Source organism: Nesoenas mayeri (genome assembly GCF_963082525.1).
Source record: "Nesoenas mayeri genome assembly, chromosome: 2".
Taxonomy (NCBI): domain Eukaryota; kingdom Metazoa; phylum Chordata; class Aves; order Columbiformes; family Columbidae; genus Nesoenas; species Nesoenas mayeri.
In genome coordinates this window covers 113,507,045-113,571,417 of record NC_137543.1, presented here as the reverse complement: position 1 = coordinate 113,571,417, position 64,373 = coordinate 113,507,045, and the positions used below count along the sequence as shown (strand labels likewise).

Sequence of the window (64,373 nt, the reverse complement as noted above, 5' to 3'; positions counted from 1 at the left end):
GCACTGTCTGACATATTTAAGGTACATTTGGCTTTTGATCTTAGTATTCTCATCTAGAGAAAAGGACTGTGTCCTCCCTTCCAGCCACTTTCCTTTATGCTTATTGCCATACTAGTTTATCCACAAGCCTCTTGGCAACAACAACAGGAGCCAGTCTGATATTAATAGATTATCTGGAATGCCCTGAATTTACTGCATCTCTAGGAAGCAAGCTTGAAATCTGTTTCACCTTCCAATAAGGCTGTTGTTCAGTTTTGGAGATGTTACAAGAAACATAGTGTCAGCAATTGAAATTAAATGTAGAGTCTTCACTAGGTCTAATTAGAAGTAATATGTACCTCTATAGAAATTAAATACTTATTTGTAGGTCCTTGCAAGTTACTGCTTTCTACCATAAATGGAAACATAATTTTGAATCTTTGTTGACTTATATTGACAGATTTATATTTATTTACAAAATTAATTGGAGCTGATGTGGTCTACCAGAAAAATCTGGTTGAGGAAAAGTTTTCATAAGTTCGTTTACATTCAACTACTAAGCACAACCAAAAAGTGTGTGTCGGTTGTGCATAATTGGAGTAAATATTTTTTCAGGTTTCATTCATTTGGAATCTAGGTTGCAATGCTGGATCAAATAATTTAAGAGCTGTTTGAGTATTTTGGACTGGAAAATCTTCTTTTTATTTGTACAGGAAGTATTTCTTAGTTATATGCAATGACTGGACAAAAATAACAAAGCTGCAACACTGAGTTGAATTAATGTGACCGGGTCATTCAGGTCCTTTTGGAGGGGAGGTTATGGCTTTTTTAAAATGTGGTTCATAAAGAAGTTTTGATTTGCATTTACAGTGAGTTTCTAAAACAGTGCCAATTATTCACAATTAGAGTAAATATTTTTTCAGGTTTAATTCTTTTGGAATTGAGGTTAGAACATTCAGTCAAAATTTTCAGTGGCAGCTCTTACTAAACTGAGTACCTCTGTGTGGGAGGTAGTAAGAAACACACTAGAAACATCTGTTCAGTGTTCCAGGCAATTTTTATTTTATATGAAAAAAATGTCAAGGCCCTCAGCTGTAGCACTGAGAAAAAAATTGACACTTCACGTTTTGGCCTGTTAATTTTTTCAGCTGTGAATAGGTACAGTAATTACTTTCATCCACCAGTGGACTATTTGCCCACTCTGCTAAACAAAAGTTTCATGACTGTGGTGCTGGGGTGCACTAGCATGGCAATGACTACATCTGTCCGTGGATGTGCATGAGGAGACGTGACTCTGACTTTTTGCCAGATGTCAGGGAGCAGAACTGGGGAGTGAGGCCATGTAGGGATGCAAGATGATACACCTCCCTGCTCAAACAGCCCTTGCTGTGCCAACACGTTTTGCGCCTTCACAAGGGAAGGGCAGCAAGCTGAAGTGTGGGAATGTTCCAAGTCTGCATTCAGCTGGTATTTGATTTTGCAGTGGGTTAATAATTGTAAGGCATTTTTAAAATTGAGTGAGTCATGTTAATGTTGAATTGTATTGGCCCATGGCTTCTTAAAATATAGAAAAAATAATGTTTGGGAAAACAAAAGGGAAACTTTACTAATTAGTTCTCCTTGTCTGCACATCTGCTTTTTGTATTATGATAAGCCCTGCTTTTTGTTATATTGCCTTTTCTTCTTCTGTATTTTTACCATATTAGAATAAAAGTTGGTGAACATAAAGCATACATAAAAATGGCAATGAGTTTGGAAACACTGGGCTTGGTGCACTGAAGGTTACTGCAAGATACTGAAATCCTCAGTCCAATAACGGTAACTTACAGAAGAAATGGTGACGATTCTTTGTAGAATATACTTTTTACATTTTACATTTCTCTGATATCAAACAATGAAAAAAAATATTTTAACAGTTGTAAAATAATACTTAATGTTGCTACAAAGTCTAGCTAGCTGTTCCAAAGGTTTCATTCAACAAACACCACACTTGATGATGTTGACAATAAAACTTGTTAAAGTGACATTTCACAACTTCGGTAATTTTTACTTCAACATCACAATGACTGATTTTTAATAGCTAACCTTACACATATTCATTGGGGTACTTTGAACTGGGATGCGGCAGTTGTACCACCCTCTTTTCCCCCCGCTCCCTTTCCTCCCGAGGAGATCCCGAGTTTTCAATAGGATAGCTGATGGCTCTTTAACACCTTTTGTGTCCGCTGTGCCTGTGCTCACAGACCCACTTTGGCCAGTGCCAACAGTCACGTCCCCCTTCCCGGGGCACTGTGACTCCTCATGCTCAACGCCCCTCACTCCCCTACCCCGCCCCCAGCTTGGGGGATCAGGAGCGGCGGGACCTTCGATCAACAGACAGGGTCCACAGCCAAGGGAGAAGCTTCTGGGCCATGCGCTTAATTATCACAACCAGATAGGACCTGGCTGTAAAACGGGACAACCTTGGAGTGGTCTTCTCTGAGCAGTGGGTCTGTGAACAGAGCCCTCCCCTCAGATCAGGGACCCCGTTTTGGTACACTTCCCGGGACTGAGAGCCCTCCTCTTTGGTAAGTGAGTTTCTTCTGGAGATATCCTTCAGTGAGCCTTTGCCCACTCCGGGCAAGCGATTTTTTCTTCTGGGTACCCCTGAGTGAAAGAGGCCTCTTCTTTCTGTGAGTGAGTGCCTGCACGCTGTGGATTATCATTTTTGAGTGGTCGTACGGAAATAATATCCTGAACTAGTATATCGAACCTGCCTGTAGTTTATTAAATGTTGCTGGAGTGCTGACTGATTTTGGACAAACCCCATATTTAGTTGCTTCTCCGCTAAACAGTTCTGTTTTGGAATGAAGTCTGTTGCGAGCTTGTCGCCTGCCTAAATTGATTTCGGGGGAACCTCTGTGACATTCTAATTGGTGTAGTAAGTAGTATATCAGAAATGGAGGAGTTACTACGGGGGTATGGTTGTAATCCTGCCGCCCCATCCTGCACACATTGGACGGGAGAGAGATGGTTCAGTCCCGAAGTGGTCGTGGCCGTGTGTGCTCTTGTTGTTTGTGCTGTTGTTGTTTGTGCTGTTGTTGTTTGTGCTGTGCTGTGTACAGCCTTGTACGCCTGCCTAAAGCAATCTCAAGACCAGCACAAATGCTACAAACAGTCGGAGAGAAGTGACTCTGAGAAACAACTGGAAACAAGTTGTTTGAAAGCGGAGTTGCGGCGAGAGAGAGAGTGGGTGCGTTTATTACAACAAAAGAATGAGCTCGTGTTAACCCAAGCGAAAACCCCCGCTAGCGTTGCCCAATCTCCAAAATTGATTGCGGGCATGGACCCCGAGGACGGGGATATCCGGAGAGATTCTAATGAAAACAGTGTTGATGAAGTGGAGGAGGCAAAAGATGTAAGCCTCCCTCTTAAAACGGAGAGATATACAGGTCCGCATGGCCGAAAACCCCGAACTGCTGTTCGTACCATCTGGTGGACGCAACAGGAGCTCAGCTGTTTGCAAGATAAATTCTCTCGCAAGCCGGGCGAAACGGAAACTGAATATCTTTGGCGTGTTTCACTAACGGGGGGTGATCGGATATTACTGAGTAATGATGAAGCTGGGGGATTTTGGGGACCTGGGGTGTTTTTAAGTGGTGGTCCGGATGGTGATCAGTCCCTAACATCTCGGGTGGCTTATTGGGCTGGCGGCGTGGATCCCAGGGAACGAGAGGAGCCCGTCACCATTAGAATAAGAAGGTTGTCGAAGTTGTCTGAGGGCATTCAAAAAGCTGCTTGTATACAGGCAATGTATGAGAAAGGGCAGCAAGGAATCCCCGTGGCTGCGCCAGTAAATCCCATCCACCTTCGCCCGCTTATCAGAGGGCTGCCGAACGCTTTAAAAATATATGTCCACTCCCTCAGGGAAAGAATTCAGTTGGCTATAGAACTTAACCAGCAAAATCCCCAAAATCCAGTGGCGCATGTGTTAACCTGGTCTGAAATGCTACACAATATAGTCACCTACAGACGCGAAATGGGGTGGCCTGGCCCAGGCGGTGGCAGCACAGACAAAAGCAGGAGGGTCGGGCCAGCCAGGCGCAAACCTTGTCCCAGGTGGCCCCCCCGCGCCCGGGCACACAGAGGGAGCACCGGCAAGCGCCCTCTCTCGGGACCCTGAACCTTTGCAAGAGCAAGTTTACCATCCAGGAGGGATCAAATTGCTCGGGGGAAAAAACTGGTTTGGCAACTGCACATCCTTCTTGAAGATGGGAAACTTGACCCTTTCGTGTTTCTGCGAGGGGAACAAAACGAATTAAAAAACTAAAAGCCGCGGGCTAGGACCTCGGGCGGCCCCAACCCACTGAATATTTATTTTCCGAAATGTCACGGGGTAGAAGCTGCTCGTAGTTTGCTCCCCGGCTGCCGCAGTTTAAAGAGATTTGTATTCCGCGGTGCCCCCTGCCAGGCGCAGCAGGACTAGGCATTGCAGAAGCTATTGACCGCCTTTGTTATTCTAATCCACCTCATTCAAGGAAACCAAACAGTGTGAGTGTTGTGGGTTTTGTGAGTTGGTTGTGAGTGTTCTGTGTTTTACCCATCCCTGAAAATATTCATGGTAATAACGGATCACACTTTACCACCGAAGTGGTTTTAAGGTCGGGCTGGAGGGGAAGGTGTTAAGGGGGTATTTCATACACCGTATTAAAACAGGAAACTCTACCACATTAGCATCCAATGGATCATTCCGGATTTCTAACACAAAAGCCCGGCTCTGAGGGACCGAGGCCCATGTCTGTTTTCTCTTGCAGGATAATGGAAAAATGGACAATCCTGCTCCTCCTACTGATGGACTGAGGTATCTACAGGCAGGATGGCAAAAGACTGCAGCTGGGGTTGGGTTGTGGTTAGACTCAATCTCTGGAAAGGGAGTCACACCAGTGCAAAGCTGACAGGCCATTCTGGAGGTGATCCTGCAACTGGCAACACTAATGTACTCCACACATGACAGCACAGAGGCTTCCTAAATCATCACTTACACAAAAACAACAAAATGACTATCCAAAACAAAACAATATTGGACTTAAACCTATTGAAGGAGGAAGGCATATGCTGGAAGCTGAATTTATCAGTAAACAATTGCTGTGTCTAGGTCTGAACATCTCAGTTCTACTACGAGAACAAATCAACAAAGGACTCTGGGCAATTGTTGCCGTACTGGGGGCTAATTGGTAAAAAAATTGTCTACACATTTGGTTTTCCTTATCAGGATGTCTACTGTAATTATTGAAACTTGCATTGTTCTATTGTTTGATTATTGACAGGTTGATTAATTATAACATATAACACCTAAAATACATTTGAAGTATGATGATCCACAGTGGGCATTAAAACTCATGACACTGTGCCCCCTTTTAACTTTGGAGGCAAGAGGTGACTGCACCACCACTCCAAAGGAACAGGTGGGATCATGACTGTGGTCACAGGGTGGAATGTGTGGCAGGTGCACATCCCCTGACGAGATCCGGAGCTTTCAATAGGGCAGTTGATGCCTCACTGTGCCTGTGCTCACCTACGCACAGCCATGTCCCACCCTCACCCTGGGGCATGGTGAATGTTCACCTCCCCTCAGCTGGGGGAACAGGTGGAGCAGGACCTTCAGTCATCCTTGGCCAACAAGCAAGGTTCTCAGACATGGAGGTGCTCAGGCCCAGAGAAGCTTCTGGACCATGCTCATAACAACCACAGCCAGATCCAACCTGGCTATAAAACAGGGCCCCCGCCGAAGACCCCCTTTGAATGGTCTTCTCGGAGCAGCGGGTCTGTGAACAGAGCCCTCCCTCAGATCAGGGACCCCATCTAAGAAGACTTGGTGGGATTAAATGCTCACCTTCTCCTTGATGAGTTTCTTCTGAAGATATTCTCAAATGAACCCTTGCCCACTCCGGGCAAGCAGTTATTTCTTCTGGGTACCCCTGAGTGAAAGAGGCCTCTTCTTTCTGTGAGTGAGAGTCTGCACACTGTGGATCATTATTTTTGAGTGGTCTGATGGAAATAATAACCTGAATTAGTATATCAAACCTGCCTGCAGTTTATTAAATGTTTCTGAGTGCTGACTGTTTTTGGATAAACCCTGTATTTAGTTGCTTCTCCGCTAAATAGTTCTGGTTTGGAATAAATTTTGTTGGGAGCTTATTGTCTGCCTAAATTGATTTCAGGGGTGTCTCTATGACATAGGGTCAATAGGTAATGAAAGCTTAAGAACTGTTACACAGTAACAGTAACTGTTTCAGGAGCTTTCCAATCATCAGTGTCATGCTTACTTAAGTCAACTTTTTCAAATTCACCTAATGTAGTCACCAGCAGTGAAATTCTGTTTCCCTTGATTTTGGTTTCAGTTTTTCCATTTCCTTGTACAGGATTAAGATTTCACCTTTAGTCTGTATTTAGGCATCTTAAGTTTGTGGGGGTTTTTTTTGCACATGTTGAACACCATAATTTCCGCTAAACTCAATAGATACAATATATATGCTCAGCATTCTTGGCACCTGGATTGAATTTTAGATCTAATTTGCAGATGTTCCATGGAGATAAAGTTCTGCAGCTATCCAGAATTAGCAGGAATAGCTACATTCAAATGCTGACTTTTGCATATTTTAACCAACTGCTCAAAACTCAACCAATGATCATGTAGGGTTGTTTTTTTTGTTGTTTTGTGGGTTTTCTTTTTTCCTTTTTTTTTTTCTTGAACTACCCTATATGCTATTTAGTTTTTCTGTAATACCTCTGTTTTAAGCATTCTAACTTGGCATCTATCTCTTCAGCTTGTGTTAGCATACCACCAGATATATTACAGCTTCTACCAAAATCACTCTAGCATATTCTGCCTTAAATTTCATACATGCAAATTTCATTTGAATTCTTGCAATAACATAGATCAATATACTGATATGACCAGTTGTAATGCTTTACGTTGACCTACACAGAACTTCTCTTTTTTCTGATGTAAACTCTCTCTATTTTTGAAATGCTCATTTTGTTTTATCGATACCAGAACTGCTAAGTCTAGTCATTAGTTTTGCTGTTGGAATCCTTGAAGAGCTTTAAAATGTCTGTCATGAGCTCTTAGAATGCTAATGCAGGTGATCTTTTTACATTTTAACAGAAATCAGACTATGCTGGCCATCATTTATGTCATCTTAAAGTTATACTAATTAGATTTATGTCACCTTTGCTATTTTTTTTGTATTTTTTGATAAATAAAAACATCTGTTTTGTCTGTGAACCTTTACAGGGTAAATGTTACCTTCTGACCAGCAAAACTGCAGATACCCAGTTGTTTTGAGAAGTTCAGGAATACGGACAAGCCATATTTACTCATTTATTTATTTGGTATCAGAGAAAGGTTTAGAAATACGATGTCAAATGATAAAAAAATTATCCAAATGAACACTGAGCCACATGAAGCCCTATCTTTAATACTGTACAATAGCTGTCCGTTATGTTTAGAATAATGCTTCTATTCCAGTTTTCATAACAAAGCTATATTACAGCAAACATAGGTGTTACTTTTAAGAATTCTACAGATCTGCTTCACTTTAATCTGTCCTTTTAAAAAATACTGATTTTTCAATTAGATGCTTAAATATATTTGAAATTATAACAACAGAAGCCAGCCTGAAGTACAATAAAAAAATTAAAACGTCTGCTTTCAACACATTTTTGCTACACAAACCCACAAGATCAAATACTAACACTGTAAGCATATTTCTGGTACACACATAAAAATAATCACATAATGCATATCCAGATGCTTATTGGTAAACTATGCTCCTCAATGCTCTGAGCAAATTGAGTCGACTTGAATACGCCTACCACATATTAGTGCAAACCTACACTCTATGGCTTGCAGTGGCTTGAAAGAAAAAGCAAACCTTTTAAAAGTAAAGTGCAGCAAAAATGGCTATGTAAAAACTGCCACGAGTTTTTAAGTCAATGAGTTCTGGATTAATAAAATGTGCCAACCAAGCCAGATTGTGCCCCCTCATCGTGCAAGATAAGTCTTTCCCTTTGGAAATTTCACATTCATGCCTTTTTAGGGTTGATTTCTTTCTGGCCATTTCTTATTTTAATGGCCTTTTTGGGGCCACTGACCAGCGGGTTGGTGTTCTTGGTTGATGGTTTTGGGGCTCCACTTCGACCACTGCGACCTGCATTCTGGCTCTTACTGCGGGCCGTTCGCAGCTTTTGTTCTTGCAGTCTCTGTTCCCACCTCTGTGGAAAACGCAGAAAACCGAGAGGCTGAGTTAGGGAAGGGTATAATCTTAAATAATTTTGTCTTAATCAAAGCTATCCTGAAGTACTGATACTAGTGCTGCTGTTAACAGTTTTGTGCTGTGCCCTGCAGGGCTGTAGATGTCAGTATGTTATGGGTGTCTGCAGGGGGGAATCTGCCACAGGTTTTGGGGGGGGGAATTTGTGCTAGACCAGTTGATGAAAATGATGACTGCACACCTTGTGTGCATGCTGCATGTGAGTGCACATCTCATGTCTTTTCAGAAATCCAGGGAAGCTGGCACTACTCCATCAAAAAGATAGGATCTGAACACTGGGACTCCTTTGCAAACCCCTTCTTTGCTGTCTTGCTGAATGTGCTACTGGAATTTTTCCTCAGAAAAGTCTACAGAAGGCAGACAGTATATATTTAAACACTCAATTACAAGAGAAGGTGGTGTTTACTTTCTGGTTCTGTTTTTCCCCTGAGTAGAGAAGACTGGATATGAAAGTCCTGATCTCACAGACAGACAGCAGAGATGACCACTGAAATGGGATGGTTATGAATAATGCACCTACAGATTTATTCAGGAGCATCCCTGAGCAATTTTGAAAAGCAGTCAGATCGAAGAGCCCACCAAATAGAATAGCTGTCAGATTTCCAAACCTGAAAGTGTAGTGGTCAGAAAACAGGTTTTTACAGTGAGCTCAAGTGGTTAGGTGGTCCAAAATATGGAGAGATACACAACACTGCAGCAGAGACTGTAGTCTTTCACCTCTAGGAACAGAAACACTTTAAGAAAAGTGAATAGTAGAACCTAGAAAGTACCTCACCTCTCCCCTCTATTAATGAACCTCTGAAACTCCCAAAGGCAGGAGCTTTGTCAGTGATTAGAGCAAGACAAGTGCTCTCCAGTTTTCTGTCTCTGCCCTGACCCTGTTGCAACACAGGCTCTTGTCCTGGCTGGAGAAGAGACCAGCCATGCTGTGGTTATGTTAACAGCTGTCTTCTGTGGTGCACAGACAGCTCAAAACATTCATTTTAAGTGGTAACTCAAGATAAAAGTTGGATGCAAGTCTCCAGTGATGAATTATGGGCATTAAAATGAAGCCACTGTGATACCTAGCTCCATACTGGCTATTCTGGTGTAGTCAGGATCATTATATGCATCTTCATAAAACAAAAACAATTAACAGGCATTTAGGTGTGTCCCACTCAAACATGTTTAACTGAGTATTTAATTTATGAAACTATCAATATCAGAGGGAAGACGCATTCTTTGAGAAATATTTTGTTTGGCAGTCATGCATCTATTTGTCAGTCTGGAAGTGAATGTCCAAACAGGCTTCAAAACACAATTAGAAATGGCAAAACAGTGTGAGGAGGTCACTAAAACACGCCGTATGCCAGTAACAGGCCATGAAGTTGACAGCTAGGGGATTTCAAGAGTCCAAGTCATATGCCAATATTCTCCTAAATCCTACATAGTATCATCTGCAGTTGCAGTGTATTTATTTTTTAAAGATTTAAAGCATGTTTTCTTTTTCACACATAGGTTTTACAGGAGCAAGTGAGGAGAAAAGGGAATGATAAAAGCATCAAATAGGATTTTCCTGCAATAAATTGGTCTGTAATCCAAAAGCTTCTGCTGATAGATACATGCATCTTTATTGCTCCACTCCATCAACTGCCAATCAGCTCATAATTAAAATAAATATACATGTATGTCATTAATGCTCTAAAAGGTTTTATGAATTCTAGAAATAACTTTCTTCCACCTCTACAAGTGTGAGGAAAAGTCAGACACTGTCTTGATCCAATCTGTCTTTCCATTATAAAAAGGAGTTTACAAGAAGGGACTGATAGCAAGTGCTATCGTGAAGCCCCAAAAAGCAGAGGTATCTGCTGCTCCTGCATCACAGGTCTCTATACAATATACTTTTCCTCCCAGTGTTCCCTGAAACCAGTGAGAGGATGCCCAATATCTTCAGTGGGTCTTTAGTGGGAAGTAGCTGGTGAGAAGTCTGTGCCTCCAGCCTGCAATCTTTCATGCAGCAAAGTCCATTTATCCAGTACAGTGGATTTTAACTTCCTTTCTTACGTAATGTGTACTATATACTGATCTGCATATCACCTGACAGTTACTTGCCTTAGCAGTGATATGAAAGAAATTCCTAGAGTCACTATTGTAATAAGACAGAGTTCACACAGAGACCATCCATCCATCCATCCATCCTATTCAGGGACAGTTTGCAGATAAAATACAAATACAATCTTAGAGACTCTAAAATATAAGACTAAAATTTTCATATGTTCATTTACATGGAATTATGATGTGTGAAAAGAATAATACCTAGAGGTATTATGAATATCGGAAAGTCAAGCAAGTTATTCAATGCTGAAGAAGTGCAAGGGTGTATTACTTTTTATCAAGAACGTCAGCATTCTTTAAGTTGTATTTACCTTAAATCTTTTGTTTAATTGATCCTTCCACTTTTCAACTAGACATCCATCAAGAAGCATTAACCTGAAAAATAAAAAATAAACACAATTTTGATTCTTGAGATGTCATTCAGATGGTTTAACACAGGCTGAGGTTGAAATGAACCAGCAGGTACTGGTACTGACAGTTTCTGTACATGGGGCAATAAGCAGAAAAACATTTTTCTCTGTCCCTAAATGCTTTCTAATGGATTTCTAAATGCTTATACAGATCCTTCTGAAATTCTATTATAAACTCTGTACAAACAGAAAATATTTTTCAAAAGAAATCAGATTTTACAGCCAAAACTGCAGCACATGGCTGTAGAGCGAGATAAGGACTAAGCAAAACAAGTCGATTCAATGTGAATCACGCTAAGCCATTTATTACAGAAACAAGTCTCCTTATATACGTAACTATATTCTAATCATGCGTCCACGCTCCAAGCATGGATTCGTTAAAGGAGTATCGTGGGCTGTCCGTGCTCTAGAGTCTCACTGATGATACGTCCGATGATTCATGCCACGCCAGGACCTCGGTGATTGAGGAACGCCCCTCTTTCTCATAGCAGACTCTGTTCTTGAAGCGGCCTTGAAATACCTTTGAGCCTGACTAATTCAGCAACACTTCTTAATCTATCAAAACCCATCCACACATGGCCAGTATGGAGAAAACATTTAGAGCTCTTTGTTCTCACCTGCAGCTGTTCTGCAGGGGAAAATTGTCCTGTCTTGATTACTGTTAACAAAAAGTAGTGGTTTGGGTAACATCCCATGAAACTGTTCAAATGTCTTAATCACATATATTTTACTTATGTCCACCATATGTTTGTGTGTGTGCGCACAGAAGAGCAATTTAAATTAATGCATTTTACTCCTGAATTGAGAAGAAAAGCTAGGGTTTTACATGCACCAGTTAATAAAGCTCAGTGGATGAATGGTAACTTTATTTGACCACTTAAAATCGTCTCCCTTGCTACCTATACACATTAGGACGGTATTATGTATTTCCTACATGTAGCTACTAAATGACTGCTTTAAAGTACATTCAGAATATTTATTGGCAGTGATATTTGCCTACCAGTGAAATATGGCTGGCTCCTGTAGGAAAATACTGAGTCTAGGTTTTATGAAACAAACAAAACAAGACTGTAAGTATTTAACGTATAGGCCTTAAGCAGGTTCTAAAATAGTTTACTCTAAAGCAGTCTTATGTCACGCCTTCTAAGTCTCACCCTAGAAACAACACAAGGACACTGTGTTGTGCTGTGTTTCACAGCACAAGGACACTGGAATTTCTGTATCTCCTCTACTGCTAACCATTTAACGTCTTTTTTTCTTTTTTTCCTTTTTTTCTTTTTTTTTTTTTTTCTTTTTGAGATACTGGGACTTTATATGCCCTAATATAATTTCCCTATTTCTGGAAGGCTTTATTTAAACATCAGTATTGGCTGAAGACATCAAAAGTCACTAGAAATGCACATAATTTCATATAGCACTTCGCTGGCAGGTGAGGTTTACACAGCATAGTAGGGCCTGACTATCCAGTTTCCATGAACAGTGTTGCTACTCATACCAGTTCAAAAGAGTACAAAATGCTGCCACTCACAGGTGTTAGCCACTGTGCATCCACTTTGCCTAAACGTGAAAGTATTACAGCGAGTGCAAGCCCTGGAAAATCAAGACCAACATGATAAACATATCATTTTCTTTCCAAGGAGAGATCAGAGAGTTACCATACAGGATTGATGCTAAAGCCACATTGTGATGAATGAAATCATAAAGTGGTGTACATGTGACACAGCTTCTGTTCAGGTGAAAATATTGAGTGAGACCCAAACCCTTTTGACAGGCAATGGGTATTTCGCGGAGGTACAGCTTCCACCCATTTTGCTTCTGGCATTTTTAAAAGCTACTGTAACTCAAAACCTTCTGTTTGCATGCCACAGAATTCAACAGGAAACACATATAATAGTTTATGTTTCTTTTTCAAATCCGTTTTAGTACACTATATGAAATTAAAAACCTCAGTGACCTTTAAAAACCATCGCAAAATATTTAGCGAATGGTGTGTTTTTCTACAGTAACGGAGAAGCAGATTGTGATCTTTCCCTTTTGAAATCTCCTCTCCCTGACAGCCTCCTGAGGGTCCTCTCCAACAAAGCCTGCAGCTCAGAGCTCCTTGATCACAATCTTGGTTGCATGACTCAGTACGTACCCCTAAAATGGGTAACTAGAGGGCCTTAAATTAATCTTTGTGAAATACTTCCAGATCTGAAGGGGCAACATGCTGTGTAATAGTAAAATACTGTGCCTGGTAGCTCACAAAAATAAGTTAATAAGGTATCAGATGCCAAATTTTAGAAACACCTATAGAACAGACCTAGTTTATCAATGTAAAATTCATTGGATACATGGGTATGGCCCATCAAGTTCCACATGTAGAAGTTTTACGGTCCTTACAAAGTGCGCATGTTCAATTAACAGTCACATCACTGTATGCAAAACCAGCCTGCACATTTTGCGAACAGCCTCACCTTTGACCCACAGTGCAGAGCCACACGTACCCACCACAACAAAACCTGTCCTGTTGGCATCTGTTGCTACTGGTACACTTGGGGTGCTAAGTGGGATGGGATGTCCACTTCTGCCTCAAGGACTCAGACAGAAAAGAGAGCTGTGATTCATCGTCCCCCTCTCCTCCTGACCAGCACGCTGGGTTTCCTTCTATGCCTGGGGCTAGGCTGACTGCCAGATGGAAGGTCTGGTAAAGTTTGTTTTGTTTTGTCTTTTAATCATACAGCAGGACTGGCAAGCTGCTCTGAGAGTATTTACTTTTCATCTGTCATCCGGGAGCTGGAGCTCCAATGGCTGCAGCTTTGGCTAGTCCTGGTACAGCTGTGGGATCAGAAACATCTCACTGATGGCATCGTTCCAAAGTATGGATAGGCCAGTGGGGAAGGCCTGGCTCTCTGTTTCCAACAGCTCTGCAGACAGGAGATGTGTCTCCTGTTGCCTCTCCTGGGGTCGGTGAGGCAGAATTATACTTCCACCTGGCCCTGCCAACATGGACCACCATCTAATGTAGCACATTAAGTAGCTCGTACCTACAGAAAGTGGTCCTAGAAAAACACTCATGAACAGCTGGAGATGCCTGAACTGCTGCATGATGCATTAAGCAATATGCTGTCAGCACCTAATGCCACCAAAAGTTTATGCTCCATGTGTGAGCCAGGTTTTGTAAACACTGCATCTTGGCACAGACCTGAGGCTGCTTAAGTGAAAAAAGTTAATTGTGAAGGTAATTGAAACATTAAGGTGTATGGGTGAGTTATCTTAAGAAAAACTATCAGCGGTGTAATATTAACTGTAACTCACAAAACATGCTCATGACCAGAAAGATCGCTTTGCTGGTCCTCCTTCCCACTTGTCACAGCTACCTAGAACACTCTTCTGCACCACATCTCCAGGGCTCACCTTGAACGCCATTCATAGCACATGATGAGAACATCCTGCTTCGGCTGAAGAGGTGGACACTGGCAGGAGGAGTTTGTAAGAAGAGGCACTTGAGACAGAGGAATTGGCATTGAAGACTTCAGTATGTCTTTGACTTCAACCACGGTCGTTATCTCATTGCAGTTCCCTCTTTCTACGCTTTTTACTTTAGCATGAATGACTGCAATTAGGAAAAGAGAGGTGTGAGAATAACAAACAGTATTAGAAACTTAAACACATCTAAAAATTTAATAAAACATATTAAACTGAAAACTGTTGTTTTGGCTGTGAAACTAGAACTATTTCTTCATGTGTGGGCACGTACAGTGGCTTAGAATAACAGGGGCCCCATCCCAGTTTGGTTTTCAGTAGGACTGTTGACAACTGTGAAATTAAACATGTGCCTAAATCTTTGCCAGATCAGGCTGAGAGATCTCTCCTGGAATCATACACACAAACAGCTCCTTTGACTCAGACTTGAACAACCCCTTGCATAAATCAGACCCGTTCTTGTAGACACATCTGGCTATATACAATTAAGTAATGAATAATTTACCTCACAGACACCATGAATCCAGTCTTTTCAATAATAAAGCCATTTCCCTGTGGGTTGCATCCAAGAACTAAAGTCTTGTCTTAAATATAAGAAACAAGGTTTGAAACAAGTCAAAAACTAAGAGGTTTAGGATCTTCATTATTTACCTGGTTTATACTTTTTTCACTTTTGCCTTTGATTACGCATCAGTGGTCAGATTCTCATATAAAACAGACTCTGAAAAGTGTTCTGACTCTGAATACACAGGCTCTGAATACACCTTTTTTTGCAAGAAGGTGAAACTGTGTAGATTGCTCTGGGGATGATTCCTGGCTTTGTACTTGCAAACCACTGCAGCAGCTTACCCACTCTCTCTTGTGAGAGTACCAAGTCAGAGAAAAGAGGCATGATTTCTACATGAAGTGCTTTGTCTCTAGGAAATGGCAAAATAGGAAGGGTTCAATTATCAAACTGTTAAAAAAATTCTTCCGTAAAAGAAGCATGAGCAGTATGTGTAGCACAGCGTGATCAGCCTGCATCGACACTGCCCCTGGTAGTCAGCAGGTCAAAAGCCCTCAAAAGGACCTCCAAATGTTTGGGATAAACTTTACTTGTAGAAAACATGAAATCAGCAATTTTAATGTAGTCTGGGTTTTCTGTGCTAACTTTATCAGGACACATGTAACAGCCACAAAACACATGAGGGATTTCAGTTTTGGAGATTCACAATCCATTTTCCAGTTTGATTGAAACTAAGTTCTAACCAAGTGGAACAACAATTTGGCTGTATATATTATTTTAAATGATTTTAGAAAAATTTGGATTTTATTTGCAACTTGTTCTGCTCTGTCTTGTCTCTTAATTCATTTTCCATATGAACATTTCTATTGATTTTAAAGTATGATGAATAAAAATCTACCTCTCAAAAAAAAAATCCGAATATTAAAAATTCAATGGACTTAAATTTTGAAACCCAACCTACACTTTTTACTCAAACTTCCACTGAAGTCACTGGAATCAGTATTTGTAAGACTAACATCTGTACTTCATTTCCGAATAGTCATTTTATATCACTGCTTTTTCATATATTTTTGACAACTGTGGAAATTCATTGTCCCATCTGAACATAACACTATGTTGTACTGAGATAGATTAAGTAATTATATAAAAAGAAGATATTATATAAATGCATCAAAATGCCATGCCAAGAAAGAAAAAGTATTCAATTACACAAATTAGATGTTCAGCTTGATTATTCCCACCAAACTGGGATTTGGATTTTTTTTTTTCCCTATACTAGCAAAGAAGCAAATAACTACACACTTACTTTCATTTTATATTAAACAAATAGGAATAGACTGGATATAATAACTCTATTGTATAAAAACTGAACACACTTCTTGAAGACACAACTTTCACCTGAGAAAAAGCCTATAAAGTGCAAAAAATCATGATACTGCATGTTAAATTCCTAGTTAACAAGGAGGTTCTATTGACATTACAGACATTCAGTCTGGTATTTATCTAATATTAATTACAGTTTTTCCTGACTCCCAGCACCAGAAAACCAAAGCAAGGGGGATCCAGAGGGAGAGAGATTAATACTTACTTATATTACCAATATGTCACGTAACATATCAGAAAACTATAGATGACTCCTCCCCCGGCTGGTGCAAACTTTCAACAAATTCAATTAATCTCTGACAGTTCTGTACAAAATGAAACTCTGGCTAGTGCGTAAAAGAATATGTGAATTTCTGTGAAGCTTTAACCTTGCTTTAGCTTAATTCACATTTAGAAGTTTTATTTACATGATAAACCTTTGTATAGTCCATGTCTTGGATGAAAACAGGAGCTGGCAGAGCAGCACATGGTCATGCTCACATAAGATGCTATTGCACTTTAACTAGAGTGACCTTTACAGAAGCAAAGCACCATTTCTGCACAGCAACCTGTTGATCCCAGTGCATGTTACTGACATTTCACTGGTTTTATCACACCGTCATCTGCCCAATGGCTACTACTGCCTGCACACACTGCAAGCAAGTGGAGGGTTTCAGAAGAAGACAACTGTGTGCCCTCGGGCAAAAACCCACTTGGAAAGGCTGTGGTGGAGCCACGTCCTCACATCGCACTTGCTGGACAGGCTCTGGTGTGGGTGCAGCACCCACATGGAGCTGACTAACTTGCAGGGGACCTAGAGGGGGTGTGGGATGGGCAAAGTGAAGCGTTTTCCCTCATGCACTTACTATAGCTGTAGTTCTTGGCCAGGTATGTCGACAGCGTAGGCTTTGTCTTTTTGCACCTGCATCGCTCTTCAAAGGAAGAAAAGAGAAAACGGTTGGGGGGTGTCAGAGGGGGCCTGGCAGGGGGAGGGAAGCGGGGGGGCGCACGAGGCTCACCTTGGCCGCGGCTCCTGCAGTCGCCGTCCGGGGGTCTCTCCGCCACCATCACACCCTGCGTGAAGTCCGTCCACTTCACATCTGCAAGCAGAGGCGCGGCAGGGAAGGAAAGCTATCAGGAAGAGGTTCCCGGGAAACGGGCGGAGGGGGTCCCTCACCCGAGGCGACCCGTGGGTGTGGAGGGGGTCCGCCCTACCGCCTCCCCTTCCCGCCCCGCCACCCCCAGGGCGCTCACCCTCCGGCAGGTCGGTGACGATGGCCTCGGGGGAGATGCAAACGCCGCGATCGTAGACGGGGAGGTCGTCGCAGGCGAGGCTCTCGGGCCAGCTGTGGTTGTAGCGGCGCATGATGGGCTCGCAGCCGTCGCGGGCGCGCTGGCAGACGGAGCGGCACGGCTTAATGGGATCGTAGAGGAACTCCAAGGTGCAGATGGGCGCGTACATGGCGCAAAGGAAGAAGGAGAGGACCGGGCTGCAGCCGGTGGCCACCAGCTCCTCGTACTGCTCGATGGCGAGGATGGCGTTTTCCTGGGTGCTGTGGTGGAGGTGGTTGGGCATGCGGGTGATGTTCCAGGGCATGGGGCGGCACATGGGGATGCGCACCGCCTCGCACGGCGCGCCCTGCGCCCGCGGGCTCACCCGCAGCCACAGGGACACCGCCACCAAGGCGCGCAGCATCCTCCCCCTCTTCTTCCTCCTCCTCCTTCTCCGCCGCCACCCGCCGCCGCCCCGCGGGTCGCGGCGGCCGAAGGGCGCGGAGCGGCGCTGCCTCCCGGCGTCCTGCTGCAGTCAAGTGGTGGGAGCCGCCGCGCCGACAGCCATGGACATCGCGGGACGGCATTTATACCGGTGGCACGAGTGACGTGGGGCCGATCGCGCTCCCTTGGCAGCACCGCTCCTCCAGGGGGGGTCAGGAGGGGGGGTGTGTGCGTGTGTGTGTGTATGCGCGCGTGTATGTGTTTTGCTGTGCAGGCATGGTGACATCACCTCCACCCCGTTTAATCCCCCGGCGACATCACTGCGTCTCTCGTCCGCGGCTCCAGTTCCGTTTCAGCTTTCAACTGTGTCATAAATTCCTTCAGGTGGCCGGAGGGGGGGTGGCGGGGAACAAACCCAAACTACACGCGCCTGCCGCGGGGCTGCGCGCTCCGACGCGGGGAGAGGGGAGGAGGAGGCGGGAGGAACGCGGGAGCTGCGACCGGAGCCCCCCTCCTGCGGGGCTGAACTTTACGCTGCATTGTATTGAGGGAAACGGAGCAGAAACTTTTTGCGGATTTAGGGGAGCGACGGCGGTTGTTCCCGTCGCCTCGCGGATGGTTGCACAGTTACCTCGTTGAGCTCAGCACGACCAGGGAAACCCGCAAGGCGGACCGGCAGACGGGCGTGGAAGTTGCTTTTTGCCCGGTTTGCTCGGGACGAGGGAAGCGGCGACAGCCGACCTGAGGCGCGACCGGGGCAGCGTGAGGCCGGTGCGGGAACGGGGCCAGTGCGGGGCTGCTCTGCGGGCAGTTAGTCCACCACTGCGCTTCCCCCACCCTTGGCCTCCCACAGTCGTATCTGAAAATGGGTGCGATAAGGGATTTCAGGTTTTCTCCTATATCAGGACGAAGCGACTCCCTCCCAGCTCCCTCCCGCCCCAGTCTCTGTGCACGAAAAAGACCTGTGGGCTGTTCAGTCACTGGGAAGAAATGCTGCCTACCGGTCTTTTGAGAGACGCGATGAGAAAACAATATTAACTCAATGTCAGATTATTGCAGTGGCCTGGGAAAGCTCCGGCATGGCTCAGAGTTAGCAGCTCCTGGGCCTGCCCTGGCCAGGTTCCCTGGTGCCACCGGTGCTTCCCCTCATGGATTCAGTGGGGCTCTGGCCTGCGTGCAGCAGAATATCTGTGGGGGCAGAAGGTTCCTCCCTCCCTTTGTGTTAAAGGAAAGCTCAACCAGAGCTCAGTAAACAAGGGCTGAGAAAGACATCAGTGGGAAATTAACGTATTCATGTGCTCGATGGCATTGTCTGTTGGGAGCCACCGACAAGGAAATAGTTAATTCCTCCCTCTACAGCAGCTTCACCCAGGCGGTCCCCCTCTTGTTCGTGTATCCCCTTCCTCCCAAAGCCCACACAGAGTGCTCAGAAGTACCCCAACACTCGGATCTTGCAGGTGCCCTTCTGGCATCACCCTTCGCGAACACAGCCAGGGCAAGCAAACCCTCAGGGGCACTCCGGCTGCACGGGGGCACGAGGGTCCCCGTTCTCCCGCTGCCTCCTGCTCTCCCATCCCGCTCGTACGGAACAGCTGGAGCAGAAACCGCCTCTCTCTTCCCGCTGAGGTGATGCGGGTTTGGAGGCGGGCCGCCCCCGCCCTGCCTTGGCGCAGGCCTGCCCGCCCGCCTGCGCGCCGTGCGGGGCGGCCGTGCGCGGAGCGGGGCGCGGAGCATGGCGCAGGCGGCGGGCGGGATGCAGCTGCGGCGGCCGCAGCTGGATCTGGGGCCGAGGCTGCTGCTGCTGCTGCGGCTGCTGCTGCTGAGCGGCCTCCTCCTGCGGGTCGGCGGGGCGGCGGCGCGGGGGGCCGAGCCGTGCCAGGCGCCGCGGCAGTGGGAAGGGCGCACCGTGACCTACGAACACGGCACGGGCCGCAACACACGGGCCGCCGTCTCCTACGACGGTCCCAACCAGCGCCTCCGTATCCTGGAGGAGAGGAAAGCGCTCATCCCCTGCAAGAAGTAGGTGTCCGCGGCGGGACCCCGCGGCGAGGACGGGCCGGGCGGGGCGGCGATGGTCGGCACAGAGCCCGGAGTGGCTTCCCGGGGGGGTGTGGGGCGATGCGGAGCGGGGAGGGTGGTCTCCCTCGGCCCCCGGGGTTGCGGGGCGCCACCTCCCCTGCGGGAGACGGGGGAGCGCGGGGGGCGGCAGCGGCGGAGCGGCTGGGCATGGCTGCGGGCAGGCAGCTGCTGGGAGTAACCGGCGGTAGAAAACCTGTCGCAGACATGATTTATATCCATGCTCCCTATATATATATATAGCTCAAGAAATTTATGATCAACAGTGTCAGCTTTTTGCCTTCAGAGATATTGCTCTCTCCCAACTGTTGTTGGGTTTTGTGTTGTTTTTGTTTCTGTTTTTTAATGAAATGAGAAGCAAGACCGAAAATGCAGCCCAAATTGTGAGCTATAACAGGTAAAATGAGGTATAATTAAGATATTGCACTCAAACATGGGAGTAATGTCACGGGAGAGGGGGTTCTAGGCCAGTAATTTGCTGACAAGTTTGCGTCATGTTTTGCAAGCTCTCTGCTCATTCTCGGTTCCTGCAAGTGCTAAGTCAGTGCAGGGTGTCAGGTTGCACCTGTTACCTGTGGTACAGCGTACTTACATTGCACAGGCTGCCCAGCCCCAGAGGACCTCCCTGTTCTTAATTTAGACAGCATGTGTCTGTTAAGCCCATCACTAACTCAACAAAATCCTGCGTCATTGTGCGTTTCTTGATTTGCTGAAAAATAAATGCAGAAAAAAGCTGTCTGAAGAACGTCCTGGTTTTTTCTCCTCAGCCTGCCAAGCTCAGGCCCTGACAGACTAGATGGTAGAAATTATCAGCCCAGAGAGGCCTTCCTGAGTGAGATGTTTCTGGTTACCAAGTGTCAATAATGCTCTTACACCCTGTCAAGACATACCTGCTACTGTGAGGGTAGCCAGTCTGTTCATACCTCCACCTCTCCCACCTAAAAATTGTGCAGATAGTACTGCATCAGTCCTGGGGACGTGTAAGCCAAGGTGAAGACCAGGCTACAAATGCTGTATCATCCAGACTAAACGTTCCCTGATTTGAAATATTAATATTCCTTCCTGGCTTTTTTTTTTTTTTTTTTTTGTGAAAACAATCGATTTCTTACCAACATGACATAGTCATTTTTTAATCTTTCCAAAGTCCATATTCTCCTCTGTCTTTCTGTGACAGTCCCAAAACACTCTTAAAACTGGTTTATGTGTCTCATTTAAAAGCTTAGCTTTCCTTCATTGTGAGATTTTTTTCTTTATTACTGTTTTAATGTAAGAGCCATATGAAGAATGTTAAAAGCGACATACAGCTATTTGTTGGTGATCTGCTAACATGCATCATAGAGTCTGACACTGACCGTGCCCACAGTCCCCTTCTCTTAGAAGTCCTAGGTTGACCTACATGTTTGACAAGCATAAAACTGTGCTATTAAGTCTGGTGCAAGCCTTTTCTAGCTTCTACGTTGCACTGACCTCGTTTCTTCAAGCTTATGTTTATTTTATTTGAAACCTTTGTTTTAATATTGAATAATTATTCTACGTTTTCCACTCTGGGCCAGATTTTGGCTTTTGCCAAGATCTACTCTTTTCACATTTTTAGTAAATATTTGCTCTGGATGCAGCTTCGTCTAGGCTGATAATGCTAGAAAGAGGCAGGCAGGTGCACTTGAAGCATCTCTCTGTTGGTTCTTCCTGTTTTAGTTTTTTTTTGTTGTAGACAATCTCTGAACTCAGGGATCCCTGCTGTTTCCAGGCTGGCCATGTTTTCTGCCATCCAAAACTGGAGGGTGATTTTTATTATGTGCACAGCTAGTGTCTGCTAAGGGCGTGACCCAGCTTCCATTGAAGTCAACGGAAAGACTCCCATTGATTTAAAAGTGTGTTGGATCAGATCAGGAGTTGTGATCACAACTTAATTTCACTGTGGACACAGTGAGTCATAAGCTGAATCCTTCAGAAGTTAGAGGCAAGGGGATTTATCCTTACTTTTGAATAATAACTTCTCCCCCCACTCCACTTTGATGTTGGCAAGAAAAGGATAATTATGCTGAGGCCGTGACTAGAAAAGCAACAAGAAAAACAGTGCTGTCCTGGTCTCTAAGGAAATTTCAGTCTAAATTCTCACAAATGGACATATTTTGCTCTTGTCAGATGTGATGTACATACAGCAATCAGGGTTGGCCAACAACCAAGTATTTATACAAAGTGTTTTCTGAAGCTTGCAAATGTGGACCTTAATCAGACACAGCCCTGTTTAAGTTAGTTGACTGAGGTTAATCAGGGACACAAAGATCTGTCTGTGTGGAAGAGCTTGCAGGCTCATAACCACAGGAAAACCTGAAACTTTCAGTTTTTATTATAGATATATGTTTCAAATTAATGTAATTTGTTATGTGGCATTTTCATATCTACATCAACCCAGTGTTTTAAGTAAGCTCCTGAAAAGTAACCATGAAGTAACTGTCTCATCGCTGCTTTGTTAATGTCGCTCTTTTGCTTGTCAGTCATTGCAGGAGCACCCAAGATGGAGTGACTGCGATGAGGAAGACTGCCTGGTCCCCATCATTGTCACTTGCCACCTGAGCACACCCCTCACTCACTGTACAACCAAGTGAAGCTGATGGGTTCAAGCAGTTGTTGACAGTTGTTTGAGCTGGCTTGTTGGGTGTGTGTTTCTGTGGGTCATGCTGTTGACTGCCTGTTCTCCTGCTTAGAGTATAAAAACTACCAATGGTGATCCTAGACTGAACTTTTCAGCGGAGAACCTATTCCAGTTGGATTAATTACTAAACTTTATTTTTCACTTCTTTTACAGCCCCAGCTTTAGCTACACTCTGCATCTTACGTTTGCTCCGGTGTGCCTTGCCACACTGTTTTTTTTCCCCTTGGGATCAAAATTTTGGGGATAGACAAGGAGGGCAGGGGCAATCTTCTCTTTTGGTTCTGTGTAGTGCTCAGCTGATACCAGAGATGAGGAAATAAAGCAAACAGAGATTTTTATTGAGTAGATTGTACCATTTCCAGTTCGGAAGAGGTCATGCCAGTAAGGTTATTATATGAAGTGAACAGTTCCCTAGAGTTCTTGAGGCAGAGCTGTGTCACATTACCTGTTAAACGCTGGACATGTTTTTTAATCCTTTATTGCCTACTACATGGTGTTGCTTCCTTTCGTACTCTCTGTATATTAACCCTTCCTTGGTCTTGTTCAACCCTCTGTTGGCCACCTTCTCAGGACACTTCATACAAGAGGTAACAGTCATCAGCATGGTTATGCTGTTGGGGCAAAAGTGTTTCATTTTAAGGTAACACCTGCTGGTTCGGATTTGAATATTACATCACTTTAAACCGGTGAGAAATCTTGGCATTACAAAGGTCTAAACCAAAAATCCTACTGAATAATATTGTGGCCAGAACTTCATGTGTCCTACATCACCTTTCATTTTCTTGGAGACACAGGGCAAGAAGTGTACAGCCTGGCACTGCTGAAGCCACTCAAAAGGCATTAGGGATCAGTTAAGAATTCATTAAGAAAAGCAAGAAGTGGGAAGCAGAGCAGAAATCACACAGGTGGTGTTTGAGGGCCTGGGTGTTACTTAACACATGCCATATTCATACAGTTTCACCCTTATTTTCAATACTCTTTTCACAGAGTGATTTTACGAGCAGGCCCAGTAACAGTTTCTCCTATGAGAAATGTGATGGTGCGGACAAAAAAAATTCCACATGGTCAGGAAAGTCAGTAGGAGGAAGAAAATTAATTTCTCTCTTCTATGACTGTATTTAAAAAGTAACTTCCATGGGCTGTTGTAAAGTGTGCAGCACATTGGGGTGCTTATGTGTTTGAGAGTGCTAGGGTTATTGTTTTAACAACTATAACTGCAGAGTAGAAAAACAACCTGGAGATACCATTTCAATGTTTATTTAAAACCAGAATTGCATGTTGGTGATTTCCTTAGTTTCAGCTGTATTTGCAAAAGACATGCACAGTTATGGGCAGGATTAACTCCTTTGCTTGACAAGAAAAACTGCTAGTACAATAAAGGGAGCAACAAGCCATGTTTAGAGAAATGCATCTGTTATTCCAGAAGGCTGTTTGCAGGCATGTGTAAATCCCTGTCCCTGACTGAAGAGAAGCAGTGTATGGTCAGGTGCAAATATAACAGCATGCATCTGGAGAAACGGTGATGACTTTTCAAAATAAACAGAGTGTGGTCACACGTGTCTGACTGACTTATCTCAACTACTTCTTAGTTGTTTTAGGATGTGTGATTGTAAAGGAAAAAACAGTGGTGCCCGACCTATTAAAATCATATAATCCATCCGTTCTGTGGTCATTATGGTGACTCAACAAGCTAAGTATTGAGCTACCCTGAGCGACTGCAAATTTGTTTCCCATACTTGGTTTTGGGAGTGGTTTTTGCAGCTTAATGTTTAGGGGAATGAACGATGGTCACGGGTAAAATTTTCAGAATTAGCCAAGTTACTTGGGAACCCAAGCCCCATTTTTTAAGATTATGTAAAGTGTGCAGACTTCTGAGACCCTTAATTTGCAGTGAAACATAGAATTGAATTTTCAGCAGTTTCTCTAAATGTAATGCAAGTTCTTGAGATCTCAATTGCTTCATAAGGTGCTGTGCATATAAGTCACTTTTGAGAACAAGAACTAAGGGAAGGTACTTAAACCTCCTGCATTTATTTTCCTCCCGTAGGTGCCAAGTTCTTTAAGGTGCTGACTGCTGGTAAAGACTCTGAGTTTGGAGAAGGCAACCCTGGAAAGCTGCTGTAACGGACGCGGGCTGACAGGCAGATGCTAGGCAATAGCCTGAAGCATGCAGCAGTTCTCCTAGTGAGAGCTGTGTGCTGTTGGGATACAGAAGGTTGGCTCTACAAGCCTCAACTTTTGCATTTCCATCATAAGCCAATTCATGAGTTGGTTTACTGAGTCCCTTAGTGATGCTCCCCAGTGAGGCGACCAGTTCCTTGGAGAAGAGCGCTGTACAAGGAGGGAGCTGTGGTTCATGAGGACTGTGTGGAGGAGCATCTCAGTCAGACTGTTCATTTCTGCCTACAAGAGGCATCAGCCGTTTCCAAGTTCTTGCCCTTGTTGGAGGTCGGTCAGGCTGTACAGATCAGGGAGGTAGTGAAGCTAATTGCCTTTGTTGTTGCAGGTGGGCTGGGGGGAAAGAGATGAAAAGATCACTTGGGAAGGTAGCTGAAAGGCTTCAGCCATCAAGCTGCAGCACTAACAAGCAAGTGGACTCTATCAGAGGAAGCTGGGAACTGTTGGCTTAGCCAGGCTTTTGCTGTCTTACATTTTATGTTGTTGATAACTTCCTTAGACAGCAGCATCTTTGTCAGTACTGTGGGAGAAAAAAAAAAAGAAAAAAAAGAAAAAAGATAACTGAGTATGAATAAAGCAGATCCATTGCTTTGAGATGTCGTATTCTATTTAGTGTAGTGTTCTCCAAAGCCTGGTTTATGCTAAGTACCCTGGAGACATTTCATGTGCTACCAAAACACAGCACGCACCCAAACTGCAAAAAGTAAACTGGTTCTTAAGTCTGAAAGAGCAAGGTCCACAGAACCCTTTAAAAGTGTAGAGAAAATGTAGATAAACAATGTCCAGTGACCCTAAATCGATAAATTGCTGGAGTACTGGTTGATATGCTTAAAAACTGCTGTCAGACTTCAGTGGGGTCATTATTATCACATCAGTTATAAATATTTTTGACTGGATGTTCTTAAAAAAATAGACATTCTAATCAATAAGTTTTGTTTTTCTAAAAAACACTGTTAAAGAATAGCCACTGGTACCATGTTGCTATTGATACTGTTGGATGCTGGCTTAAGCCTTTTATCTTTCTGAACTCTTTAAAGCTGGGGAAATACTTCCTCTTATTCTCTCTTCCTTGTCTGTTTGAACTCTTTGGCATAACGTGTGTTTGCATTGAAACTTATGGCTCATTTTATACTATTAGACATTGCAATGAAAACTTAAAGCAACACCAGGACTGCACTGAAGATATAGTATGCCTACATACCTATAACTCAGACCAGAGGACCAGTGTTTTCTCAGGATAAGTCACTGCTATTTTTAATCAGGGATTTTTAAAAAATTTTCTTTGATAGAGACTTAAAGTGAAGATGAATGGAGAGAGAGAGATTCAAGTTCATAATTTGTTCTGTGCTTGCAGACAGCACACAGGCAGTCAGTGGTGACGTGACAGCACAGCTAAACAAACACGATGAAAGAAATCTTTATATTCGTGATCGTAATTTGGGCTCTATTCAGCTTGAGGCCTGATGTAATTTAGGCAGCACAACTGGCAACATCATACCTCTTCTCACAGGACCAAATGCCATTTGTCTGAAAAAGTATCCCCTCTGAAGGATGAGCCATAATCTTCTAATTTAGGGCTGATCTTGCACTGCCGTGAGCTGAGGAAAAAACTGACTGTACATTGCTTTCAGAGAAATCCGAGGGATAAAAGCATCCAAAGGACACTTTACCAACTGCTGTGTTACTCCTTCAACTGTAATCTGTTTAAGGATCCATGTCTCCTTAATATAAAAGGACCAGTAAGTTAAACAGTTTCAGGTATTCAAGAGAGCATTTACTGAAATGCCTCCAGAAATTTGTCCATTTGTGCACTATAGCTCTCTATAATCTTTCTGTATGCTCTCCATTTCTTCGCACTCCAGTCTGGTTCATCTCAATTCCAGTGCATGGCACAACAGGGTGGTTTAGGGTGCAGTCTCTTCCCTGTGATGTGTCTCCATCAGTTTCCCATTGTGGCTGTAGCCATCCCTGGGCTGAGTGGTGGATTTGTGCTGGGGCTCCTTTTGTTGCAAGGTGAGTGGATGTCCTCCTGTATTGTCCCACCAGCTGGGGAGCAGCTGTGGCCTGTTCCCAGGAGCAGCATTTAGGAGGTAGTACTGCATCCTGCAATTTGGAGAGAGCTAAGACCAAGGGACACACTGATTTATTCAGTCCCACTGTTTATTTTTCATATGCAGTTGAACTGTATTTTCCTTGATATGCCAGAAAGAGAAGGATTTTGGATGCGAGAGCTGTATATGTTACAGCTGAGAGCGTACTGAAAAGCTGAAGAGTTTGTATTAAGAAGCAAAAGATTTTTTTATTACTTTTTGCTTACTTTTGTAACTCAGGGCTGAAAACTTACTGAAGTCTATGAGAATTTTTTCTTTGGCACAAGAATCTCATCACAGGACTTAATGTTAGATGCACATTTGTAACATATGTGGGAGGTATGTACAAGAAATACATTTCTCTGTTTCCAATTCAAACTCGGCCTCAATTCTGAGGTTGGTTCACGCTGCCAAAACTGAAACCGTCTTTCAATCTTTAGCCTTATTGATGACAGCAACGATATAACTGTGGTGGACAGCTTTCAATATTGTGTCATCTGAGTGGAATTGGAAGAGATGGTGATAAAACCTGTGCCTCTGAATCTGGTCCACACCCTGCCTCTGCCAGCATTTTCAGGGATGAATTTTGGTAGGCAATTGCCATTTAGAGGAGAGGAAGTGTTCAGAGAAGGAGGCAGGATGTTTAAATTTTAAGAACAGAAGACTATATTTTTTTTAGCCTTCCCTGCATTTCGTTTGGCAGTCCATTTGTTCACTAGTGGACCTAATTTTCATGCTGTTGTTGTTCATTAGTACTGCTATTGATTTGTTCATGTGACAAGAGAATTTATGGATGTTATAAGTTTATTATTTTGTAGATCTTTGTGTGCTTTTTCCTGTCAGAGGTCATCCTACTCTGAAGGTTTTCTTCTCCAGGTAGACAATTGATTTATTTCACATATCAACAGGCTTGTCCATTTCATAACTGCATGGGACAGGTTTTCAACTGGATGGTATTTTCATAGACAAAGGAAGGCAGAGAAGTGGTAGTCATTTATGCCTTTTATCTGTGTGCCAGGTCATTAGCTGCTGCAAAATTGAAAGGTAGGGTTCAAATATTCTTCCATCCTCTTCATTTTGCTGTGAGCTGATGGCTAAATTTCACATGATCAGATGCTTCAATTCAGGAAAGGACATTGGCATCGCAAATAATACTGAGTTGTTCAGAAAAAGAATGAATACACTAATCTGTCATATAACACAGGAGAAGGTTAAATGTAAAGGAGCTTTGGGAAGAAGAATGCTTGCCAGAGTGGCCAGGTGTCATGAAGAGATAAGAATAGGAATAAGAGGAATGCAACTAAATTGCAAGATTAGAAACTGATGCAGTTTTAGAAGTGGACTTCTGACAATTCAGGGATGAACATAGTAGAAAATACGACCAGGTTTTCTTCTCAAGCTTGTTTTTTAGGCATTGGATCTGTGCAAGAACTGGAGGAGGATGTATTTTCCCCTGCCTGTCATGCTGGGGCTGCTTCCTGGAGACATGGTCATGTGGCCATCAGGCCAGTGATGTTTGGGCTGTAGGTCTGTGTAGCTGCAGCAGCAGCAATCCAACTCCTGACCTTCATGTTGGTCAACTTCATTGCTATCTTCAGGTGACCTTCAGCGTGGCCTTCCTTGTAGATTTGCCAGGAATTGCATGTTCAGCAACTTGCCGAGTTCTCTCTCTCAAAGTATTTTTACCTGTTGCTCTTCTTAATTCAAAGAGGAAATTATTTTCTCCTCCAAAGTGTTTTTAAGGCATGGTATAGTGTCTGGTGTGCTGGAGAGGGAGTGATGTCTGGGTAGAACAGGGCCACCTTGTGCAATATTTTGGCTCTCCAAAAATAAGGAGCATTATGCCCAGCATGGCATTGCATAACTTGAAGGTAGCACCAGCCAGTGAAACTTCTCTTCATCTCTGCCAAGCAGACCTGTTTCTTTCAGCTGTTTTTGTTTACTGCCTCACTTTTATAGCCCTTGGGGAAATGCATGTATGTTGACAAGAGATCTTAGATTCCACAGGGAAACTGTGTGTCCTCCCAAGGCTCCAGAGGACAACTGGTTGCCTCTATCACTCTCTGATACCTGAGAGTCACAGGTCAAGGACAGGATTTTCTGCCAAGAGTTTGTTCCCATGTGTGAAAGTACAGGAGGCTCAACGTGTGAGACAGTCCTTGTTTTCAGTAGTGTGTTAATTTCTGGAGTTGATACCTTTTAAACTTTGACACCCAGGAGTAAATTAGTGGTTTCAACAGCAGCATAACTGTCCTTGTCCAAAACCTAATTTATGACAGCTGGTAGTAAAAAAAGAAAGAATAATTTGTTTTCAATCTGAACTTGTACTTTTTTTTTTTTCATATTTTGTAACTATAGATCCTTGACAAACATTTATTTGAGAATCAGTTTAATCATTATTTTGAAGGTTATGTGCACGCATTTGGCTTTATGTCCCACTTGATTATTAAAATATACTTCCCTTGTGCCACAGAAAGTGGGTAAGGTAAGAGTAATTTTTGCAGTTCTTTCTTTTGATCTGACAATTTTATTAGCAACATTTCCCACAGTCAGTAGTGCTGTTCCCAAAACTTAGAAATGACCATATTTTTGCCTTTTCAGATTTTTTTTTCAGGTTTTCACCATTTTCAGAATTTCTGGCATCAGAACATGAATTTGGCAGGCATTTTCTTGTGCTTGTGCTTTCACACTGTAGTTATTACAATTTTTCAGTCTTTGACTACTAAGATTTCATATGTCTCAGGAGCTACAGAGCTATTCATTCCATGAAAACCTATTTTTTTATCCCTTTCGTTCCTTATGAAATTTACTCTTTCATTCTGGCATCATCCAGACTATATTTTGTCGGCCAAATTCAGCCTGGAGGAAACTTCCATCCAGGCTTCTGCCTTTCACTGCTGAATAAGCTCCTTGTTGTTTTAATAATTGTCTGGCTGTTGGGTCCCCCTGTGTCCGTGTTGGAGAAGCAGAAAGGGCTGGATGCGTAGGTTGGAAATTACCCCAGTCACTCCTGTGGGTGAGGGTCGGTGGTGTGCAGTGCCATACTGGAAGAGTAATGGAAAAGTCACTGGTAATATGTGCGGATGCCACACTCTGTGTGTGTATTGCTAATTTATTTTGCATATAAAACAACTCAGGGTTGAGTGATGTTGGGACATTATTAATTTCTTGTCTTACCAAAATAAAACAAACCAAAACTGTGAGATTTGGGCAGTTAAGAAGATTTGAGTTATCAGGTATCATTGATAGATACCAAATTATTCTAAATCTGGAGCTCTGTCTGCATTAAAAAAAAAATCAAAACTTAATAGAAATAAATGTAAGTATGTGTAGAACTGCATGAGTGTCTAATTCAACCCAAATGCCCCCAGAGAGCTGTCTGAAATCTACAGGCACATAAGGTTTCTAGAATTCTGGAAAAGTAGTAAAAATCTTGATTGCTCTCTTCTTTTGGATCTTAGAAGGCTTAAACTGTTTTGCTCTAGCTCTTCCCTAAATTGTAAACAAAAGCAATCTCTTTGTTGCAGTTGAAATTGTCTTTTACAATGAAATATCCAAGCAGGGGCTTATCCTTAAGTTCATTTAACTCATTTGCCTTTTTCAAATGGAAGGTAATATTGCATACTTACTGGATGTCTTATTTTCAAAATGTATTATTTATCCTGAGGACAGTTCATAATGAAATGTGATATTGTGACTGATAGCAAAACAATGTAGAAGACCAAAATTACCACAAGTATTGCAACATCCCATATTAATGTTACTTACGATGAACCTTGCTTCTTTACTCCATTTAAAAAATAACATTGTAATAACGCCCTGCATATTTACCTTTCGGTCAGTTGAATAGTCACAAGTAATTCCTTCCAAAAATGGCTTCACTGATCCTTGTTGATTGACTTCTTGTGCAGTAACGTGCTCTTCAGAATCTGTTCCTTAATATCTATTGGTAAATATTATTTCATATTTTCAAGTGTGTGTTCAAAACACATTGCCAACTGCTTTATTGGAGTTAGCAGCAATGCAGGAAAAGTTTTATGACATCTGTAACTAATATCCCTGGTTGTCTCTTGGGAACAAACTGTTTTCTCTCTCTCTCTTTTTTTTTTTTTTTTTTAAGAACTGACTTAATTTTTCTTATGGCTTTAATGGGATGAGAAAAAAAAAGCCCCCCAAAATACTTCCACAGAATGGTACCACTTACCACAAGGATAAAGAGCAAAAGTCTCTGTCTTTTTTCTGCTCTGTTCTTACTCTGAGCTTGGGACCAGTTGAAGAGAGGAAAATATTGTAAGGTAGCAATGAAGACAACAGCTTATAAGAGTTTGCAGTGAGGTTTCAGTCTCTGATGTTGTCCATCTGTTTCTCTGTTAGTTTTGGTACCTTCGCACTTAGCAAGCCTTGCCTGCTGTCCTCCTGTCGGTTCTCTGTGGGAATTCATGGTGAGGTTGCTGCTTCATCTGAAAATCAGATGGCTCAGTAGATAAGAGGGTTCCTTAAAATGTGGTGTTCTTGGCATTTGACAGTTATTTTGGTGAAACCCTACACAAGGAAGCTGGTGTGAGACTTGTTCAGCCCCTAAACACCTAAGAATTTCCCCTTAAGAAGTCTGTCTGGATTGAAACCTGCTGTTTTTATGGATACCTGTTGTTTCAGAAATTAATGTCTCTGAGGGGGAACGGCCAGATTTTCTGCAGAGTTTTCCAAGGGCAGTTTTGTACAGGGCAGTGCTAAAGGCTTTTAAACACAAATGTGGAGCACAGAGTCAATGCAGTGAACACAGCAAAGAAAGATCTAATTTTTCACTCTTTCAGTATCTCCTAATACCATTTGCAACTGTGATTTTATCATGTTCAGATACTCCTTGTGCCAGGAAACTTATGATTCTGCCATATTTTTAGGCAGCCAGCACTGGAAAGTTTACTCATGCTATGCAGTTATGGTAATTCTCAGAGGATGTTTATTATTTGGAAAGCATAATTCCATACGGGATGAGGAATTCTTACTACAATTGTTCCCAAATTAATGTATCACTGCTTAATTAGATCCAGATTTGTTTTCTTACATCTTTTGCCCAAGAAATAAATCTCTTTTTTCTTATCTGTGGTGGCATCTGGGGACTTGGATGCCTCCCTGTATCACTCTGAATACCTGTGCACAAAACCACACATGGATTTGCAAAGTCAGACTGATGAAAGACTTGCTGGTTTTTTAATTTATCTTCTGGTTTGCTTGTCTCCAAAACAAAATGTAAGCATGTGGATATTGATTCTCAGTACATTTATATGTACTCTTTGATTAGCGACATATTTATCATAATTTTTTGTTAGTTACATTGACTTTAGGAGTCAGCGATTTCACAACATACGTGCCTCTTAGGCAGGTTATTTTAATTTCCTAAATCCTTAATGTAATTAATCTAGTCTTCTGAAGTACGAAACAGTTGGCCATCGGAGATGGAGGCAGAACTGAGTATAATTTAGATACATTCAGGCTACCCAGTCTGTCATATCAGTTGTGCTCTTATAATCAAGGCAGGTCAAAGTGATGTACAGTCTGACATGGAGGTACGAGCTGATGTTTGAGGCACCACCAGATGTAGGTACCACAACTGCTTAGTTGGGGCCCAGTAAAGGGATCCATGGCGGGTCAAGTGGGTTCTCCTCTCTTACTGTGTTTTGGAAGTCTAGCACATGTCTGAAACACAATTTGGTTCTCTGGATTTCCTTCCTCTGAAAGAATGGAAAAACTCACTTACAAAGTTTGTATCATGTCTCTACAGGATATGTATTGTAAATGAGATGCTTAAATACTGTAGCAATAGTAACTATAAACATTGTTCAATGTGTAAAATGTCCTTTGGATGATTTTTTTTTTTTAACCATGGAAGTGTTCTTTAAACATCCAGTATTGTCTTCCCTGTTGGCCTAATGAATTACCTGCTGCTTGCAATTTCAGCTCCATTTGTAATCATTCTGGTCTTCATAACTCACCTCCCTCAAATATTTGAATGCAGTTTCAGGATGTAAAAAAAGCAGAGATCAGTTTTGTATTTTTTAAAATGTCACTTAAAATATTGTGAAAAGAGGGAGAACATCTCATCATTACACCATGAGTATGATGTTTGCTAGGAACTTACATAGTGTATGTACAATAATCAAATATAAAACCAAAAATCTGATGAAACTATTAGCCCAAAAAGTTTATACTTGAGGTAGCGTATGTAGAAATGAAGCTTTGTGAGAGCTGACCATAGCAGCCTCCAGCTACAATGCCCTTGAAATACACTTGCTGTGTAGAGAGCTGGGGCAGGTGGTGACAACATGGGTGCTTGGTCTCCTCTTAGGATTTGTGCAAACCTCTACCCAGATGCTTTTTGTAAGAAGAGGTGAGTAGGAACCAAATCACCATCTTGGCCAGAGTGAGTTTCCTCTATGATTTTTGCTCCTTACCAGCTCTCTCCCTCAGAAATCATTTTCCTGTTCCCTGAATGAGTCCAACTACAGAGTTAACACAATGTGGAGAACCTGGAAGAGCAAGTACCCCAAGAGATACAGCACATTAGAAAACAAATGGATACATCAAAATGCTGCAAAGGTTTCCCATAAGTGAATTCATTTTTCTGAGTTTCCATACTCTCAGAGTTGTAGGATTTTTGTGAAGTTAACTATAGCAAATTACTACACAGAAAAAGGCCCCAAAGAGGGTTTTTTGTGAAAAAAAGATGCTTCAAATACTTTATGTGTTTGTAGTTAAGGATAGAAAAATATTATTAATAATTACTGTGCCTAAAAACAAAACCCAGAATACTATAAGAAAAAGAACAAGAAATATCACAAAAGTCAAAATATTATAAGTCGTCTTTAACTTGTTGAAATACATTTTGGGCAGTTGAGAGTGCATAAAACATGTTATATTTGCCTTCTAGCATCTCCTCAAATTGCCCATTTGAGATAAGTTGATGGTTGTGTTTGGTTTTAAACATTTTTCAGCTTCTTTTTTCTTCTAAATGGAACAGCCAATAAACGCCTGATCCAACATCTGTAAAAATCAGTGCAACTCCTCAGGCTGCTTTCACAGGGCTTTGGGTCGGGTTAATGTATAATTTTGGAGAAGGAGTTATACAGCCAGATTTATCTCTAATTACACAGCTGGTAGGTGGAAATTGTAAACAGCAGCAGTTACATGAGGATCTGCTGTTACGCTGCGGGAAGAACAATTGTCTCTTGACAGCCAAGGGACACATGAGAAATGGGAGGAAAAATCTGATGGGCAGAAAAGTGATTTCTACTGATACACTTATCTGGGGAGAGAATTCAGGAGTTTCTTGTGCAGTCTTTGAGTAGAAAAAACGTCTAGTAATGTTGGGCACCTCAAGTTTGCAATGTTAAACTCGCACACTGAATTTTAGAAAAGATTGGATACTGGCCCTCTGAAAATTTGTGCTTTTCAAGTGTATTCACGTTGAACATCAAAAATAGGAAGCTGTTCAAAACCACAGGTCAGTTTTGAAAATCTTGCCCATTAAATGTAGAAAATAACACAATTAGAAACAATAGAAAATGTCAATATGCAAATATGAGACACTGTATACATTTTAAGTAATTATAAAGTAATTTGTACTTTAAAACCAAATTATTTTCATCTTTGTTATGGTTATAGGAATGGTGAAGAAAAATAATTTTGGCATGTACAAAAGTTCTGAGCTCAGATTAATTAAGAAAAGCTCGAAGAAAACTGTGGCTCCCTGGCAGTGTATGTGTGACACTGGGCTCTTTGTCAGGAAAACACCCCCAAATTAGGTAGGCATACCTGTTTGCCAAAGACTTCATTTTGTATTTGTGTCAGATGCTAAATGGTAAAGCTATTTCGGTCATGTTTTAAGCAGCATGGGTAGTCTAAACATGTTCAATATGTCTAGTGACCTTTTCCTGAGTAATGGAAAACTTTCAGCTGTGCCAGTGCAGTATATTTATATCAATATTATTTACAGGTCTTGCCCTCCTTGCTACTGCTTGTTAGAACTGTCCTTGAATTAAAAATAAATGTGTCAGGTTTTTAATACAATTAAAATGGCTATAAATGTTATTAAAAATAGAAATGTATTCTTAGCCATGTTTACTTTAGCTGATTGCTATGTCTTCAGCAACTGTTATTTCAGTGATGGACCGACAGATAATCTGTGAAATGGTTCTGTATCAAATAACACCAATTTGTACCCGAAGTAAGTACTCAGTAGTTTGAAAAGAAAGGGTTTGAAATTCATGTTAATCTTTTAATTACTTATGTATTTGCATTCTAGCTGAGTGTTACAAACACACTGAGGTCTGACAGTTTCTTGTGATGCATCCTGGATATTGCTTATGAAGGGGTCCTACAAGCAGTATCTGTGTGTGGTGACTACTGAAAGTACACCACAAAAGCCAAAGAAGTTGAAGGTTCCTGTCAGTTGTAATAATGAAAATCACAATAACTCAATAGATCATACACACACACACACACCCACCAGTTTTGTGAAGAACAGTTTTAACAGATGGTTTAACCTTTTAATTATTCCATTTAAATGCCGAGCCTGTGTCATTTGAATTCTATCTCCCCAGTCCTGATTTTACATGGTATTTGTCTTTTAACATGTTCAGGCACTGGACACAATGAAATGGTGTAATTAGGGTAAGCTGTAAAAGTGAGCAGAGCTGAGGATGATCAGTGTGCAGGAGATGGCACTGTCCCTCAAATCCCAAGGCTCCCTGAGTGAAATAAGATGGAGGTTCAGCCTTATGCTGACGCTCCTTGGAGAGGATGCACAGTTGCCACCATTACTTTTGGGGGGTCTCAGAAAGTGATCCCCAAAGCTTGTTCAGCGCCTTCAGGCAGGTAGAGGTGTCAAGGATCCAAGTTATAGAACTGATAATGTCAGGACTAGTTGGTTAAGCTTTCGGTTAGCAGAAGAAATGAGCAGCCATCAATATTCTCTAATCACCTGTGTGTAAGACTGGGAAGGTCTCTGAGCTGCCGTATAACTCGTTCCTCCATCCCAGAAAAGCAAAGCTGTATTTGGGATGTCTCTGACCCTCCGTTTTCTTAGCCGTTCTTGTAAAAACTGAAGCTTAACAAGATTCCATGGAAACCTGTAGCACTTAGACACACAGTCATTTTCAGAGGATATCACTTAAACTCTCCTTGCTGAAAGTGATGCTGTTTTCTTCCAATGCTACCTTCAGCTAACATAGAGAACAATTGTTATTATTTCTTAGCTTTTTATATACTGGATGGTTTATTACAGAATCACAGAATGGTTGGGGTTGGAAGGGACCTCTGGAGATCATCTAGTCCAACCCACCTGCTAAAGCAGGTACACCTGCAGTAGATTGCACAGGAATGTGTCCAGGCGGGTCTTGAATGTCTCCAGAGGAGACTCCACAACCTCTCTGGGCAGCCTGTTCCAGTGCTCTGGTACCCTCAAAGTAAAGAAGTTTCTCCTCATATTCAGATGGAACCTCCTGTGCTTCAGTCTGTGCCTGTTGCCCCTCATCTTATCATTGGGCACCACTGAAAGAAGTGTGGTCCTTTCCTCTTGACATCCATCCTTGAGAATTTTATAAGCATAAATAAGATCCCCTCTCAGCCTTCTCTTCTCCAGGCTGAACAGACCCGGCTCTCAGTCTCTCCTCATAAGAAAGAGGCTCCAGACCCTTATCATCTTCTTAGCCCGCTGCTGGACTCTCTCCAGTAATTCCTGATGCTTGTTAAACTGGGGAGCCCAGAACTGGACACACTACTCCAGATGCAGCCTCACCAGGGTAGAGTAGAGGGAGAGGACAACCTCCCTCAACCTGCTGGACACCCACCTTCTTGTGCACCCAGGATACCATTGGACTTTTTGGCCACAAGGGCACAGTGTTGACTAATGGTCAACCTGTTGTCAACCAGAACTCTGAAGTCCTTCTCTGTAGTGCTGTTTTCCAGCAGGTCTGCCCCTAACCTGTATTGATTCCTCCCCAGGTGCAGGACCCTAGACTTGCCCTTGTTAAACTTGACTAGGTTCTCCTCTGCCCAGTCCTCCAGCCTGTCCAGGTCTCACTGAATGGCAGCACAGTCTTCTGGTGTGTTGGCCCTTCCTCCCAGTTTGGTGTGATCAGCAAACTTGCTGAGGGTGCACTCAGTCGCTTCATACAGGTCATTGATGAACAGGTTGAACAGGACTGGACCTAATACTGACCCCTAGGAACCCCACTAACTACAGGCCTCCAAACAGATTCTGCACCACTGATCACAACCCTCTGAGCTCTGTCATCCAACCAGTTCATGATCCATCTCACTATGCATTCATCCAGCTTGCCTTTCCTGAGCTTGCCTATGAGGAGGTTGTGAGAATGTGCAAAAGCCTTGAAGTCAAGGTAGACAACACCCACTGCTCCTCCCTCATCTACCCAGCCGGTTATATCATGATAGAAGGCCATCAGGACGGTCAAACATGATTTCCTTTGGTGAACCCATGCTGATAGCCTTCTTTTCCTCCACATGCTTGGAGATGACGTCCAGAATGAGCTGTTCCATCACCTTTCCAGGGATGGAGGTGAGGCTGACTGGCCTGTAGTTTCCTGGGTGGTCCTTCTTGCCCTTTGTGAAGACTGGATTGATATTGGCTTTCCTGCAGTCCTCAGGCACCTCTCGTGTTCTCCAAGACCTTTCCAAGATGATGGAGAGTGGCTTAGCAATAACATCTGCCAACTCTCTCAGCACTCGTGAGTGCATCCCATTGGGGCCCATGGATTTGTGGGTGTCCAGTTTGAGTAAGGAATCTCTAACCTGATCTTCCTCAACCAAGGGAAAGTATTCCTTTTGCCAGACTTTTTCTTCTATCTTTAGGGTCTGGGATACCTGAGGGCCAGTTTTAGCAGTAAAGATGGAAGCAAAGAAGGCATTCAGTAACTCTGCTTTCTCTGTATCATCCCTCACCAGGGCACCCTCCTCATTCAGCAGTGGATCTGCATTTTCCCTAACCTTCCTTTTGCTACTGATATACTTGAAGAAGCCCTTCTTCCTCTCTTTGACATCTCTGGCCAGATTTGGTTCCAAGGGGAGCTTGGCCTTCATCACCTCATCCCTGCATACTCTAACAGCCTCCTTATATTCCTCGCAGGTGGTCTGTCCCTTTTTCCATGTTACACAAACATCCTTCTTCTACCTGAGTTTTGACTGGAGTTCCTTACTTATCCATGCTGGCCTCTTACTCCCTTTACTTGATTTCTTCCTCATAGGGATGCATTGGTCTTGGGCTTGGAGTAAGTGATGCTTCCTACCTCAGTCTTCCTCTTGTAGAATAAACATGCCCAGTTTCTTCATAGATCCTTCTTCTTAAACATCACAGTATTCTTGCTGTTCTCTGGACTGTATCTACTCTGTTTATTTGATCCCTTAAGGGTGGCATCCAAAACCAGGAACAGCATTACCACTCTGACCTCACCAGGGCTATGCAGAACAGAATAAATGATCTCCCTAATTGACCCAGAACTGTAAAGCTGCCTTTCTAAATCATTCCTGTATACTGTACCACATATCAATGTGTTCAAAATGCCATTTGCTTTATAACCATGGAAAAATTAACGTTTGTCCATAATGGTACATTATCACTCACACAGATATTCTGTTCTTTCACGTAATTATTTTATTTTGTATGCTTTCAGTCAGGTCCACCTGGACCTTTTACACACCAACTCTTTGTATTTGAATCCAGTCACTATCTTATGCAATCAGTAAGCAATATTACTTTGGACTGATAGCTGCTGAAGGAAGAAGAAAAAGACCTACACAAAGCCCTCTGGATGAAATGAAGAAGTTATTTTTGCATTGGAGGTGGGGAGGGAGAATGAAGTACAGTGCCAGGACTTCAGGTTGTATTTATTTCCAGTGAAGTGAATCTCCATCTTTCACAACGTTTATTTAAAAATAAGCTATACTCAGATCTTTGGATAAGTGTACTTAGCTTTCAAACTGTGTTGTCTGATCATCCTAGCTGGCCTGACTTCTAAACTCCCTTAAAAACAGACCTCGTGGTTTTTTACATTGGACAGATATCTGAAAGACCTGAATCATCCCTCTTAAGGAAATCATTGCAGATGGAAGGTGGAAATCATTACATCTTGGGGCAGTAATCTGATACAAGTGCATATCCTCACAAATTTTTCCAGGGAATATTCCACTGTGAAAGAATAATTTACTCTGTCAGAACAGAGATCTACTCCCCATCTGTTCCAAAGGGCAATCTGTTCCACAGACTTCTTCATGATTGCTTTTTATACCCAAATGCATACTGGAAAGCAACTAACTGGCCAAGTAGATTTGCAGTCTCAATCAAGAGCAATATAGATCTCAATTTCATGGCACCTGAAGATCCATCTCTGTTTATACATACACATTAAGATGTGTAAGAAATTGCAGTGCCCAATGCTAGATGGAAAATTGGTGTTTATTTTTTATTATTATTTTATTCTGAAGTGTCTGGAAAAAGGAGATTGTTTAACTTTAGTTATCTGTTACTAGGGAATCTCATTCTGCTGTGCCTTTCTGAGGTGTAAAATAGGTATTATGATATTGGAACGGAGCCAAGGTCCAATTTAATATCCTGTCTCTGAGCCTGATTCAGTGAAATGTCTGAAAACTCCAGAGAAATCTGACAATTACAAGTAAAATTTAAAATGGGAACACGGGTATGTCTTTTATTTTGTTTTGTTCTGTTTTGGTTTTTTTTTGTTTGTGGTTTTTCTGCTGGTTTATTTTGGTTTTTTTTTGGTTGGTTCATTGATTCATTGGATTTTGTTTTTGTTGTTTTCCTTCTGGAGATACTCTCAATCATTGCAACCATGATTTTCCTAGCTATCTCTACATGTTAAATTTTTGCTTCCTTTTTCTTACATTTTTCGAAGTTCGTAGAGTGCCCTAGTATAACTCTGTGCTCAGAAGAGCATTTCCACGTCTTAATTTTGAGCATCCACTCTTTCAATTGTGTTATTTACTTTCCTTCTCTATGTGACACAAAGAGGATGAGAAATGTAATAAATAAATGATAATGTACTGCTGTCATTTTCCTCCATATTGTTCTGTCTTTCCTTAGGTCTTTAGTATATATTGAAAAGCAAATCCTGGCCTTCGTCATTCTTTTTGGTCTCCGCTAAGCCCTGCTGTGATTTTCCAGTTACCTTTATTATTATTAACCTACTCAGGGCAACAAGACCCCACTGTACTAGGCTTTTTTGCAAATCCAGAACAGGAAAATAATCTCTGACCTCAAGTCTATTTTGATATAATGTGGCTCCACTAGTATATACCGTAGTCCCTAGGAGGTAAGTGCATGGATTCATTGGAAAACATTATGGCATTCTGGCTATATCTTCCAGTCCTTTCCTTTTTGTCCACTGAGGGCTCTAATTCACAATATACTATTACTTGGGGAAACAAACAGATGCTCTCTATTAAGGATAATGCATCTTTTGGCCCCTTGCAAAACAGGACTCCCTTAAACACAATACTTTATTGTTTTCTTGAATTTCAACTTCAATTGGAATGCATTGTCCTCAGGGCTACAACTTGGTGGACCAGGCTGTTTATTATGGAGTGTCACATAGCCAAAAAGGGACAGCAGGGGGACAGTGTTCTTGCTGAAGAACTTAATTTGCCCCAGCATTTGCCAAAGTAACTCCTCTAATTTATGACAAAACAAATAAAGGAATAAGACATTGCATCGTTTTTTATTGAGTTTTGTAAATAAAGTCACAAAAATATGACATCCTTTAGTTGATGTTGCTTTGACTTTCCATCTTATGATTCCTATATTTAAGGTTTTCTTTCTACATGAACTTCATAATTAACAGTATTCAAACTGCCTAATTCACTTTGCTTTGGAAACTAGTAGTGCTTACAAGGTTCCTCATGTACCTTACTAATTAGATACCTGATACAGAGGGCTTGGTCGCCTTGAAAATAATGTAAGGCCTTTACAATCTGTGAGTGATTTAAGTCAGACTGAAAAATACTGCTTTTACACAGATCAGATTACATTTGCTGTCATGTGTATTTGCACAATACTGTATTTGTACAATATACCATCATCCAGCACTACTGCCAAACATGTGAGATCAAATATGGTAAATTACTGTTGTTGTTGAGGTCTGATACACCAGAAGAAAAACACAAGTCTGAAATTACCGAAAACTTCATGGGAAAGAGGAGAGGAGTTCCCAGAAATATACTGAAAAACGAATGCTTCTGAGTTTTGAAATGAGCTCACCAGAGCTTTCCAAAAGCAGATGAATGTTCTTGACCTGATGGGTGTTTATCAACTGTCTGCATGTCTGCTCGGCAGCTTTGCTCCCTTGAAAATGTTCTTAATATAAGGAGCTGAGAAGATGAGATTTTGTAGTCATCCATCTAGTAAAGGTTCCCATTCTCACAGTACATCTTACTTCAATAAAAAATGTGTGAAAAATAGTGTTATTGTTATGAAAATTTTGTGGGATATGTTATCAAGAGAGTACAAGTTAACTGAAGAATTACATATTTGGATGTTCCTGTTCAGTGCACAAAAGAACAGAGAATTCATTTGGAATATTTTTTGTGAAAGTTCTAGTTGGAAGTGTTTCTAACTTCTTTCACAGTGTTTAAAAATGCCTTTTTAGAAACAGAGCCAGTAAAAAGTTATATAATGCCACAAAGGCAGACAGGTGCTTCAAGCTTTCATTAGTCTCAAAAGAGAAAGCAAAGTTAACTTTGGAACAATTGCAGCAACCTCAACTTTATACCTTAAATACTATTCCCTGCTGAGCCACACAGTATCTCTGATACAAATTATACATAAAAGTTTGCTTTCATTTCTCAATTTCTTTATAATAATTACTAAGTAATATAAGTCCTGGTAAACATGAGTGCAAGTTTTAAAGATATAATAGCTGCACCTGGGAAAGCTGAATCAACAGGTTGAAGTCCTGGATACCTGAAATCCCTTATGTCTTTTCAGGAAAGGAAAGTCAGTTTTACAAAAACCATTGTTCAGTTGTTGTTTGGGGCAGGAACTGTGGTTTTGTTCTTTGTTAATACAATGACCAGCACTACTGGTTCTTGATCTCTGGTTAAAGTGTCTTTAATGCTACAGCAATCAAAAAATAAATAAAGAGAATAGCATTTTAAGACTCCAGTATTTTAAGTTACTTGTCCAAAGCCTCAGAACGAAATGATGCAGAGCCAGATTTCTCACATAAGGAATTTCTTTTACCTGGTCTCAGCCTCCCACCATTATTTTGCTTCACTCTAGCAAAATGACCTTGTCTAATGTGCTTTGATACATCACTTGGATCTTAGCTTGCTACTGGCAGCACCCCTGCTCCTCTGAGTCACTATGAAGGCAACTGGACAGCGTCTCCTTCCTTCTAGGTTTGCCACTCACAAGGAAACCTTTGGAAGTGCAGAATTAAACCTTGGGAGTCACACAGATGTGTTAGGTGATGGGCAGGCTAGCACACTTTAGCACTGACAGCTGGGAAGGACCTCAGTGTAAGTCACTTTTCAGCAGGAATCAGTGCAGACTGAGTGCCTGAAGCAGAGCTGGTAGCATGGTCTCAAGTCTAATGACTTTTTTATTTTTCTGACAAATATTTAAAAATAATTAATTGTTTTTAATTGCATTAATAACATGCAGAACAATAACCCATTCAAAAGACAAGTCATTAGATAAGTTTACTGGTTTCAGTAATTTATGAGGGTCTGAGAGTGTGTCTCTAAAAGTTGTCTGGCCTGTCTCCTGGTAGGCATCTCTAACTATGCCCCCAAATTTCAGGAGGAATCTCAGAGGTAGGATGGCATTTGAATACACACCCACTCCTCACAGTATGTCCTCAATGCAAGTGCTTTGCCTCATGATTGTGTGGGCATGGTATTCTGCCCTTGCATTGAATTCAATTGGTCTCTTATTCAGTAAAAATACTTCCCTTAGGTCAGGAGAAGAGAGTACTGAACTCAGCGTGTATCCCACCTATCTGACATGATTAATTCCAGCAAAGTCAATAGAATTATTTGCCCAGGATATGGTCCAGTGTTAAGAAATTCTTTAAAGCATAGGAAGAAAAACATGTGCATGTCTTTATATGCTGGAATGTCTCCATTTTCAGGCACAGACAAAGGGAGTATTAAGGGCCATGAGAGAGTCCCATCAAGGGTGTAGTGTACAAAGCGTGTGAGGCATAGCACAGGGTAGGATGGAATAGGATAGGAAAGGAAGGGAAATAATCTCAGTCAGGCAAATAGGGTAACTTGTCCAAGGAACTTCTCCAAATGTGTTTGAAGGTGCTCAGTGAACAGGTTGGGGCTTTCTTGAAGTTACAGTTTAAGGAGTGAAATTATTTTAAAAATATTATGAGAGGTGGGCACAGGCTGCAAATATGTTACTTTTTCTGAAAAAACAAGGAAATTAAAAATAATTTCCTCTTCTGTTTCTTTGCCAAGGCCTATTTTCAGGGCTCTGTGCTTCCCCTCAAGCAGCCAATGAAATCTCAGGCACCTAAAACAAATAGAGGCAGTACACTTAAGACTTGACCAGAAAAAAAAAAAGCAGCTTTAAAATATACCAGATTGTAATTTTTATATTCGTGCACATTTTGTTACTAATTTTGGCTGGTAAATAGTTCTCTTTATAAAACAACTTAACCATTCACCTTTCATATGCAGTTAAACTCAGATCCTGTGTAGTCTTAGGGTTTTGTGCTTGTTATTTCCAGGGTGCGCACAGGAGCAATTCTCTTTAAAACTTCTCTTTGAAACTTGGATGTGAGGTACACCCGGGTTGAATAATGGCAGTGTAAAAGCTGCCGAGTTCATTGCAGCAGCTCATCAAGGCATATGACTGGTGTCTGTTCCACATATGTTTGCTCTGCTTCTCCCAGAACCAAAAAAGTAGGTGGTGGAGCCTCTTGCTCTGCAGAATGAGTGCTAGAGAGATGCTTGGTGGTGAATTGGGTTTGTTTGGATTTTTCTAATTCTTCTTTTCATTATTGTTTCAAAACATATTTTGCTGTCTGCATGGAAGATGGCAAAGTCAAGGAAGTAAGCTTTTTTGGGTTGTGGCCCTCCTTCTGCAAGTATTCAGGCCATCTGTTGAAGTCACAGTGGCTATCCATATGCTGGAAGTCAAATACATGCATTTATCAGGTTTAAGTTTGAGCCACTGTTTCACTTGAGTACATGGCACATGTCCCTCATCCAATGACATTAATTCACAGGTTACAAAATTTAGAACAAAAGATATTTATCCCATTAAATAATTTGTAATGGAAAGCATAAGGAAAAAGAAAATGTGAAAAAGTTATTATTAAAAATGCAAATGAAATTTCTGCATGAAACAAGTTTTAAGTAAGGATTGAAAATTAAAAGCTATGTAATTGCTTAGATTTTATCCCAGTAGTTTGTAATGCTTTGCTAATATATTCCTTTTTTGTTCTTTCACAAAATGGCTGTTTTCTCACTCAAATATTTCAAACACATTGATAGACTCATCTATATGGTATTCCTCACGCCATTTTTATGGTAGATGCTGGGCAGCCAGCTGAACAGTAGTTGAGTCACTAAAGCCTGATTGCAAGCATGTAAATAAATGTATTTTAGTGTTCTTATGAGTATGTTCTCTGGACTGAACATGATATGAAAATTATGTATGTCTTTACATGGTCTCAGGCTTGGGTTTATGTAAGGAACCAGTTTATATAAACTGAATTCTTCAGTGGCGTATAACAACTGTGGAGACATTGACTTTTATGGCAGGTGAGTTTAGGTTGGTACAAGTTATCACAGAAGCAGGAATATTTTAAGGTATGGGCAGGAGAATTATTTACCACTGGAAAGCTAAGTCTTGCAGCTTATCAGCCTCTCTGTGTGAGTCTTGTCGATGTGTGGGAAGTTCCTGGTGACTGACTCCCTCACGGAAAGCAGGACAAGCCACCTCTGTGTTGTGCAAGGTTGTGTGTGAGAGGTACGCCCCAACCTGCCTTCTTGTCCACTGTTACACTCTTTGTCACTCTTCAGTTTGGATAATGCTATTTAGTCTGTCTGTGTTTCCACACATGCCAGATAAACAATCCTCTCAAGAAGCAATGGGAAAATTGCTCGGATGCTTTTAACTGTGCTTAGGCACTACTCATCGTGCAACCTTTGAATGCCTCTGTGTCAGTGGTGGGTGAAGTGATTCCTGTCTGATGCAATTGTATAGTGCAACAATTAAAACTGTAAATTGTTTTGCTGTCAGCCCTATTTTATGTAAACTTTACATCCTCCCCAAAAGAATGTGAAGACTGTGAAGAGAAACATGCCGGAGTTGGGAAATACCACAGAGAAGGTCCCCTGTTGCTTTTGTGCTTCATCTTTTCAATCACGTGGATTATGCGCTGTTTTCCACCAGCTCCCTGTCTTGCTGAGGGCACAGGATGAATACTGTTAGGGGATAGCATCAGGGTTGTAAAGTGGAAGATGCCACTGGCCAAAGGACACCCAAGCCTTTTTCTTTTTCTTCAGGAAATGGAGGCAGCATCATGAATGAAGCAAGGAATTACAGATGGAAAGAGACACTATTACAGATAGGCAAGATGAAGCTGTTCAAGGGAATTAATACCACCCCTTCATTTTCACTAGAGTCACTGCATAACAGTAGACTGTAGCTAAACACTTGAGACAAGATATTCACAGGAAGCCTCTAATAATGAGTGCATAGTTTAGGGGCACTTAGAGAGTGACTTCTGTCTCTCCTTTGCAAAAGGAGCAGAGCATGCATGAAGATGCTTTGAGTTGTGCTTTGAACAACTCATCATCTGACTGGTAATTCTAAGTACCCTGGAGAAGTTAGGCGTGTGGTGTTTTTGGTTGTGTATTGAAAATCAGCTGATACTTCTGCTAATTCTGATTTTGATTTCTCTCTTGTTTCTGTCCCCAGTTATAAGGTAAGGATCATACCATCTCTTGTTTATAGGTATGGAAGCAAAGTCACAGTGTTTGTGGTAGACCCAACTACTGTAACTAGTAGCTAGATGGAAATATCCATGTTTATCATCTCTCTTCAGAGTGGGGCTTGGTCACTTTATAGAAGATTGGTTTTGCTAAACTGAGGAATTGTGGTCTGGATGATCGGGTAGTGAGGTGGACTGCGAACTGGCTGAAGGGAAGAATCCAGAGAGTCGTGGTCAATGGGGCGGAGTCTAGTTGGAGACCTGTATCTGGTGGGGTGCCTCAGGGGTCAGTACTGGGGCCAGTATTATTCAATATATGCATCAACAATTTGGATGAGGGAATAGAGTGCACTATCAGCAAGTTTGCTGATGACACCAAGCTGAGAGGAGTGGCTGACACGCCAGAAGGCTGTGCTGCCATCCAGCGAGACCTGGACAGGCTGGAGAGTTGGGCAGGGAAAAATTTAATTAAATATAACAAGGGAAAATGTAGAGTATTGCATCTGGGTAGGAACAACCCCAGCTTCCAGTATAAGTTGGGGAACGACCTGTTAGAGAGCAGTGTAGGGTAAAGGGACCTGGGGGTCCTGGTGGACAGCAGGATGACCATAAGCCAGCACTGTGCCGTTGTGGCCAGGAAGGCCAATGGCATCCTGGGGTGTATTAGAAGGGGGGTGGTTAGTAGGTCGAGAGAGGTTCTCCTTCCCCTCTACTCTGCTCTGGTGAGACCACACCTGCCATATTGTGTCCAGTTCTGGGCCCCTCAGTTCCAGAAGGACAGGGAACTGCTGGAGAGAGTCCAGGGCAGGGCAACAAAGATGATTAAGGGAGTGGAGCACCTCCCTTATGAGGAAAGGCTGAGGGAGCTGGGTCTCTTTAGCCTGGAGAAGAGGAGACTGAGGGGTGACCTTATTAATGTTTACAAGTATATTGAGTGTCATGAGGATGGAGCCAGGCTCTTCTTGGTGACAACCAATGATATAGGACAAGAGGAAATGGGTTCAAACTGGAACACAAGAGGTTCCACTTAAATTTGAGAAAAAACTTCTTCTCAGTGAGGATATCAGAACACTGGAACAGGCTGCCCAGGGGGGTTGTGGAGTCTCCTTCTCTGGAGACATTCAAAACCTGCCTGGACACCTTCCTGTGTAGCCTTATCTAAGTGTTCCTACTCCGGGAGGGGGATTGCACTAGGTGATCTTTTGAGGTCCTTTCCAATCCCTGATATCCTGTGATTCTATGAATTCTTGTTAATTATCCATTTTGTTGACTTCTGGCCTCTCATGCTCATTGATCTCCATGCCTCTCCTTATCTCTGACTTACTGTTTTGCTTCTCTGTTCTCTCCTTCCACTACTCTTGAGTTTGGTGGCTTCCAGAGAGGAACTTCCATTAGGAGAGAGAACCTCTCAGTTCTGCACTTGGGACCATGTACTTCCCCTTTCACCAGCATGTCCCAGTAAGCTACATGGGTTGCTGTGGAGGAGCATCTGTGAGGACGGCAGATACCACATCTAACCAGCATAGGGAAAGTCTCTACCCCATTCATGGGGAATTGAATCTATGCAGCCTATGCAAGCAGATTTTTTTTTCAAAGGCTTATAACTTAGCCAAACCTGGGCATCTTTTAATAAAAACTTTTGCCCTGCCAAATTTCAAATACTTCCTCCAAAACGTGGAGGCACTAGAGCTTTTTAATGAAACAGTTATTAAAAAACAGATCAAAACTAGAAATAATAACATGTTTTTCTCTCAGTTGTTCTCAGAAAAGTTGTTCTGTTGTTCTCAGAAATGGCTGAACCAATTCAGCCTGATTTATTTATTTTGGAGTCAGCTGAGACAAACTTTCAGCATGGGAAATTTCAGCCCAACTGGTTAGCCTTTCTCAAGGTTTGGCAAAGTTTAATGCTAGTGAAAAAGGTCTTATACTGAGAAGTCAAAGGCAAGCTTACTTATCAGCAATGCTCCTTGTTTATTACAGAAAAAGACTATATATATATATATTAACTGCCTTTTTTAATGTTTCAGATTCTTTGAGTATATATTGCTCTACAAAGATGCAGTGATGTTTCAGATTGAGCAAGTTACAAAGCTTTGCTCGAAGATTGCTTTGACAGAGCCATGGGATCCATATGATATTCCTGCCAATTCAACTTATGAAGATCAGTATTACATCGGGGGACCTGGAGATGAAATTATGGTACAGGAATGGTCTGACAGAAAACCAGCCAGGAAATGTATGTGCATGCTTTTGTTTAATCTTAATAATAATCATTGTCTCTGCTACCCAGGGAAAAATAAAATTATTCACGTTTCACCCCAGATTTCCGTATTTCTATAAATTTTGCTGGAAGAAATAAGCACAGCACATAATTTTATTAACAATGCATTTTATTAAGAAAATGTTTCATATCTCAACAGGATCAAATATGTTCAAGGGACTTGATTGTATTTTAGGTCATATCACACAGATTTTGGCATGGAACAGCATCATTTTGCATCTGAATCCAGCAGCATGTATCCAAACTTGGTTTAGAGAAGAATTGGTAATAAAATTAGGCGCACACTCAAACTAGAGTGTGAATGATAGAAACAAAGCAGGTGTCAGTGTGTGTCTACACATGAGTATTGAATAATGTCATAGAAAACATACAATACATGGTGCTGCAGCAATAGACATTGTTAATATGCACCCAAGTTTTGTTATCCACTGAACCAGTAAGAAACATCTGCTCTCGAGGCTTAGCTCTGCATTTGGCAGCTGAACACCTGCATCATAAAAGAAAATAGGCTCAATTTTCCAAGGTACAGTATGTTAAGTTTTGGATGAATAGCAGTTTATTAGCATGTTGGCTTCAGTTTCATCTATGGTTTACTGATGACCTGGACAACTATAAAAATAATTTTAAAACCCCTGTGAAATTTATGGCATTATTTAGCTAATGCAATACTTATGGTTATAGACGCCTAATACATAGACTGGTTATGAACCTAAGCATTTAGCCAGGAGAAATTTTTTTTTCTCGGATAAAAGTAGAAAGAATGAAGTAGAAAAAGAAAGATAAGATCATTAGACCTCTGTAAGTAGGTTGGTATATCCTCTGGTATTCTACAAGAGAAAAATTATCCTTTAACTCCAAGAATTTTGTTTTTCACATCCATTATTTTTGGAACTTTTATGGAACTTAATATCCAGATACGTTCAGTTAATGATGTGTGATTTTTATCCTGTAGCATTTTGTATCACCAGTGCTTTTCTGTGTGATCATTCAGAAAATTAATGTCTTAAAGTTATCTACCCATCCACCTTTCAGCTAATATTGGCTTGAATTATAGAAATTATACTTCTGTTAAAATTATTAAGCTTTCAGTGGAGATAGAGGCTACCTTGGTAGCATTATATTTTACTTCAGTTTTTTAATTCAAAAGTTATAATAAAAGTCTTGTTGAGGAAAAGAGGCCTTCATTTCTGGATGCTCAAAACCAAACTCATTGAGGTCAGGTTGTTTTTGGCATATTAGGATGACCTGGAGAGGTATTTTCAGATATTGCTCAGCTTGCCGCCCTTTTTTTTAGATACTGTATGTGTGTTTATGTCACAGCTTATCTATTTCAAATAATATGATTCTGGTGCAGCGTATCACACAATACAGGAAGGACAGAAAGTATGTTTGATAGCTGCTGAGTGAGAGAATATAAGACTCCCTGGGACTGGGAAAAATTCATACAGGCATCACTCAAAGGAACTGATTTATGACCACATTAGGTGATTTCGTATTTTAACCTCATGAGTTTATACTGTCAAGAGATCTGAAATACGTGAACCAACTGGATGAAGTGATGTATGATGGAAGGGGTAAAGAAAGATCACAGAAGAGATGCATGAGATAAAGAAAGAGATTTATAAGTGAGGCTTTAAAAGTGAAGAGTGTTCAAAGGGAACCAGCTCGATGATATTGACTCCAGAAATGTTTCATGGTGAAAGTAGAGGTGATGGCAGAGGACAAGGGGGGAAGAGAGTAGCAGAACACCTCTGAGATAACCACACAGTGGAATTAAACTAAAGTTTAAAAAAGAGACAGACTTGCTACATCATATACATGGAGATCAGCATTGAGTATAGTCTTGAAATAATGAATGCACCGGTAGAAATGTCTGAAAGGAATGGGAAAATGAACATGATAATGATCATAGGAATCGATGGCAGTAAACAGAAGGAATAATTTAAAAGAGGAGATGGAGGTACAGGAGTTGTATTTGGGAATGTTCCTCTTCAAACAAGATGAAACCTCTATGCTTGAGACAGTAAAAAAAAGATGAAGCAAGGTCATGTTTATTTGGATTAGAGATGTGGTAAGTATCATAAGTGTAAGAATGACAGTTAAGATTATAAAGGAACAAGAGCTGTGGAAGCAAGATGCTATAGCTGTTGGTTCTGGTGCAGAGGAGTCCCCAGCACAGTGGAGGACAAGTGCTTCCTTGAGTAGGTGAGTGCAGAACTTTCGGGGCACAGGCAGGAATCAGATGTCCCACGTAGTTGGGGGGGATTGTGTTTTAGAGTGTCAAAGGCTGTGTTGAGGGCCAACATTGTGAGATGGACCACAGTCTTTCAGTAATCACACCTTTCAACTTGTCAAAAATACAGCATAAGGTGAAGTGTCTCTATGCTACCCAAGCTGATGGCACCAAAATTTACCTTCTGGGAAAAGAGGGCATTTCATTGCTTTGCAGGTGAAGTAAGTGCTGACGTGAAAATGGTATGAGATATGAGGGAAATCAGACTTGTGCAGAACACAGCTAATTTGGGACTAAGCAGAAGTGACAGTCCCTCTGTAGAAGTATACTTGAAAGGTGACATACTCATGCCATGTTGGTATTATGATTTGAAATGGGCTTGACACCAATATGTTCAGCTTTAAGATCATTGCAGTGTCCAATTTATACTATTTTTGTGGCATTTCTTGGGGTGTTGCCATGCATATGGACAGAACTAAGGGCAGGTCCAACCTATAGTCTTTGCCTGAGGAATGGGCAATTTGTTTGACTGACATCATTGTGACACATTCATTCATTCTTGTCTTCTAAAGCAGTCGTATTTCTGCTTGGTTACAGTGGAATCCTGGGTCGGTGTTTACACAGTTAAAGACTGTTACCCAGTACAGGAAACCTATACGAAGAACTACAGCGTGACAACTTCCACTCGCTTTTTTGATCTACAGCTGGGTATTGCTGACCCCTCGGTGTTCACCCCACCCAGCACCTGCCAGACAGCCCAGCTGAGGATGATGAAGGATGTATGCTGATTATGGACACTGGCTGCCCCGGGCAAACAAATATTAGCCAAGAGAATGGTTATTAATAGTCAGCTGCTGACGTCTAACCTGATTTTTCAAGCTTATTGTTGCTCTTTTGGGAATTTTAAGTTTTCACTTGGAAGAGAACATAAACATTTAAATGGGGAAAATGTGTAACACAAAAGATCTCTCTCATCACATTAATCTGTTCAGTGATGCACTTGCAGTATTATATAGTTACCACTAAGATAATATTTATAGGTACTATTTATTTGAACTGTGGCTGATTTTCCTTTTGTAAAGGTTTCCTTATTTATTTTTTCAAGAAGACAGAGCGTAAGCAGGCTGCAATAATGGCAACGGCAAGAAGGAAAAGCTAGATTTTGTCATTGCTACTTCTGTGGACTTCAGGGAAGGGGAAATACATCCTTGGTAAGACCTCATCTCTCACCAAAATACACCCCATTTTAAACAATGTACATCAAAAGTATGGAAATTCATTCTCTTAGTTTTGTTGTTCTTTGTGTGGTTTGTTTTGTTTCCTTTCTGCCCTTCAGGAAGATGGTAGTCCAATGTTTGAGCTGATTTTTTTCCTTCTAAAAAGAAACTGGAGTAGCTCTATTCATGTAATACTAGTTGACATGCAAAAAATCCTTTTCTGTTTCTCAAGAAAATGGTGTGAAAGGAAGGGAAAGAAGGAGAGGGACATCCCCAATAAAAGCAAGCCAAAGTTTTCTTTCATTTACTACACTTTGAAGTGTTCCAGTAGGATGTGATGAGACATTTTTCAATCATACTTTACTTTAGCACCCACTTTTCAAGGCAATACTAGTTTTAACCTATGCAAAGAGATTAAGATGTACTGCACTCTAAACAGTTTTAATATTTTGTAACTATTTTCAAAGGTCTTTTCCCACTCAAGAGGTATGAAAACACCTTTGCAATTCCACGTAGAAGTTAAAAAAAAAAAAAGCTGTTCTTAGTGCGGAATTATTAAAGGCTAAATCAGCATTTACACAGTGCCTGGCGATCTGAATGGTGTGACAGAGCTGTGTGAGTGGTGTGGGGAGGTGGGATCAGAAGGAGCATTAGAGGTTTTAGGTGTCTTATGTCTGGTGGGACTGCAAGGCACTGCAATCTAAGCAGAAGTGCTTTCTTTGGTACCCACTCCACTGATGCCTGCCACATTTGCTGTTCAGCCAGCATTTCAAACCTTATCATCTCCACGTCCTTTTTCTGATGGGAAGTGTGAAAGTTTCCTTAAGGGAGATAAATAACTAACCCAAACAAGCATGGGAAGTGCACATGTTTTGCTTGGAAAAGATCAAACCAAATCTTCATGCACCTTCAGGCCCTCAGAAATGTGGAATGGTGATGGGCTTTGTGCTTTTACCAAATGAAATGAATTGGCTTATTCTGTAAGTCTAGGTATACATTTTGTTTATTATTTGCAAATAAGTTTAAAGCCAGATTCTTGTCCTCTTACATGTGTTGGGTAGTTGTTTGCTCCAGAAGCTGTCTGGCTGAAAACAGTGCAACACTTGGAAGTTTAGTGTTACTAGAAGAGAGATGCTGGGCAGGCTTTTGGAGCTTTATATGCTCATAGCCTTTTGTATGTAAGCAAGTCGTACAGTGATTATTTTGCTTTTACAGTTGTGGTCGGAAGGCCATTTTACTTTGCCTTGTGCCTGATGAAAGCATATACACAATACCTGCTAAAATTTAGGTAGCTCATTAAAAAAATTCTCACAGACATGACTATTTCACTGAAACATGCTAGTGGAAAGAAGGATTGGGTTTCCTTTCACTTAGAGTGCATTTAGTCTGTACTCACCTTCTGTATTTTTTGTGACAACCTAAATGCTAACTGCATATTGTTCTCGTTAGGGCAATGATTAACATGCCTTTCTTAATATGTGTCTTATTAGAATCTGGAAGATACAATAAATCTGGCTAGCAAACATGAAGCTGTGGTACTGTATCATTTGGGATGATTTTGTTGTGGTGGAGCACGTAGCTGAGTAATCAGAGTGTTTATATTATGTTTTGCTGACAGTGATATTATTTCTAGCAATAACATTAAATGTTCCTTTAAATATGAATTTACAAAAGTCTCGTACACAGGAGTGCTTTCAAAATGTTGCCATGGCATACAGGGCAGTTTTATATGGCTGAATATGTACCTCTAAAACAATGCTGTTGTCTTCATATTTATGCTCTGCAAATTCAATAAAGAGAGTTGTCAAAGAGATGTTGAAAAACACACATTTGAATTACGTGTTTTAAATTAGCCACTAACCAAATATGAAGCACAAAATGGCATCTGCCTGCTTTGTTATCTTTGTTATCATGCACTGGGGTTTGTTACCATGTATCACAAGGCACATTTTTGTCTTTATGTGACTATGCCAATGACAGTATGAATGAGCACAAAAGGACTTTAAAGTAGCTGTATAGTATGCTGCCACGGTAAAGTGAAAATAGGGCTTTCATATGTCTGATAGTCTGGGGAATTTGTTTATCGCTATTATCTGGGTGGAAAATTAATAATAAATCGGTATGTACATGAGTTACATTGTATTCTGTTGGGTGACAGAATCTGGGAACTGGATATCCTGTGAGACAAAGCTGAGTTTGTGAGATTTCCAGTGCTTCCTGGTTTAAGCTGGGCCAGAAATAGTGCAAACATAAATCTGCCTGCCATATTTTTGTATTTCTGCTTGGAGGCTTCGCTGAAAGCAGGATGTGTAGAAACACAACATTGTTTTATTTAAAGTTAACCAAACATTCCTGAACCTCAAAACAGGTTTAGTTTGAGTTTGAGGAGGAGATTGGGCATTTGGTTCGATTCCTGTTTTAACAGTTTGCTTAACTCTAGTATTAGGGCCAGATTTTGCTGCCTCAAACCATGCTCCACTCCATAGAAGTGCTGCCATCTACCAGGGCATGCCAACTTTCATGAAGAACGTAGGAAGAAATACAATAATCCATAGTCAAAGTAAGTTCCAGTCAAGAAACCTCTAAACAATACACTATTTGTATTTTGGGACACTAACGAAATCAGTGTGTTTTCCACCTTAAAGTTCATTTCACTCTAGTGCTCACACTTACTCCTTGCAACCTTGCATGTCTTTTCCCACCACCCTTTACTTCCTAATGTTGGTGGTGTCCGTTTCCAAAAGGTGTTTACAACCCTCACTTGAATTTATTTTGGTAGGAGTTCAGCACCTAAATACATGATGGATCTGATCTGGACCAAACCTCTTTAATTTTGCCAGCCATCTTATCTCAAGTGTAAGACCAGTGTGAGCCATAACCAAATGTGACCACGTACTGAACTACACATAGGTGACCAATGGTGAGGTCAGTGTTGGCTCAGATGCAATTGCGAGTTCCCCAAAAGCCCACTTAATGAGAGGTCTTGTTGTATCTCCTGCATCACATTCTGCATGTCCTGCATCCCATCCTGCATCTCCTGCATCCTTGGCCACAAACGTGCTGGAGGCAAGAGCAGGATGTTTCCACATGACAGGCATGTCAGGAAACCATCAGCTAGTTGCCTGCTCCCTAGCCACAAAGAATGAAGATTTCAAAAGAACACCCTCACAAAAAGACAGAGGTCTGTGACTGTAAAGATCTTGAAGTCTCTCTCAGCTACCTTTCCAGGAGGTTGCATGTAAGATATGGACTCAGGCACATACAGATTTAATCTTCACATCTACACTTGGGTATAGGAACAAATTAAGCAAGCTTGGAAGGCTCTTTAAGCACTTCTTTACTGCTTTGTAACGGGAGAGGGAGAAAATCTTATAATCCAATGAGTAGTCTCAGAAAACAGTGACTGATATGTAGGATAAAAATGATGAGATGCTGCTATGAAGCTGCTAGGATAAATTTGCAAACATCATTTTGAGAGGATACTGGTTTAACATGCTCCAGGGTAATGATCCATGTAGTTTGATATGGCTGTTTCAGCATAGAACCTGTAAATGCGTACTGAATGAAATTATGCACATAATTACAGTACGATATTTTGTTTGAAGTAAGGACAAATAGCCCAGCAGAGCACATTTTGTAGGCATGAGTGAATGACTGGTGACCTGTCTGTTTAGCTGCAGGGAAATATGTGCTTTTCAGGAGGAGTGCTGCCTGCTGCCTCTCAGAGGAGGCAGAGCACTTTGGAGGACAAAAGAATCACTCTTCTCATCATTCCATCCATGGGAACCCGCTTTGGGGTCCTTCCTTTCCCACTCTGCAAAGTGGGAACAATAATTCTGCTTTTCACCTGCTCTTGTCCCAGCTGTGACAGCTCTGGGCCAACGTCATCACCTCAGCCAGCAGGGCCCTTGGAGGGCTGGAGGTGTTGCTGCAGGAACATGAATGTCATAGAGGGTTCCCAACCTCCGCCTTACAATGTGTGATAAAAATTAGGCGTGTGCATGTTATACGTGTGGGCTTACCCTTTGCACCCCTGTGTGCTCACTTGGTACATGGGGCTGTTGCTCATGCACTCAGCACCTGGCTGTCACCATTAATTGGGCTCAGCTTGGGCTTCATTGACGCCAGGCAAAGAGGGCTTGTGAGCAAAAGGAAAAGAGAGGAAAGGAAAGCCTGCTGGGCTCACCTTGCTCCCCGCCAGGGTTTTTGCCATGCTTGCCCAGTGCTGATAAACAGCTCTGACGTTCCTGAAACAGCAGCAGCTGAGTTGCCAGTGTCATGCTGAAGGAGAGGGCTAGGTTTCACCGTCTTCACTAAAATTATCCCTAAGGCCAGGCCAGGGACTCTGTTTTGGTGGAGAAAGCATATTTGCTTCCATCACCCCCTCTGCTGCCATCCCAACCTGGCTGTCAGAGCCTTGTGCCCACAGCACCTGTCCCCATCAGCAGCCTGTGACAGCCCTGGGCAGGTGGACAGTGCTCCTCAGCCTGTCTCCACTGTCCCCTCTCTATCTCCCACTCCACAGGACAAGCAAGGGTCCAGCTGGGACCTCACTGTCCCCAAACATGAGGCTGGCAGGTCTTCTTCTCTTTCCTGTAGGGCTTGCAAAGGTGGGGGGAAAAGCCCTTTCTCTCTCCCCACTGCTGTGCCTTTTCAAAATCCATTTTTGATGTGGTTGCATCAGCTGTTCCTTTCTTCTTTATATGAGAGCTCCTTGTGTTAATTTGGTGGGGTGATTTGTCTCAGGGATGCTGAGGTTGGGTTTTTTTACCACCCTCCTGGTACCAGGTAGCAACACTTGAATATTGCTGCAATATCTTGGTGACATTCATGGTGATGACAGCAGCTGTCACTGGTAAGAGAACAGGTGGTCAAAATACTGAAAGTAATGAGGAGTAACAGCAGACATACTGTCAACTGGTGGCCCAAGTAACTGCCACATACCATGACAGTGTTAATTTTCTGGGGAGAGGACTCTGGAGAGGCCATTGAAGCTTCACCCCAAGAAATACTCTACACTTCTCCAAACGAAAACCAGGACCTTTACTGGGCAGACCACAGTGCATTCACTTTATTAAATTAATATCTTGTACTAAATCCTATATGTGTCACCATAGATCACTCTTGAATGTTTGCTTCATAGGACAGAAAACCAGATGTTTTCTCCCAGTATTCTTCTACAGAAATGATGTAAAACTTAGTTATCTGCAGAAAATGTTGACTTCTGAATTAAAAAATGGTATGTAGAAAGTTCCAAAGACTTGTAGTGAAACAAAAGCTATATCTATAAAGCACTCTGTAGCTTTAAGCTATTTTTCAGCCTTCGAACTTCTACATCACTGTTAATAAATAATGTCAGAAGGACTGAACTCCGAATAAACATTCTCTACAGGCATTGAACTTTGAAAGATGCTGCTTCTGTTGTGGGCTGGAAGAGGGGTTCTTGCCTAAAGTTTGCTACTTTTTCCAGCCATACCTGTTGAGTTAATGAAAGATATTGCCTCTTCCTACAAACCTTGTCCTATGAAAGGGATGAGGTTTCTTTACTTGTGCGTACACCTGGTACTTTGCAGATTTCCAAAGAAAGATGATGCTTATGCCAGCACGGGATTTTTTTTTTTAATTGAATGTTCTTGCTTGAACAAAGAGCAGGCTATGAGCAACAGGCAGTGTGACTTATCATGGGAGAAAGCTTACCCAAACTCATGACATTTTCCCCTGTTTCTGGTGTGCTAGGACATCCTAGACTGTAAATCCCATTCAAGGAATCTGAAAGGTTCATGTTCTGTGTAGATGAGAATGAGAGAAAAACAGAAGTGCAAAAGCGAAGGGAAAAAAATAAGTTAGAGAGTACGAGTGGTAGCCCAGAAACCAGTCAACCATGCCTCAAACAAAAGAAGGAAAATTTAAAACAAACAAAAAACCAAACCAAACCAAATAGAAACAAAGACAAAAGAAAGAAAAAAAAAAAAAAAGAGAAAAACAACTGTCTTTGCTAGCCCCTTCTCAGCCTGCTTTATGTGTTTCTAGAAAATACATGGGGATCAACTCCAAACATCACCAACATTTATTTTCCGCCAATACAATGCCCTGAAAGACCTGACAGAGCACTTGTGGGATTTGTTCACATGGACACTGCTCACTCGGCATCCAATGGTGTCATGGGGACCAGCACTGGGCTTTTTGTGCCCTGTGGAGGGAAGGAAGCTTTGGGTGGGCCTCCACCTTCTCCTTGGGAAGGAGGCTTTGGGTGGATTTGACCTTTCAAACTCGCTTCAAGGAAGCACCAAACATTTGCAGCTCGCACTGAAGTGGATAGATTGAACATAAAATCATCTCTAGCCAGTAGAAAACAACAGTCAGCACTTATGACTCTGTTCTTCCCTTTCCAAGAAAAGTGTTCTTAGTCAACTGAGCTGCTGAATTTGGACATTGAAAGCACCTAACTCCCCTCCATTTAATTTCCACCTTGTGCTAGGTCATGCTGCCAGAATGGTATTGTCCTTAGGAATATTTGTTCCAACAGTCTCACTTTTACAGATGTGGATGAAAAGGACAGATGGTCCCTGTGGGAAACATCAGGAGCAATAATCAGAGGGAGAACTCGAGAACGAAGCAAAGCAGGACATGTTCCTGTGCACCTGCTGCCTTTCCCATCACACCAGCCACCCCAGCTGGACTTACGAAACAGGCAATTGCAAAAACTAAGGCAGAGGAAGCAAAGTGCTATTGCGCTTCGTAAATTTGGGCTAATATTGTCTATATTAGAGTGGCACTCACATGATGTCAAGCATATTACTCGCTAATGAAATCTCCCTTTCTGGAAGATTTTTTTTTAAGAGTAAAGGGAAATGTTGGATATTGCGAGTCCTGTCCCAGCCAGCCAAAAGCACTGGGCAAGGGTGGCCAAGCACAATACATCTTTAAAGCTTCCTTTGTTATTCCTACAGCAGCTGCCTGGCCTGGAATACGACTTTCAAAAGGTTTCAGAGGAGGAAAACATGTGGCATGTGCTTGGTCAGGTGTCTCAAGTGCTACAATGAACTTTGGGCCACCTGAACCTGAGGGTGTGAGCAGAATCATTGGACTCGAGTGCTGTAAACAGCATTTGCTTTGCATTGAGAACCCTCACTCACACTGAAGTGTCCTGCTGTGTAACAGGCACTCACAGCAAAACATTTGGAATGAGATATAAACCCCAGATCAGGCCATCAATGGCCATGGTTGAAAAGAAAAGCCAAGAAATTGTTAAAGAAAGCAAAAAGCCAAGTAACACCTGCACTTCCCAAAAAATTTCCATCTACACTGGCTAAAAGACATGACCTTTTTTTATTGACGTGGCAGTCAGTGCAATTATCGAGGAATTTGTTACTTCCAGTCTGGATTGTTGCTAGATACAACACAGTACGGGAATGCAATTAGTACAGCTAGAGTGAATTGTTTCAGGATGTGCTAGTTCAGCATTCATTTGCCTTGTGGGGCCCTTTGGATAACCCAAAGTGTGGTCTAAAAATGCAGTGGCTACCTGTTTGTTATCAGGTGTAACTCAAAACATAGGTTTTAGCTTAGAAATTCCATGTAGTCTGAAATCCTTGCTACTGACAGACTACTTTTTTTCCTCAAAGCCCTCTGGGCAGGGGACACTCATGACAAGGGAATTAATCTCTAGCCTCACTCTGCCTGCTGATCCATCAGATCTGTGTTTGGACACATGCAAGGGCCTGTCCTGTCACACTGAGCTTGTGCTAAAATGTTCAGATTCTTTAAATGAACAGAAATAGCCTGGCAGGTTTCTGCACTCATTGTTTTACAAACAAATTAACTCCAAAGTGCATGCTAGAAGATTGTTTTCTGCAGTTTCTTTCATAATTAAAATTAAGTTCCTTTGTATCTGAATGACAAAATCAGTAATGTCATCACGCCAATATCCTCAGGTGGTTTCACGCAGGCATACAAAAAGCAAGATCTTCAGTCCTTCTTTGCAGCTATCTTAAAAGGCACATAGGGCCTCTTAAAGGGAGGCAGTTGCCTTTTAGTGTCAGATGGACACCTGGCCAGCCACCTCCTTACCCATCTCAGCATTGCCAGCAACAACCTTCCTCTTAACTGAACACCTACAGAATTCATTTAAAAAATCATCAGCAACCTTTGTCCATGCTACTGGAGAGTCACAATGTCCCAGGACAGGATAAAAACTGCAAGCCTCCCTTGTCTACTGCCAGAGCTGGCTGGGGGGCAGCCCAAAGATATATGAGAAGAAGTCCTTGAGGAGCTGGTGGAATCACTTGGCAGGGGCTGAGAGTAGGTCACAGGGGGACTGTGAGCCACAAATGTGATACAGGCAAATGCATTCTGGTGTGTCAGGCAAGGCATTTCCATAGGAAAGTCAAACCTTGAGCAAAGCCCTGCTGAGAACTCACGTGGACCACTATGGACATTTCACATTCCTCGGGTTCAGGAAAGACAAAGTCCATCTGGGATGAAAGTGAACCAAGACTAAGTAGCTGGTTAGGAGCATGAAGGGCCTTCAGAAGAAGACAATGACTAGAAAGAGCAAGACAAAACCTCAGGGGGCTGCCATAACTTTCTAGAAAGATATGAAGGATGAAGGCCAAAGGAGGAAAAGAGCTATCAAGTGCAAGGAAAGATATGGTTAAAAGCACAAAACAATCCAAGACTCCTTCCCAAGCAGACAGCCTTGCCACTGTCACTTGTTCCATTTGGAAGGAATGGTGAGGAAATCAGGCATGCTCTCAACATCTCTTTAGCTTTCCTCCAGGCTGCAGCTACTGAAACCAACCCCTGCTCTCCTCTCAGAAAAGGCTTTGTGTCCCTAGGCCTCCTCGCTGCAGGGCTCCCTGGATGTCAGCGCTGGTGCAGAGAGGTAGAACAGCTACCAGGGGTGGTCTCAGGGTGGGCTACAGGGTGGGTTTCTGCTCTGGCCCAAGAGAAGAGGAACAGCAGGAGGTTTGTTCTGGGAAGCCGAAAGGCAGAAGAGGCATCAGGGATGCACAAGAGCTGTGCCAGTGCATGGCCACCAAGGACAGGGACAACTCTCTGGGCCTCCTGAGCACAAGGACTGATTCAGGGCCAGCACCTCAAAGGCTTCCTCCCAAGGGTGCTGGGCGGAGTGGGGAGGGGCTGGGGCTGCACACATGTGGCTCTGTCACCCCCACCTCACAATGCTAGCACCTGGCAACGCTGAGGTCACAATGCCCCAGGGCACTATAAAAGGGAGCAGCCTCCCGTGCCCACCACCAGAGCTGGACTGAGGGCAGCGCCAGCACATCCCTGAGGAAGCACTGGAGCAGCTGGTGGAATCACAGGGCAGGGGCTGAGGGAGGAAGACCTGGCATGAGGCTGCTGGAGGATCTCCGCTGCAAGACAACCTGCTGACAGACACACCTTCTAAACTCGTCTGATGCATGGAAATCCTTTCCAGCTGGATGGCAGTGGCAAGACCAAGGGAATTCGTTCTTGAGAAGCAACTGCAGAGCTCACCATTCTCATCCCCTGCGGGACCAGGGCCAGTAGCTGTAAGAAGTGGGATGCCCAGATGTTGCAAGGGGGCCCAGGGCTCTCACCCCCATCAGAAGGTAGGTGCCTCCTTGCCACAAGGTGACAGAGCCAGTGCTGAAGATGGAACATGCTTAACGGTATTCAGTGTCTTCTGATAGTGCAGGGATAGGAAGCAACAACAGCAGAAATTTCTTTAGCATGAAAGGAGGAGGTAGGAACAGAAGGAGTGGAGAGAAGACTTCAGCTGGAAGGGACCTACAATGATCATCTACTCCAAATGTCTGGCCGCTTCAGGGCTCAACAAAAGTTACAGCAAAGTATTAAGGGCATTATCCAAAGGCCTCTTCAACACTGACCAGGCAAGGGGCATCGACCACCTCCTCGGGAAGCCTGTTCCAGGGCTTTGACCACCCTCTTGGTAAAGAAAGGTTTCCTCTTCTCAAGTCCAAAGCTCCCCTGATGGATGCAGCTTTGAGCCGTTCCCACACCTCCTGCTCTTGGCTATCAGGGAGAAGAGATCAGCAGCTCCCTCTCCACCCTTTCCATTTTCCCTCCTTGGAAGCTGTAGAGAGCAACGAGGTTGCCTCTCAGCCTCCATCTCTCCAAACTAGACAAATCCCAGGTCCTCAGCGTCCATCAACCAGAAGAAGCTCTAGCTCACAGAGTGGTTCTACAGCCCCCATACTCCCAACCAGCTGAAGCTCCGACACAAGAGAAATCCCCTACATCAAGAAACCGTGCATGAAGATCTACAGCCTAGAAATAGGGAACACAACATCAGGCAGAGCACCATCAGTTTCTGGCACTGGTTGAACACATCGGAGTAAGAAAATGCTCCTGGAGGCACAAGCAAGTAGGTCACAGCATGACGGTGAGCCACAAACGGGATACAGGCAAATGCATTCTGGTGTGTCAGGCAAGGCACTGCCATAGGAAAGGCAAGCCTCTGTGCAAAGCCCTGGTCAGCACTCACCTGGACCACTAGGGACATTGCTCCTTCCTCGGGTTCAGGAAAGATAGAATCCATCCAGGATGAAAGCAAACCAAGACTAAGTAGTTGGTTAGGAACACGGAGCGCCTACAGAAGAAGACAACGGCTGGAAGAAGCAAGACAAAGCCTGAGAGGGCTGCCATGACTTTCAAGGAAGATAGCAAGGATGAAGGCCAAAAGAGGAAAAGAGCTATCAAGTGCAAGCAAACATAGGGTCAACAGCACAAAACCAGTCAAGACTTCTCCCCAAGCAGCCAACCTCACCGTAAATGACAGCGCAGCAGCACATGTCACTTGCTGCATTGGGAAGGAACAGCACAAGGACTGACAGGGCCACCTTCCATACCTATCTGATTGATGGATGGATGGATGGAAAGCCTTTTCAGCTGGATTGCAGTGGCAAGACCGAGGGCATGATGCCTTCTTGAAGAGCACTGCAGAATTCGCCATCTTCATCCTACGCGCAGACAGGCTCAGGAGCCGTAAGAAATAGGATACAGAGGGATTTCAAGAGGTTGCAGTGCTTTGGAGCTCCATGAGCTCAGAGGCATTTGGGCACTCTCGGAAGTCTGGGAGATGGCTCCAGGTCGAGGGAGGATAGGATCGGATAGGATAGGATAGGATAGGATAGGACAGGACAGGGTTTGGGCAGGTCCTGGGAGGCATGAGCAGCCTGTGGGACAAGGAGCCAGGTCTGGCTCACATGCTCAGGGAACAGCCGATCGCCAGCACTGGGGTCAGGAAGGAATTTTTTCCCCCGGGGCAGATTGGCACTGGTCCCCGGGGGTTTTTTGCCTTCCTCTGCAGCATGGAGCATGACCACTTTGCAGAGCTCCTCAGGGCCCTTTTGGCTCGGTTCCTACCTGCTGCTCAAGCACCAGGAAGATGGCCTCTCGTGCCCTGCAGCTGGGGGGAGGAAGGCTTTTTTTTCCCCCATGTGGGACACCAAGTGTCTCTGGAGGTTTTTTGCCTTCCTCTGCAGCATTGAGCATGGCCCGCTTGCCACGGCTTCTTTGGGCCATTTGGGCTGGGTGCCTGCTGCTCCACGAGGTGGCCCTAAACTTAGCTAGAACAGCCTACCTAAACCAGCACAGAACAACTCACTTAAACCAACCTTCAACGACTGGAAACAACCAGCCTTAAAGAACCTAAACCAATCTGCCTTAAAAAACTTCAAACAATCAGCCACAACCAACCTAAAAAGAACCTTCAACAATCTACAACAAATTACCTAAACCAACCTAAATCAAACAAAATAAACCAACCTCCTTCAAGGCACCACTTGTGCCCTGGCTCTCTCAGGCTCTCTTGCCCCATGAGTTTGCAGCAGCAGCCAGCTCTGCTCTTCCCTGGGCTCCATTTCCTCAGGGGTTCTTGCTTGTGCAGAGCAGTTTGTGCTTGGCAGGGCCCCAGGTTCACTGCACCATCCGCAGCTGCCACTTGTCAGCTCTCCCTGTGGGCAACACATGTGCCGGGCAGGAATGAGAGCGCTTGTCATGCATCCCAGGCCAAGAAGCCCAGTGGTGCAGCAAGTTTCAGAATGCAAAAAGTCTGCTTTCTTCGCAGACCAAAATACAGATTCATGTGAAAAAAATTCATTGCCAAGAAAATAATCATATTCTTAAAATTCTGAGTTAGTTGTAGAAAGACCTTTCTTTGCACATCAGTCAGTTGTCTGCTTTCCTGTTTCATGCAAAGTTTAATATTTTATTGTTAATTTGGGGTGGTTTTTTTCAGTATCAGTTACATATTTTCAGGACTGTTTTGTCATTTGTGGATTGACCCAGTGACTGTTCCTGGTTTGAAGGAGCCTGGGTTCAGCTGGCACTCCTTCTTTTGGCTCCAGGCAGTCCCATGTTTGGGTTATTTTTTATGGCAGGCTTCAGGAAGGTTATGTGTTCAAAATGAATTATATCCTATGAAGGAATGATGTTTACAGACTGGTATGTTCATTCTCTGCAGCTCCTGGGTGAAGGACATTCACCAGGAAGATAACAGCCTGTAACTCATGATATTCCAAGGAACTCTGTGGGCAAACTTGCCTGGAGAGGCAGAGTTCATAGCAACTGTGCTGTATACCAACTGTGACACTAACTCTTTGTCACAAGAGATATATGATTGAGCCAGAAATTTGTATTCCCCATGCAATTTCAGTGGCACATGGCTCTCCACAAGATGTGAGGGATTTGTGAGTTTCCATAGCTCTCTGACTTTTCTTTGCCAGACCTCAAGTGATATTTTTTCAAGCTAAACTAAGGATTGGGTAGGCCTGCTCCTGGTTACACTTGTGCATTGTGTTAATGCTT

At 42.5% G+C, this 64,373-nt stretch overlaps 2 protein-coding genes across 2 annotated transcripts; one reads left to right on the top strand and one right to left on the bottom strand.

Moving 5' to 3' along the window:
• Window positions 1-8,046: 8,046 nt before the first annotated feature.
• SFRP4 (secreted frizzled related protein 4) lies at window positions 8,047-17,989 on the bottom strand (the record flags this gene model as incomplete). The annotated part of the gene is given in 6 exon segments (XM_080364179.1): window positions 8,047-8,235; window positions 10,700-10,763; window positions 14,195-14,393; window positions 16,997-17,230; window positions 17,385-17,862; window positions 17,864-17,989. Coding segments are annotated over 6 exon segments (1,290 nt in total).
• A 1,589-nt stretch (window positions 17,990-19,578) lies between these two features.
• EPDR1 (ependymin related 1) lies at window positions 19,579-51,128 on the top strand (the record flags this gene model as incomplete). The annotated part of the gene is made up of 3 exons (XM_080340261.1): window positions 19,579-19,865; window positions 47,854-48,062; window positions 50,938-51,128. The coding sequence occupies 3 exons, from the start codon at window positions 19,579-19,581 to the stop codon at window positions 51,126-51,128; spliced, it is 687 nt and encodes a 228-aa protein (XP_080196387.1).
• Window positions 51,129-64,373: the final 13,245 nt, after the last annotated feature.